Source organism: Phaenicophaeus curvirostris, chromosome 11 (assembly GCF_032191515.1).
Source record: "Phaenicophaeus curvirostris isolate KB17595 chromosome 11, BPBGC_Pcur_1.0, whole genome shotgun sequence".
Classification (NCBI taxonomy): domain Eukaryota; kingdom Metazoa; phylum Chordata; class Aves; order Cuculiformes; family Cuculidae; genus Phaenicophaeus; species Phaenicophaeus curvirostris.
In genome coordinates, this window is record NC_091402.1 from 20,845,877 (window position 1) to 20,917,269 (window position 71,393).

A 71,393-nucleotide genomic window follows, 5' to 3' on the forward strand; every position below is an offset into this window, starting at 1 on the left:
TGGTAGGAAGCCCAACTTCCAGCTGCCTTGTAACAGTGGCCAAAGTAGGCGAGACCAAAGCCCACCTCCTAGATTCCAATTGCTTTGCTTCAGAGCAGTTCCTCCCCCAAAACACTTCTGTCAGTTATTTAATGGTTTTTGGAACCAGAGGCTATATCCAATGGACTTTTTCTTTGTGAGTTTGTCTAAGCTGGTGCAAAACCCAGTTCTGGCCTCCACAACATCTCAAGGCATGCAGTTGCACAATTCCCCTGTAGTGAAAACACGGACTGTTAGCTAAGCTGCAGATAGTGCTCCTTGTTGAGCAAACCACACCCCAAGACCTTATTTATAACAAGAAGGGAGGGACCACATTTGAAGGCTGTTTCATGGCAACTGAAATCGTAATTAGCACAGCTATCTTCATATGTTGCAAGATAATGTCTCTTCTGGAGTGGGTGGATATGTAATATATGTAAATAATCAATTAAAATGAAGGGCCTGTTACTAGCTTTGATTTGGTAGGTAAACTTAGATAACATATATTCTCGAGCCGTGCTGCAAATTGAAATATAAAAGGCCAAAGGAAAGGGGTTTTGGAAAAGGATCTTCTGTTGCTTTCTGGTTCACGCATCATCCTTTTTGAAGGGAAAAGAGTCACAACTGCGTGGCTTGAGCTGGGTGTGAACTAAGCAACTAGTTCAGCGCAGCAAAAGTGAGTGTGGGGTCCTTCAGTTCTCAAGCGCAGCCGAGAGTGAAAGTGAGTGACAGCACAGCAACTTTTATGGTATTAACTATAATTATAGGCTGCTGTTATTTGTCAGAACAGGAGAAAAAAAAATCAAATATATACTATTGGAGATAAATGGAGAAGCAAGAGCTTTTTTTTGAGTGTGCAGAGGGTGGGCAGGGTCCTGCTCTCTTAAAGAGGCTGTTCTGCAAGGTGTCAGCATCTGCTCCTGCTCTCTGTCAGCAGAATCGAGACACAGCAATCTTGTAGAAAGGTCCAGAGCTGGCAACACACTGTGGCTAACTCTGGAGCTTTTTTTGTATTTTTAGCATTGCTGGTGACAGAGATACCGACAGTAGAATGATCCCAGCTCCCTTTGAGTGAGAAATGATTCATGCGCTGTAAAAATAAAGCTTGATGCAAGCAGCCCTGTCTCCTCTGAAATGAGGACTGTAGCTCTTGAACCTTTAAAAGGACCTTTTTACCCATTCTTTAGAGAATTGCAGGATTTACTGTTAGTTTAGATCGCCTCTTTCCAGTTGGCTCTCCCGAACAGCATTTTCTGGGAGTACTCTCGCTCTGGTCTGGCACTGAAGCTGAGAATTAGATTTTAAACTCATTCACTTTGGCATCCCCAATACCAATGTGAATTGTTCTCTTCTCCACTTCAGCCTTTTCTAAAGAAGCCTGTAATAGTTAATGGTTCCCTTCAACCATTCCTCTTGATGTGAAGTCAGAGAGAGAGCCTGAGGTTGTGATACCAGAGCATCTTGTCCCTGGCCATCTGCTCTGGGTGCTTTTTGAGGCAGAGAAAGCCTATTTCCAGCCAAGTGGCGCCTGGTTTCAGTGGGAGAATCTGAATCCTTAGCAAAAGGTTTTACATAGACAAAATAAAAAGGGAAGGAGCCTGAGCGGGAAGAATTATTTTAGTGTTGCTTTTGGCTTACAAGGTCTTATAATACTTCAACAAACTGCACACACTTACCATGCAAAGGCAGCAGCACAGCCTTTCTCACTTGATACATCTTATAGAATCATCGCGTTGGAAGAGACCCACCAGATAGAGTCCAACCATTCCCATCAATCACTAAACCATGTCCCTCAGCACCTCGTCCACCCGTCCCTTAAACCCCTCCAGGGAAGGTGACTCAACCCCCTCCCTGGGCAGCCTCTGCCAGGGACCAATGACCCTTTCTGTGAAAAATTTTTTCCTAATGTCCAGCCTGAACCTCCCCTGGTGGAGCTTGAGGCCATTCCCTCTCGTCCTGTCCCCTGTCACTTGGGAGAAGAGCCCAGCTCCCTCCTCTCCACAACCTCCTTTCAGGGAGTTGAAGAGAGCAATGAGGTCTAAGTTATATTTAATTGAGCTTTATAAAAGGACATTCACCAACACAGAGACACATAATTTTAGCACAAAATGCCGGTACTGAGTTCCCACATCTTAGAAGGTTTAGTCCCACCTAATCCCTTTGCCTTGTAGGAGCCCGTCTTACACAAGGTTGCTCCTCTGAGGCGTCGTCTGTGCAGCAGGAGTGAGGTCAAGGCCTGGATTTTGCCCTGGGATGTGGTTTGACGAGGAATGCAGTTCTCTCACTCAGAGTGGTGCATCCTTGTGCAAACGCCAGGAAGCAAGTGGAGCAGCTCACTGAGTTTTCCCATGCAGGGAAATAAAACGCTTCTGTAAAATCAAGGCTGCTTGCTTGTTCCGCGCCCGCTCCGTAGCGCGAAGCTGCTTGGTGCAATTCCATATGCAAGGCAGATGAAATGACTCAGCTCCAGGAACTGAAATAATGATTCAACTAAAAGTTTAAACAAAAGTTGCATGATGGCAAAAAAAAGCCTCATGTGGACTTTCCACTGTTCCAACAACTACTTCTGACCTTTCATACAGTCAGATAAGTGGCTTTATCGGACAAAACCCTGAAGCAGGAACCCAGCTTGTTAACAGAATCACTTGGGTTGCAAGTGACATTTCTTTCCTTCCCTTTACAAGCTTGATTGCCACATTTTAAATGGCAACATTTATTCTGAGAAGAGTTGACTGAGGCTTTAGCCACGTCGTTGATTTATGCACCAGATACCGTCAAATTGTATTTGTGCTCAGGAGCGAGCCGTAAGCAGGGAACTGGAAACTGTGGCTTAAAAGGTGAATATCCTCCAGATATCTAGGGTCAGATCTTAGGTCACAGCTTAAAATGAATATTAGCAGCTCCTAGAAATCTACGGGGGGGGGGCGTTTCTTTTTTTTTCCTTTTATTTTATTAAATTTGGTCAAGTAAAGTAGTGCATGGCTGACACTGTTGAGGACCTGATGGAGACTGGCTAATAAGCCAGGACAGACTTGGGATGCATCTGCAGAGCAGTGTACAACCACATAGGAAACATTTGGTTCATCAATTGATTTATTAGATTTATTTGGTCATCTAGGACTTCAAGCAACCCGATGTAGAGAAAGATATGTCCCTGCCCATGGTAGGAGGGTTGGATGAGATGATCTTTAAAGATCCCTTCCAACCCACACTGTTCTATAATTCCTCTCCGTTACAGCTTTGTGAGGAGGACGACGATGCCAATACATGGAATGTGTTCAGGTTCTTCAGAATTCATTCAGTCTTTTCCAAAAATCCCAAATTTTGTCAGCTCATCATTTGAAAGCGTTATGTTTCCTCTCTTCTATCTCATTTGGAGAAGGGGAAACTTAAAATACGCAACAAGAGGAATAAGGAAAGTGGGGAAAAAGGCAACTTGTTACAGCTGCGCATCAGGCAACCTCAGAATGCTCCCAAATCACAGCTCTTCTTCCAAATCATATGGATGCGACTATTTCTCAATGAAATGGTTGTCTAGTCTGGGTGGCATGAGAGAGCGGGTGTTAAGCTATGAAAAACATCTATTTACTTAGATATAATCTTAGGAATAGCTTAAAAATCCAGTTTGAGGTAGTTGCCTGTTTTGGAAAATTGCAACCCAAGGAGCTAAAATTTAGCCAACTTGTGAGCAATAGAGAACAGAGCTGGATGCTGAAAGGTCCTTGGCAAGGCTGTACCAGGCGTAATGTAACGTACAGTAATGTACTCTGTAACATAAAGTATATATTATATAAACATAAGATTTACTGTAATGTAAAGTATAGCTGAGAGGGTTCTCTCTCTACCTATCACGAGTGTAGCAGCTTCTGGTGTGTTTATTCTGCAGAAATTATAAAAGGATGTTAGAGAACCTGCTTCCTGACTGCCATTTAGATTGGGTAGTCAGGAAGATAAATATTGCTGTAGAAAATGCTGGAATACTAAGACCCTCTGACATTTAGGTAGTGTTCTTTTGGGAATCTACCGGACAGTGAAAACCCAGCAGATACCTAGACATCGCCTTTACCTAAGAATATAACTCAAGGTCCTAGGAAAATCAAATCAAGCTGAGCATGCTGATATCTAGGCTGTTTCTGCTCCACAAAGTTTCCTTCAAAATGCAGTTGCTTGGTTAAAATAATACACAAATCGGTGATGTGTGGGAAGTTTCAGACTGGCTGCTACTCAGCTTGGGCTTTTCTTTGTGATCACCCTCATTGGGCTCGAGCTCTTGCTTTTGTTTTCTTTGAGATTATGTTGCTGATATTGAGGAGACAGTGATAATTCCAATTCTTTCTTCAGCTGGACTTCTTCATTTTGCTTTTCATCATCTGTGAAAACTGGTCTATTCTAACGCTGTCCTGGCTACATCTCATTTTGAGCTGTTGTTCAAACATCTGCCATATAAGGCCAACTAATGAGTATTTGCCAAACAGGAGCTGGACTGGCCACAACAGGCTGGATTTGAATGAGCGGAGTAAAAGTGGGAATCACAGGAATGTAATTTGGAATGTCTCAGTGAGTCACAATCCATTTGTCAGCAGCAGACGCCTCTTGGAGATTATCTGAAAGCTTTGGAAGAAGAGCACAGGACGTATCATGTCATCTTCACTCACACTGAACAGACGGTTGTCCTGCTGCGAGACTCCGAGACACGTTGCCCAACAAGAGTTGTGCTGGCAGAGCTGAGTTCACAAAAACAGGGAAGGAACTGAATACGTAGCCTTGGACTTGAAACCTGAAAATCAGAGTACAATTATGCCCCCTTCTCTTTTCTAGGCAGATCCATGGTGTTTAATGAGAAAGAAGGGTACGGTGTTTTCTGATCTGGAAGAAGTTGTGCTTCAATATTAATCTGGAAGTAGATGGGAAGAAGAGCCCTATCCAAATGAGGTAGCTTTTTAGTTTATTCTTTAATAATCATCTTATCTTGATGGGGAGGCAGAGCATCTGTCTGATGATTAATCTCTGGCTCTATTGGGTTACTGAATGTTATTCGTTTAAAAAATGGCTTGAAGTAAACATATTGTACTGTCTTGGACAGATTCTGTTTGGGAACTGTTTCACTCGAAGACCCCATTTCCCTGGCACTGTTCAGCGGTGACTATGTGAGAAAATACCATTTTTAAAGTATTGGCTGGTAGATGTGATTTGTTATCTCTGCCTCCTTATCGGCCTTCTGCACAGATGCTCTGAGAAAACACAGCTGGGACACAGCCTGTCTCTGTGCCACTCATTGCCGTGTTTGCTTTGAGCCTGCTCTTCAGAGGAGCTGCTTTATAGCCATGCAGGATCATGGTTGTTTAACATGTGCATGGTGCCCCCACCCATCCTAAGCACGTGCTTGGAGCAATTTTGTAAATAGTGAGACTTCTGGGAACGCAGAGAGTTTTCAGTGACCTAATGAGGAAGAAAGACACTAGCGCCCTTGGTCTGATCCTGTCATTTTTGCTCATGCTCAGAGTTCTTGTTGACTTGGAGAAACGAGGAGCACAGGCATGACCGGGCCACGCTGCTAATGATACTCCTCTGGATGTCACATTCCTTTTTCGCAATGCAAGACCGAGACTTTTTATGAATTCTTTACGAGCTGGTTCATAGTCTCAGTTAAGCAATGCATCCATTATTTGTTGAGTTTATTATGTCCGTTCCTCAGGACCAAATAAGAGTGGGGATGATTTATATTGGGCATAAGAGCCTCTGCCCCCAGTCAAGTTCCATAGAAGAGAAGGGGACCAGGATGGGAAAAGGGCTGACTGCATTTCTGTCTTCAATCTAAAGTCTTGTAGGCATCTTAGAGCAGAATATGTTGGATATGACCTCAGTGGTGATGCCACCAAGTTCTGGGATTTTTTTGAGATGCCAGTGACATGGACATCCACCATTCATTCTTTTGCCGTCTGCTACAAAACTGGAGCAGAAGGACTTTACTACAAAAAACCCAAAGTTCCCCTCTCAGGTCTTTATGTTGGTGTAGAAAATGCAGAGCATCCTCTTTCACTTTTAGAAGGAAATGAACCTAAATAGAGCACCAACTACGTTGTGGCCTCTAGGCTGGTGGCCAGTGTTGTTATCCTTTAAGAGCGCAATAACGGCAACCTTCAGTGCAGAGGTGTTGATTTGACAAGGCATAAAGCTGTGTTGCGTTGCTCAGTGCTGCTGGACCAGTCAGTGTCAATGGGAACAATCCTTGTTCTGGCATTGGCCTGTCTTCTGGACAGGGGTTTGGAGAGGATAAAGTTGATCTTGCAGGTAAATGCAAGCTACCAGACAGAAACATCTCTGGGATTGTGGGCTTTCCTGCAGCCAGATGATGTTAACAGATCCCACCCTCCAGTGCATGCTGTAGAGGAAGGCACAATCTTCATAACAGGCCAGATTCATTGAGTTCTATTTGCACCACAATAATCTCTGGGAAGAAATTTCTCACTGATTAACATGCCCAGAAGCGTTTGCAATGAATAGGGCTTACAGTTTTGTCTTCAGTGAGCTGCAGACATTTGGTCGTATCTTCAGCTGGTGAAAACTGGCAGCGCTTTGTTGCCTTTCCAAGTCAATTTACAACGAGTGAAAATTGGTCCTTCTGTTCTCCTTCACATGAAGGTCATGTAACTTTTGTGGCGTTGTGCAATATGTTCTTTCTAAAGAGAAAAATGAATGTGCAGTTGTCTTTTATTTTGTGATGATCTTCTAAAGTACCCGGTTCAAAGATCGGGAACGCTTGACACACTTTCCACCCATTTCTTTCAGATTAATGATCTTCTGATGCCTCTCACATGATCTGTTGATCCTGTGAGGGTTTGAGCTTTGATGGAGGAGGAGCCTTTGAACAACAAGGGAGGACTGGAAAATGCGGGGAACTTCTGTTTTAGAGGCTTTGATATTGTGCTGGTGCTCAATCCCACTGTTAGACTGTTTCAGTATTTCCAGTCTCGGAAGGTCATTTCATAATAGATATGGGAAGGATTCTTACTTGGCTTGTGTGTAGTTTCTGTAGTACGTAATTAACTTTCCAGCTAAGACTACCCATCCTTTGTTTTCAACAGGATCTAAGAGCAGGGTGCTTCAAACGAACAATGGAGAAAATTGGAGGAGAACCAACCCCCACTGAGGAAATCTCATGCTAAAGCCTCAGTAAGAGAGCTGGGAGGCAGACATTTTTCCATCCCTCCCCTTTCTTCTCTGTGATGACTAAGAGCACCAGCTGCTACTCACTGTGAGCAAAGGTTTAAGAATTTCTCTCACAGATAGTGGCGACATGAGTTGTTCTGCAGCCCTGTTGAAATCAGGACTCAGCTTCCTACACAGCCGGGCTTTGAATCACATCCCCCGCTGTGGCAGGGAAGTGCGGTGTTAGCTGGGCATCCTCCAGACCTGCCTCCAAAGGGTTCCCAAAAATGAGAGCTCAGAGCACTCGAGGAAGCGGGAGGATTCTCGAAGCATTTACAGGAACAAACTGACTTGAGAGGGTTTCAGGCACTGCAAATAAGGAGGAGGAAAAGTCCCGTTTGAAAGCCAGTAGTTTGTGTTCAAAAAGCTGACAGAGGGTTTTGAAAACCACTGCCTTTTCCAAGAAGAAAACCAGAGTTTGAACTGTGAATCCACAACCATCCCTAAGCTGTGGATAAAGGAAGAGTGTCTTTAACATCCAAGCCCAGCAAGCCTGACATGAGTGGTTGGGATCAGAAAGGATCCCACGAGCAGGAGTCCAACTGCTTGAAGATTGGCAGGGCACATCACAGAGTAACGGGAAGAAACCAGCAGTCTCACAAGCAATGGTAGGAGTCAGCTCTGCTTTCCACTGTGTCCTTCTGGGTGTTCTCTGGTGTTGAGGGAGAGCTGTTCATTAGCTCTTCCTCTAGTAGGGGCACCAACAGAGACTTCCTCCTCTGTTTGACCCCCAGCTTTCTCAAAATCCATATCAACTCAGTATCTTGGGGGCTTCTCTTCTTGTTCCAATTTCGATTGAAGTTGGACGGTTCCCAAAGACAATGGGTGACGTGGTGTGACCACACGTTGGGTTGTCTCCGTTATGTGTTGGGAGGAAACGGCTGCAGATCGCTTCTGTGGTGGAAGGGTGCAGCTTTCATAGATCTGATCTGTGGGAAGAATCACCACTGAGGAGAAAACCATGACTGCCCTGTGACACAGAGTGCATCTGTCAGTGCTGTTTTGCTTTGAGGCACTCGGTAATTCATCTCAAAGGTCTTGTTTGCACTTGATGCTGCCTCAGAAATCCTGAGTCACTCTTTACCCGAATTCACCCTGGTACATCTGTTTACTCTGTGGTTGTATGATGTGTATGATGGTTGGGAAAGTCCTCAAGTACAAAGAAAGTCGAAACCGGCTCCTTCCTAAAAACATAGTCCTGCTGCTTTTATAATGAGAAAGCAGGTTGGATGTCACATTCCTTGATAAAAGACAACTGTGTGTTAGTCCCAGTGTTTCTCAGGTTCTGAGACACAGCTAACTTTTGCAGTGTGTGTGCGCTCGGGATCTCCTTCCTCTTGAGCTCCAGCACAGAGTTATGCCCCCAAGACAGTAAGTACAAATTACATATATGTCAAACAGAAACACCTCGAACTATGCTCTCAGTCCCTGCCCTGGAAATGGTTATAGGTCTGTATCAGTGTTGAAGAACCAAATGAACAATTTCCCTTCCTGTTTTCAACTTTGAAGGGTGTTTGGGGCCATGTGAAGCTCGGCTCTGGCCTGTGTTTACTGCTGTCTATGTGCATTACGTCTGTATCACTTGGATTGCTCTGAATTTGCTGTGGGTTAAGAACATGTACGCTATTGCTGGGGTCAGCTGAGGTGCATTTACTGCATTGTTCTGTGGTATCTTGGTCACAAATTTAAGCTCTGAAGGGCACTAAGCAATTGTGCTTATCAGTAGGAGCCTTGGTGCTCGCCTCTTGCTGTTGGACTCTTTTCTAAGTTATCTTCAGCCTCAGTCATCACTCGTAGTCCTGAGAGCTAAAAACCAGACAATTGTTTAAGTATTCATTAAGCCAGAAATTCTTAAGTGGAAAAACCTCTACAATAACCTCTGAAAGCTGAAGAAGAAAAATCTAGCTGCCTGTAACAAAACTTCCCTGCTCGCAGCCATAAATCAGTTGGTTTTTAGTAGCTTTTGATGAGTGTCTTAATGGGGCCTGTCAGTCTGACTGCATTTAAAGTTTTACCATTGTTGTATTACCCGTGTGATCACAAATCCTCTGATGATGGAGATAACTCGAGAAAAAAATAGCAGACTATGAATTTAGCTGAAATTGTGACCTGTCAGCTGTGGTGTCTCTGGCAGCTGCCTAAAGCCAGTAGCTTGTACCTTCCCAGAGTGCACAGACTACCCTGATGCTGTTTTGTCTTTTGTGGCAGCTCAGGTATTGATCTTCTTGTGTGTCCTGCCTTCATTTTCTACCTGTAGGCAATAGCATTCACTCCTGTCATACCTGGCCCAGGAGACGTAGAATAAAAATTCAGATAAATGAGAGAAGCCAGAAAAGCAGCGTATGAGGTCACGTTGTCAGGAATTTGGGATGATAAAAAATTTGGGCCACTTCTCTCTCAGTCATTGTCACTTCCCAGTCATATAATTCACTTTTCTCTAGTGATGGATGCAACACAGCTACTTGAAAGTCTCACCTTCTTTATTTTGCTCCTGTTTCAAAGCGAACAGTAAAGAAAAAAAGGTGTCTGTGAACATCCTGTGGCTTAGGAACTTGAGGAAGCATAAATTGAGAGCTTTAGGCACTTATCTTCAACCAGCTATCCCAAAGGCTGTTTGAGCTGTAAAGCCCATCCATCACCGGCTATGACGCCAGTGCCACTGCCGGACAAAGATCAATCAAGCTGGATTATCAAAGTCAAAGCCAGAGATGGTTCTTGTGGGAAGTGGTTGAGAAAGTCTCATGTCTTAATTCCTCATTGAGTAGGAAATAAAAAGGGGATTGTGCGTGAGGGGGGTGGGAATGCCCTGTTTCTCATTATCTGAACGCGTGATCTTGAAAGAGAGGGTGGAGCCCCAGAGCAAAACATAAATCATATTAATGCAGTTTGTTACCCTGTTTTTGCCTTCCAGGGAGCTGGAGACCAGGGGCTTTGCACGTAAACCCTTCTCCGTGGCTAGCAGTAAGAGCGGGTCGTTTTTCAGTGATGAGAGCGAGCCAAGCATGGGGAAATGGAAAAAGCAGACCAAAAAGTGGAGTGAAACTTATTTATTTGTAAGAGAGCAACCACTATGACTTTAGAGGTGCAAAGGCAGGGCCAGACCTCTGTGCGTTCAGCAGCGTTGGCTCTGCTCCGGGTGCTGGCGGAGCTGCCGGCTTCGAGATCCGTCACGCGGCAGAGCTGTCACTGGGGCTGACAGACCGGCTGTGCCACGGGGAATGGATGTGACTGGTGGCATCTGTCTGTGCTGGGGGTGAGGATGCCCTCCCGAGAGCCAGTGGCCCTGGCAGCGTAGCATGAGATGCAGCGGGCTTGGGAGCTGCAGCTTTGGGAGAGCAGGAGGAGGAACGCCTGGAAGCGTCTCCGTGTGAGCAGAAGGCGGTGATTTGCGGTGGTCAGTGAGGTGCGCTGTGGTGCGATTCAGCCACCAGCACTGTCTCTTGGCTCAGTTCAGAATATAAAAGAACTCACAAGCTTTTATTTTATTTTATTTTTTCCATTTTTCCGTTTTTTCCATTTTTTGATAGGATTGCGCATCCCGAAAGCAGCTATTTCTGCTCACGACATTTCAAGGTTTTTGATGTGTCTGAGAAGGAAAGGAACCTAAGCAAAAGGCACAGGTTCTGCTAACCAAAACCCAACTTTTCACCCAACTAGAGCCCCCAGGGGGATTTCTGGGGGCAGTGGAATATGTGATTCACTTGGATTTTAGGAAAGCAAACTTGCCTGGGAACCAAAAAACTCCTTCAGTCCTACTAAACCTTTTCCAGTTCTGTGAAACGTTTCTCAGAAGGCAGGAAACAATTCCCTGCCTCCCTCCCTGTGGTTGAACAGGGCTGTGCAGCAGATGGGCAAGATGAAGCTTGATGGTGGTGAAGGGCCCTGCACGCCCTGCGGCTCGTGGGCTCTGACTCCGAGCTGGCAAAAACCAGCAAGCTTCCACCTACGCCTGCAGTGAACCAGGATCTGCAGCACGGGGAACGCATCCCAGTGGCAGCTCAGTAAGGTCTAAACAAGATGATAAAAGTATTTGCTGAAGGCCAGGGTCCTAAATCTGTCTTCAGGGGGAACTTCACAGAAATCCATGGGAAAGCAAAGATGTTGCATCCTTTTTGGACCCGTGGGAGAAGGTTTAGTGCCATCTGTGTCAATTAATAGGTAGGCAAATTGAATAAAATACTATTGCTGCTCAAAATACACAGTTGTGTCTTGCCCCATGTGGTCTGGTAGTGCTGAGATATCCTCTAAAAATTGTTCAAGCTCCTCTGGTAGCAGACTTATAGGAGCTCTAACACGAGACACAACTGCAGTGCTGGTAACGCACTCCCTCCTTCCTGCCTGACTTCATCACTGGCTACTTTGCCCCTCATCAGGTTTGATTGAAGTCTTTCAAACCACATTAAAAATGGAAAGAACGGTGCTATTAATTTTCACGGCTGCTGATTACAGCAGGCACGTTACATGAGATTGTTCGGCAGTTCGGTCAAGCTGCGGTGTCGGTGTAATGAAAGAGTGAGACAGGCTGTGCAGGGAAAAGCGAGCTGGGTTCTGCTCTGTGGTGACTCCCCCACCCTAGTGGGTCTTGTAGGAGTAGTTTGACTTGTGTGCCCCGTGGACGGGACATCGTGACACAGTGAGTGACTTCCATAATAGCTGCTGGGTTTGGCTGTCTTGGCAGAGAGGCTGAAGACTGAAGGCACCGCGGGGAACGAGCTCTGGGCTCGCTCTAGAAGAGACCTCTGTAGTTAAGGGTCAGGGCACACAGGCAGCAGTAAAGGGGGAGCTATTATTTGTGGACAGACAGCTGACACCAAGCTGCAAGGTTCCTTATTGCAGTCCATTTCACTGTAATTTAAAATCTGGATGTAATTTTAATGCTCAAATAAAAGCTGAAAGAAAGCAACGGGAACAAGGTCTGAAATAAAAGGTTGCAAGAAATCAAATGGGCAGCTTCCAAAAGCTCCATGTCTGAGTATTGCTCTAGGCGGGGAGCGACTTCCAAGATCAGCTCTCAGCTTATGTCCCAGAAGTGAGACCATGAACACTGGAGCCTCTATACTGGCTCTGGGGAAAGACTCACCTTAACCCAGAGCCCTGTCCCAGGCTGTGACCAGTAACACGTGCTTAGGGCAAGTGCAAGAGAGAAACTGTTTGTAGTGTGATCCTTTCTTTGGCATAAGCTCTGGCCCATTCTCCCATCTTCTGGCATCGGCATCCTTGTGACTTTTGGTGGGCCTGGCAACTGCAGTGTTTCTAGGTTTCGGGATTTTTTTTTTTTTGTGCTTTAATCACCTTTCTGCTCTTGGTGTCTCCAAGACCTTGCTCCCCTCCCTCTGCCATCTCTTTTCTGAGCTGAGGCATCCTCCCACAGGGAGAAAGGAGCTGTAGATTTGCAATATCACTGGTCAGTCCATTATTCTTCCCCAAGTGTTGCCTATCCTTTTCAAGAAAGGATATCCTTTTCTTCCCTCTCAGCAGGAATCATGACTGAGGTGCATGATGGTCATTTCTTATGGTGGCTTTAAAAAATAAAAGCTTTACCTTCCTTTTCTCTAGCCTTTCTGAGATCCTGCATGCCTTCGTGACCATTCCTGAGCCGTGAGCTGTCATTTTTAAAGCACTATTTGCAGCAGCCCCAAGCGAAATGATAGATGACTGTGAGAGCAGAGGGAAGCACGATGTGCTCACGAAGTGGAGATCTCCACATGTGCAGGTAGACACGTCTTATCTTACCCTTTGCCAGTGTGTTTTTTGTGTTCTTGGAGTATGGCTAGTGTCTCTTTATCATAGAATCATTAGGGTTGAAAAAGACCTCTTAGATCGTCCTGTCCAAGCATCAGCCCAACACCACCGTGCCTACAAAGCAATGTCCCAAAGTGCCATGTCTGCACACTTTTTGAACTCTTCCAGGCATGGAGACTCCACCACTGCCCTTGGCAGCCTGTTCCAATGCTTGACAACCCTTTCAGTAAAGGATTTTTTCTTGATATCCAATCTAAACTTCCCCTGGCAGAACTTGAGGCCATTTCCTCTTGTCCTGCTACCTGGGAGAAGAGACCAGCACCCGTACCCTTTGGTGCCTTGGAAGTGATCTGACAAGTAGAGCAGAGTGTTTCCAATTTCTTGATTGTATTTGAGAACTCTTTGAATTACTGGCTAATTTACATGAATGCTATGCTAGAAATGAAGAGCAAACATTGGTTTGAGTTTTAGATTGCATGTGTTTCAGAATGACCTTGCAATCGGCTGCGTGTCAGACACTGGTGCTGTTAAGTAACAGCCGTGTACTCTGGGGTTATTCCATGTACATCCCCTGCTTGTTTTGTGGTTTTGAATTTCCCTAAAACAGGGGTTTTTTTCCAAAAATTAAGCAGTGAAGATGAAATCCCCCTTTGATGCATTTTCATTCCTTCGTGTAGATATTATCTTCTCACTGAGAAAATTAATTTGTTCGTGAAATACCATGTTCCCGTTTCTCAACTCTTGCCCTCTGTGTCTAGAGACCTTCATCCCCTGCTGTGTATGATTTGATATAAAGCTCTTGTTGATGTCTCAGATGGGTGCTGTACAGCACGTGTGTGTACATAGGCGTGTGCTACCTATAGACTGTAGAGCTGCTTCTGCTTCACTGAGAACTGGTGATCTTAGAATTAGAATTATAGAATCACCAGGTTGGAAAAGACCCACTGGATCATCAAGTCCAACCATTCCTATCCGTCACTAAACCATGGACCTCAGCACCTCGACCACCATCCCTTAAACACCTCCAGAGCTACAGTAGGGACTGGATTTCCGGTTCTTGCTTTTATTTAAGTTGCTTTTATTTACCTAAGTACTCTTAGGTAAACTCTAAAGCCCTCTTTCCACTCTTGGAAATTTCCACTGGCTCCCCTCATCTAGGGCTACAGGATTTGACTTTGTCTGCTCAGACAAAACTTGCTGGTCAGGGTTATTCTTACCTTTTCTTATTCAATAACAGAATTAAGTTGGTAAGTCTGAACTCTCTTCTCCAAAGCAGGCTCTGACATGGCAAATAACACCGTGTGGGTGACACGTTTAGGTCTATCGCTGAGATTTACGTCTCTCTTCTCTAGAGAGGTGAGCTAGTCTTTGTCAGAAAATAAAAAAGGGCAGAAATGTGAATAGAAATGCATTAATTTAGATATCTAGGCGATATTTCAGTGGTTGAGAACTTACAGTGGCATCAGGGAGAGGGCAGCAGTAAGCCCTGGGCTTTACACAAGAGGAGCTGCTGCATTTGGGGGTGAAGAGGAGAAAGAAGTGCTGAGGTATGTAGGTGACTGCTCTGCTTTGCTCTGTCACGAAGGGAGGGCTGGTGTGAGGGGAAGGCAGGGGGCAGAACAGCATTTAGGTTTGGGCATGGGCTGGGAGAAATAACATGCTGTAAATATTGCGGCTGACACAGCAAAGGCCCATTTGGCCAGGAATCTAGGGCAATAAATGCAGTCAGGTGATTCTAGGGTGTTGTGCATAAGTCTGCCAGGTAGTTAGGCGACAGCCGATCAGGAAATAATTATGGCTGATAAGGGGAGCTTGTAAGGAGGCCAGCACCTTCTGTGACCATGAAAGGTTTTAATGATTAACTGTTATGGGAAAGCTAGAAGCACGTTCTCCCCTTTCTTCGAAGTCACACCCGACTGCTCTCCCGCATCGTTAACTTCAGCGCTGCCCTGCCAACCAGCAGAGCACTGTGCTTGGGCTTCGCTGCTGAGTGCGAACCAGCTTTAATTCAGCCTCTGGGATGTGAATGGGGAAGCTGGTTGCTTCTGAGAAGGGTACGGGTGGCAAATTCTGTGTCTGCCTGGATGCCTGCATCTCCTAGAATTTACTCCTGGGGCAACCTGATCTAGTGGGAGGTGGCCCTGCCCATGGCAGGGGGGTCGGAACTTGGTGATCTTTAAGGTCCCTTCCAAACCAAACTATTCTGGGATTCTATGATTCTAATTCTACGAGTCTATATTGCTCCTGAGGTAACAGTGGGAGATTGCTGTCCCCTATATACTGCAAATAAAACCTCACACTGGTAACAGGCTCACGTTTGGGTGAGTGACAGAAAGCTGTGTGGGTTTGGGGAAGAGGCACAAGAGGAAGGAGAGGGGAAATCTCACATGCTTTGAGTGGGTGCAAGAGTGTGTGGCTCAGGTGCTTCAGGACAGGTTCATTGACATACACGGAATGAAGCTTCCCAGAACCTGGTCTGGATACTGGTTTTGAACACATTTGGTTTCCTTACTCAGTGATGACAACAGCAGATGTCAATAAGAGCAGCTCTTGCTAACACAGTGTTGAATTGATAATCTGCAGGTATTTTCCTTCTGTAGCATTTACAGCACATTATAACCCTAATATTTTGCCTTGTTCATGCTGTGTGCTTCAGCTTCCTAGGCTCACACAAGAGAAGTGAACTGAGTCCGGTCTGGTGGGATCCAATCTTCTAAACCACTTTGACTCCATTTCCAAGGTGCTGTAAGCACAGGCTTGCATCTTGTGGCAATGCCATGGGGAGATAAAGGGGCCAAAAACCCAGTTAGGAGTCTATGATGTTGCTCAGGATAAACGAGATCAGATTTGTATTTGTATATATTTTTATATATTTGTATTTGTATATTCTAGGTCTGTATATTCCTGGAGCTGGCTGAGGGGATGCAAGGACTGGGAATCACACAGCAGGATGGTCTTGCTTCTAGCTGGGTCAGCCCTTTGCAACCTAAAAAATATTTCACGGAAAGGGTCATTGGTCCCTGGCAGAGGCTGCCCAGGGAGGGGGTTGAGTCCCCTTCCCTGGAGGGGTTTAAGGGACGGGTGGACGAGGTGCTGAGGGACATGGGTTAGTGATTGATGGGAATGGTTGGACTCGATGATCCGGTGGGTCTTTTCCAACCTGGTGATTCTATGATTCTAACTGCAGAGAGAAGCACCTTTTTCTGTATGAAAGCTGTTTCTTTTGTATGTGGCTCTGTAACAGTCGGGGCAGAGCTGATCCTGGTGCTCGGCAGGCACCAAACCAGCAGCCTCCAGACTCACTCCATGTAGGGAACTGGCCCTGGGTGTTAAGGCATCGGTGTTATTAAATATAGATAGTGGGAATGATGCCAGAGCAGTAGTCTGGATCTTGAATAGACTTTCCTTCGTGACCTTACTGTACAGCTGTTATTATAGTGTTTGCTAATTGATTTTCCTTGATTGATGCTATCTAATTAATTTATACTAATTAAGTCTCATTTAGTGACTTGTATGGCTAGGCACAGCTATAAAAACTTCGGCACAGTCTGTCTGCAATTAGCACAAATCTCCCCTGCTCAGATTTTCCCCTGGTAGGACAAAGTGTTGCCCAGCCCCGTGGGACCCATGCTGAACCCATGGGACACGTGAAGATGTGCTGTTAGGATGGGGGACTGGTGGCAAGTCCATAGGCTCTTCTTAGGACTGTCCACACGTTCTTAGCGCTGTTTGCAGACTGGGTAATTCCTGTGCCGCTCTGCCTTGCTCTACATGTTGGATAACCTTGGCCAAGATACAGGCTCCATCATCATTTCTGAGAAGGCGACGTCATTAATCGTCTGCAATCGATAGGCCACGGCCCCCATTTAGCCAGACACTTAAGTACCTGGCAAATATCCATCACACAGTCTGGTACCTGGATGGGCTGCTTTTCTTTCTTTTTTTTTTTTTAAGAACTTGCTTTTGCATTTACAATTGGATTTGTGCTAAACCGGAGCTTTTGTGCCTATAAAGAAAATCAGCCGTGGTCTGACAACGAGGTGCCACGTGCTCACAGCATGAAGAGGATCTCAAAGGTGGGAGATGCCATTATGCGGAGAATAGAAAACTGATGAAAGCCAAGAAAAAGGGGAGACTGTTACCAAGTGGTGCATTTAGCCTCTTGTGGCCTTCCTTACCCATGCAGAAGGCTGATGCAGAGATCATACATTATGAAGTGGAAAGTGTGAACTTGGTTGAATTTCATCTGGTGGCCCTTAATGCTGACGAGCACACGGTGTCCACGAAGTGAGGGGAGAGAGAGGACTTGGTCATGAATGGACAGAAAAGCAGTTGGTGATTTCAATGCATTCTGGGGGGAAGTAGGAGCTCTAACTTCTTTTCCATGTACAACTTCAGTGAATCCTTAAAAGGCCCTATTTGTTTGGGGTTTTTTTCTTAACAATCATTTTTATTGAAAAAAAAGTTTAATTTTATTTAAAAGTAGGAGGTTTTTGTACTTGAAGGATGAGTTAGGAACTGCTGTGAAGCAATTGTTCATTAGGCTTGTAGCTGGGTTATGTTTATTTTTAATCCTGTTCAGCTTGGATAGCTTTTAATCAGTTTAATACTTATCCTCTCATTTCACTAATTGTTATTTATCTGTTCAATTAAGTATCTTACAAACGTTCATTTCCCCTCACAGATCTACTATGATGACCCCATGAAAGCTGAAGAAATGAAGGCAAAGAGCTTCAAACCACCTTGAAAACAGCTGCTAGCGGCTGCCTCGTGTGTTGGGAGCCTGAGCCACAGCGCAGGGAGCAGCAGAACAACTGGGATCCTCCAACCACTTAGAAGCTTTTGAGAAATTACTTCTAAACTGTGTTTAAGCACTGCAGTAAAGCTCGATTGAGTAAGTACCTAAGCAGCAGCTTACTTGAAAGCACACGGCCAGTCTTGTACCTACCTGACAAGACACATGCTGGGAGTTCAGTTGCTACCCTCAGGCTTAGGGAATGGTTGGAGCAGATCGCCTGCCGGGAAGCTTTCCCGTAGGTGTGTAACAAGGAGGGAGAGTCTGAGCTTCAGGTGTTGAGCTGGTATCACCTGAAATTATTCTGTTGGCTTGGAGGGAAGCGGTATGATTTATGCATCTGTCAGAGGTACTTAGCGATGGTTTGGGGCTTGTTTATTATTGCACTGCCAAGGGAAGAACTGCGGGGACTCAAGGTCACCCTCCCCAGCCGTGTCTGGCCGTGGGCTCTGTCTCTGTGGCAGGTTGCAAGGAGGCAGAAACTTCCCTGAGCGAGTGAGATTTTGGTAGAGCCACATCAAGGCTTGTTGCCTGAAGAGTGATGAAACCCGCACTGAGGTGTGCGGAGAGCAAGGATTCAGCCCCAGCGCAGGAGTGGGTGCAGTCCTACAAGTACAACCATACAAATTTTGGGCCCCATCTGCAAGGTCAGAGCTTGGTCACACATCATGGACCACCTTTGCCTTCCCATAAACGACTTCCTTGCCCTGACCTGAGAGGTCAGGCTCTGACTCTACCAGAGACCTCCAAGCCTTGACCTCTCCGCTGAGCTTCTCCAAGGAGCTGCATTGCTGACTGCATTGCTGGTAGCTGCCAAACAGACTGTTTTCCATCCCAGCCTCACACCATCATCGTCCCTGTTCCAGTCTCCCTGGTTACATGACCACAGAGCTAGAACAGGCAGGGCTTGATTTTGCCATATGTTCCTTGATCCTGGCTTAGTGCTCAGTGTTTAACATGACAAAAGGCTGTTTGCAAAGTCATAACAATTAAATTCTCCAATTGTCCTATTTTTTTAGAGGAGCTGAGTCTCTGGCATGTAAGTGGGTCACAAAAGTTGTCTGTTTAGCATTGTCCCTGTTTTAAAGGCAAAGCAGACTGCTTGCAGCTCCACAGATGAGATCCATGAGATCCTTGGTGGAGCAACCCAGGCAAACCCTCAGTAAACAAGGTCAATCTGATCTTAGTGTTCCACCTAGACGTGGCTTGTCTTCAATGCCCTTCCAAGCTGGGACTTGGAGGCTTTAGGCAGCATCCCTTCTGCTCCCAGCCATAACCATCTAATTGCTGTGCTCGTAAGGACTTGAGGAAATGTGAGACAGTGGGAGCTGGAGATAGAGCAGTTGTGGAAGAGCTTTGCTAGAGCTTGCCTTGAACTGAACCACTTAATGGTCCCAATCTGATCCTTGATTGTGGTCATATGGGAGCTACCTCCTGCCCAGCTTTCCACTGCCGTGGCACCACAGATAGAGATTTACTTAACAACAAATCCTTCCTCCTTTCCCAAGAAACCATTTTGTCTCGTAGTACCAACTGCTGTAAGGGTTAGCAAGCCTGCAACGCCTAAAGCAGAGCTCACATCCCCTTGATTGTCATGGAATTTGAGGGTCTCTCTTATACATGCATAAAGCCAAATAAAAAAAAAAAAAACCCACAAAAGCCATCCTGCCCCAGGACCAGCTGTTCTTGCAGCACCTTGCTGCTCCGCTGCTTCCCACCACAGCAGCCGGGGTGCTCTCAGTTCCTCTCTTGTGGGAAGGCTCTGAGGTGGTTTTGCAGCCAACGAGCACTTCCCTGGGGGAACTACGCATAGGGAGCTATGCTTATTTTGCTCTTAGCTGGAGCTGATGGCTGAGCTGAAGTCAAGTGATCCAGATCAGGCTCTGGGAGAAGCTCCTGCAACTCTACTTTCAGCTACATCCAAGGGCACTAAGAGTCAAGTTAGTAGTTTTATCTTCATTAGTTCATCTCCCGAAGAGATCAAACATAGTGTGATGTATCCTGAGATAGGTGGTTTTGTTTAAATGTAGACAGATTTGCTAGTATCCCAGTACCTTGGCTTCTGTATGCCGTCTTCGTGTGATTTCTGTGGGCGTCAAGCACCTAATGGTGATGGGTGAAAGGCCCTTCCACTGCTTAACATAAGTCTAGAAATATATCTTAGTTGAGAGTTGAATTTAGAAGCTGAAATCAATCCCCTGCTGCTTTTTCTTTAGCAATTACCCCTTCTCAGAAGAGATCTGGTTGATTTTATTTGGTTGGGAAGTTAGGAGAGCCTGGCATGGCTGGACATGAAGTCATGCATTTGTGATGTTTATGAATTCTCTTGTGAATGTATGGAAAACATGTATCATTATTTCAGCTCCCAGGTCTGGAAACAGTGCAAATAAATGACTGTGAGTCAGAAGAAGGTGAATCAGTGTACGTTAGCTCTACTGCCAATCGTTGAAGAGCACAGACATGACACAGGCAATTATTTGGCTAATTAGAGCAGACCTTTGAGCATTGAAACACAGAGTTTTCAAAAGAGTCTAGCAAAATCAAGCACCTAATTCCTTCTGCTATCAGTGGGAGGTGGGAACGTACTTCCTGTAAATGCTCAGCTTAGCAGAATACCCAAGGCGCTTTATTCAGGTATTAAGAGAGCAAGGTTTCCCCTGTGTGTGTGGGCAGCATATTCCTAGCAAGAGGGACAGAACATCTCAAAATAGAGACCTACAGCCTGAACCAGCCTCTACTAATGCTCACTTCAGTCCTCCACTCACGCTGAGCCCAGCAGAAGGAATTAAGATGCTCATCAAAGGGTGTGAAAGAGAAGAGCATTCTAGCCCCAGAACTATGGTGCCTGCTGTGTGTTCTGAGAGTAGCAGCTCTGTCCCATAGTCCTTGCCAACGCCACTTGGAGAGGACATCTAAACGTGCAGGCAATGGCACTGCCCCGCTTAAAATTCAAGAGGGCACACAGTTAGTGCCATGTGAGAGGGCAGACAGGGTTAGGATGGTTTGCTCTGCTGGCATGTGAGGTGACTCTAGTTTATCAGGCAGTAAAGCTGCACATTTCTCAGAGGGGAGCTGTGTGTCAGAAGTGCTCACCCAGACACTGATGCTTCCAGCAGAACGTGCTGCTGTGTCCTCAGCTGCAGCAGCCACTGGAAATCTTTGCAGCCCGTTCTGTCCCCATTCCCCTTTCTTTCCTCATGTGGACAGTGTGCACGGACTAGTGCTGTGGATGTTGGCTGGGCAAGAGTTAAACGCAGTCACAGAGCTGTTGGCTCAACTTTGAAGGTGTAGTAGGAGACATGTACCTCTGATCTCATACAGGATCCCGTTTTCTTGCTGGCAGCACAGCCTGCTCCAGCTGGAATACAAGGACTGAAACAAGGCTTGGAGTCAGCGTGTCCCCTGCTGCGGTGGTGGCACTGTCGCTGCTTTTGTGGTAAGTAGGGCAGTTTCAGTGCCAGTCACCTCTCTGAATGCAGCCTTGCAAAGACATGTGCAAAGTCATGGATTTTCCTTTAGCTCCAGCATGTTTTCCCCCTGTGAGACCGTGGAGCTGGCAGGACAGCCCTGCCTGCAGAGGATTTGCTTCCACTTGGGTTTCAGCCAGGCAAGACAGGAATCCTAAGTGCTCACTGCTTTATGGCTCATCTAGAGCAGCAAAGCTTGGTGCTTTCTCCTCCACTTCAACCTCTCACCACAGAGATGGCCCAGGGGAATGGTTTGGTTTTTTTTCTATGTTAAGTGGGTTTACCCAGGGCAGGCAAAGGAGGAATGAAAGCATCTACTTCAAATGGGTGTACTGGTCATGTCTTGAAAGCCTGACACGTTGTACGAGGCAGTACAGACACACAAGCACCAGAAATGGGAGTGTAACCAGGGATGCTGTGGTCTCTGCCACCAAAGTGCCTTCATGTGGTGGGCCTGGAGTCGAGGCAAGGGGCTGAAGGCAATATAAGGCCACAGTGAATCATAGAATCATAGAATCACCAGGTTGGAAGAGACCCACCAGATCATCGAGTCCAACCATTCCTATCAAACACTAAACCATGCCCCTTAGCACCTCGTCCACCCGTCCCTTAAACCCCTCCAGGGAAGGTGAATCAACCCCCTCCCTGGGCAGCCTGTTCCAGTACCCAATGACCCTTTCTGTGAAAAATCTTTTCCTAATGTCCAGCCTAAATCTCCCCTGGCGGCGCTTGAGGCCAGTGGAAGCAAGCAGTGGGTTTGGGAACTCAATCACATTCCCGTGGCAAAGCTCTCCAGTGTTTCAGGGTCTTCCCATGTTGTTTCTGTTCTCAGGAGCTTTCAAGGCCAGTAGTGATGCATGTGTAGGTAACATCCCTTGATGACACCCTCTTTGACAGACTTGTTAAGGTCATACCTTGAAATCATGTAGAAACGTCTCATCCTTTGGCAATAAACTATGTATCAGAGAATTGTACCGTAGAAGAACCAACTCCAAAGGCTGCTGGAGGTTGACAGGAGCTTGTTAAGAGAGAAATCTCAGCCTGACCCGAAATCCCTGCTCAGGAATCACCTGCTGCCCTAGTGAGTAGGCAGGACCTTACTGAGGTCCCATCCTCTGTTACTCAGAAGGTCATCTAACACATCTTTGAAACCCAAGATTTCTAGTTGCTGTCAGGGAATGAAGCCCAGGCCACCCCAGTCCACCTTTCTCTGCTCATTTCCCCATGAAAGACCTGTGCCCAGTTATGCCATCAAATTCCTGCATTGCTCATGGGTCCTACCTTGGGAATCCAGCAGCTAGAACGGACCAAGCAGCTTATTTGAAATCCCTTCACAACACTCTAATTAAGAGAGAGGTTTGCTATTAATTAGCTCCATTGACTCACTTTTGACCCTCCAAACACTGTTGCAGTGCTCTAGGTCTCTGAGAAGGCATGTCTTCCTCTCTGGGGAGAGATTAATCTTCATTAGTGCTTCCGCATTAGCCTGATGCTCTTCATGAGTTTCTCATTAACGTTCTGGCAGATCAGAGCTGCCAACTGAGGAAGCAGAATTCACACAGAAGAGCGTTAAAAAAATAGATTTCATATGGTGCAATAATGGCATCAGGCAAGGCATCACGGCAAGGCCCTGGCCATTGGGCTTTTAGCAGCAAATGATGCTTATAGATAGTGCTGGATGTGCAGCAGGTCACATTAAACCACGTTGGGCTTGTTCTTCTCTTCAACTAGACAAGTATCTCCCTTGATCATCTTATCTGTGTGGTTTTTTGAGCCACCAGAGTTTTCTAGGTGCTGCATTGGTTAAGATTGCACTGCCTCCCATCGCAGAACAGCCCCCGCTTAGCTCCATGAAATGATGCAGCTGTAATGTTGGGGATGCACTAGATTATGAGCCAAGGCTTCCCAGATCCTATTAACCTGGATACAACCCTGTGTCTTTTCACCTGGGACGAGACGGGAGGAATGCAGTGGAGGCTGCCTTACAGATATTTTAACAAAGTAAGAAGCAAGTGCAGATCCTCCAGCAGGTAGCCTCAAAAATAAGTTCCAGCTGGTGTTTCTCAAAAGAAAGATCAGCACCCATTTTAAGCTGTTTCGTGCTTTCTTCACCTCCTTGGAGCGTCCCGGGGCTTTGTGGTTGTTTCGTAAGGTTGTTGTTGGTGCAGGTACTTGGGACTTCTCAGGGTGTGCAAACGCATTCTTCAAATCTATTGCTTGGATTTAAAGTTTTTTGGTGTTTGGATGCATCAGCTACATGGTATGTTCCTAATCTCCAAGTGGATGAGGGTCGTTCTGATGATCAGGTAGGAGAGGTAAATACTCACTACTACGTATTTCAATGTTACTTTGAACAAAGGGCTAAAAAATGTCATTTATTGTCTCAGCAAACATTCCTGCTAGGGAACATATTTGCTGGATTGTTGGTGAAAAGCTGGATTTGAGAGGATGTGAACTCGTTCCAAGGTAATTTTGTTTGCAGAGTTCAAATACTTGATTGCAAATATAATGATTGCAAATAATTTTGCTTTCTGCTTTCCATGGTTCAGTGGAAGCTGTGGACTAACTAGCAGGAATGAGATTCCTGCCAGCCTCAAACAAAAACTCACTTCTGTCTTTGCCTGAGCTGAAGGACCAGACTCATTCAAACTGGGGGTGGAAAGACAAGGCCTTTTACCTATGGAAAACTGAGTTTTTCCAGCTTTTCCAATACTACTACCTAATAGTAGTATTGTAGTATTTTAGTATTGTAGCATTTGTGTAGCATCCTAAGCCATTGATCATTATGAGGAGTGGCTGAAGGAACTGGGATTGTTGAGCTAGGAGAAGAGGAGGCTGAGGGGAGACCTTATCATTTCTACAACTCCCTGAAAAGAGGTCACAGGAAGGTGGTTGTTGGTCTCTTCTCCCAAGTAAGGAGTGATAGGATAAGATGAAATGGCCTCAAGTTGCACCACAGGAGGTTTAGATTGGATATTAGGAAAAATTTCTTTACTGAAAGTGTGGTGAAGCCCTGGAAGAGGCTGCCCAGGGAAGTGGTGGATTCTCCATCCCTGGAGGGGTTCAAAAAATGTGTAGACGTGGCACCTGGGGGACAGGATTTGTCAGGCTGGGCTGACACTTGGGCTGGATGAACTTAGAGTTTTTTTCCAACCTCAATGACTCTATGATTCTATTTAAAAGAGAACCTTCACCCTAATCAGGTAAGAGTCACAATGTTTAAAAAAAAAATAAAGTCCCTCAATGAGATGAAATTACAGAGCTGGAAGGGGTGGCAGAGGGGATGCTGGAGTAAGGGCTTGTCGGGAGGGAGTGTTGAGATCCAAGATGTAGTTGTGGAAAGAGGAGAGCTGCTACGTCTACTGGCTGCAGCGGCTGAAGATTAAGTAATGGCAGCATATGTCAGAAATGTCTAGACAAGGTGGAAAACTTATTATAAATATTGAGGAGTAAAAAATAAAGGAGAAGAAACAAAGAATCAGGAGACTGCATGATTATACGCTGCCTAAAGAAGACAGAGATTATGTGGTTCTCTTGGGAAACTCTACATGAAACAATTATGTGTTCCGTTAGGTGCGCTATGGTAGGGGGTTTTAATTTAAAAAAAAAAAGGTGTTGAATGCTCCAAGAAAGTGTGGAGGAGGGCAGTGAAGTGCTGAGCCAAAACCCTTTTTAAAATCTTTATATGTACTGCATAGTGGGGGAGAAAGAGGCAGCGGAGAAAAGGATGCATTTGACACGTGTCAGAAATATCAACAGCTCCAGCAATGATTTTAAGGAAATTAAATGGAAATTAAAGGGAAGCGTTTTAGACCAGAAGTCCCAAAAGCATTTTAAAAATATGGAACAACTGAAAAGCTCAGCGTGTGTCAGCAGTGGAGGATCAGCTCCTTTCATGACCAGCATGCTATGCTCAGAGGGCCAGCCCTGTGTCAGCTCTGAGGCACCAGGGCTCAATCTGATGCTCATCAAAAGCTGTGTCAGAGCGCAGGAGAACCTCTAGGGCAAAGCAGCTTCTTCCAGCAGGCAAATGCTCTTAAATCCCAGGATTGTCTAGGGATGAAGGAAAAGGATTGGGACTCTTGGGTACTGATTTATCATTATCACAATGATTTCATGGGATTTGCCTCCCCATTGCCCTATCCTTTTTGCTGTCCTGCTCCAGGTGGGGAGGAGAGGTCCTCTTAACCATCGCCCCAAGGTGACTTTAAGGGGGTCAGGATTTTTGCTGCTTTTCTTTAGGACGAGAGGAAATGGCTTCAAGTTGTGCCAGGGGAGGTTCACATCAGATATTGGGAAACTTCTTCACTGAAAGGGTTCTCAGGACCTGGCACAGCTGCCCAGGGAGGTGGTTGAATCACTATTCCTGAAGGTATTTAAAAGACAGGCAGATGAAGGGCTTAGGGATATGGTTTAGTAGTGGACAGGTAAGGTTGGACTCGATAATCATAGAATCACCAGGTTGGAAAAGACCCATGGGATCATCGAATCCAACCATCTTAAACGTCTTAAAACAACGATCTTAAACGTCTTTTCCAGCCAGACAATTCTATGATTTAACTGCCTGCTTTTGGTGTGGAGCGTGCCATCTGGAAGGCAGGGCACCACGAGGAAGCGTGTTATGAAGTAACTGGAACTGAGACTTCGCAAGCGCAGCTTGACTTCCTTATTTCAGTTTCTCATGGTCTTGTGAGGCCGTGTAATACGCAGCGTTGGGTGTGCCCAGCGGTCTTCCACTAAAAATCAACTGGCACTTGCCTGTCATCACTTAACCGTAGCACTACATGGCCTCTCCTTCCTCAGGGTTGTGCTTTCTTTTGTTTCACTGCCTCACTGTCATAGAATCATAGAATCATAGAATAACCAGGTTGGAAGAGACCCACCGGATCATCGAGTCCAACCATTCCTATCAAACACTAAACCATGCCCCTCAGCACCTCGTCCACCCATTCCTTAAACCCCTCCAGGGAAGGCGACTCAACCCCCTCCCTGGGCAGCCTCTGCCAGGGACCAATGACCCTTTCTGTGAAAAAATTTTTCCTAATGTCCAGCCTAAATCTCCCCTGGCAGAGCTTGAGGCCATTCCCTCTCGTCCTGTCCCCTGTCCCTTGGGAGAAGAGGCCAGCACCCTCCTCTCTACAACCTCCTTTCAGGTAGTTGTAGAGAGCAAGCTCATCTCATGGGTATTTTCATCCCTCTCGGTTCTACCACACCAGTGACTGAAGCAGGTGTGATATGACACCACTGTTACTTCTTCTGGACTCCCGTGGTGGACTGTCTGCGTGATGGTAGAAGAAGAGGCAGCCTATGGAGCCTCTGTAGGTGCACCCAGAGAGATGCACACCAGCATCTAAGCAGGAGAACAGTGAATTGGTTCTGTAAGGAAGCGAGAGAAAAAAGACACTGACATGTTTTCATTTCCTCAGGAACACATCCCAAAAAACCCCACAAGTGGGTGAATCATCCACAGAAGCTACTGGACTCTCTGAGCTGCAGCTGCTGGTTTTTAATTCTATAATTTTAATTCACCAGACAAATAAAACAAAAGAAGGAAGGAATGACTGGATAGGATGCATGTAATCATCTCTCTGTAAGTTTCTTCCTCTTCCAGCATGGATGCATGACATTGCCTGTTGGATCTCAGGTCTTTAATCTATGAGTTGCTCCTGCACAGGTGAAGTTTGTGCGAGCACATCTGCAGGCTTCATGGACAGCTTTGTGAGATCGTATGAGATCATAAAATTGGTGAAAACAGCGAAAAAATAATTATTAGTTGCTGCTTTTGCATAAGTATTTTAGGCTCCTAAGGGAAGTAGTTTCAATATAAGACCATAGTCTAGGGGTTTCAAGAAGTTCCTTGTGCATGTGTTGTTCTAGGCTTTTCCACTATCCTATTTTCTATACGACTGCCTCTGTTTCTTTCTGCTCTTTATTGAGATATCCAAGCTAGTGGCACAGGAGGAGTAAGGAGGGGTGGGCTTGGCAGTTGTGCTTCTGAAGGTCTCGGAGAAAGACCTGTGAAAACATGAAGATTCTCAGTAAAATACCTTTGTTTAGAAAGCCAAGGAAATCCTAAAACTATAAGGTGGTGGAAAATAGCTCTGCAAGACTGTCTTCATCTTCCTCTGCCCTCCTTGTAGATGAGAGGATATGGTTTTCTAAATAGATTTTAAAGTTGGAATGTGATGTTCCTCTTTCCCTGTCCCCTCCAACTTACTTACCGGAGATAAAATCCAAACTACTTTACTCACAGCAGCATTTGAGAGTCAAGGCCTTGTGGTTGAGACAGATTTGACCAAAACTCTTGCTCAGTCCCAGCTCTGCCAACAGCTCTTGGTGACCAGCAAGTACCATTTCCCTAGCATGGGAATGCTCTTCTGCATGAATTTCCTTGGAAGATGCTCTTGTGTCATTAAAGCTAATCCTGTGCGTTGACTGGTAATGAATCAGGTTCTGCTTTCTCTCTTTATTGACTCTACATAGTGAATCAGAATGGCAGCCTCTCGCCCTGTCTGGCTTTTCTTTGTAGATTTGGACTTCTAATTTCCACCTGAAGATACCTGCAGCACTAGGAAACGCTGGTACCCTCACAGCCGTGGGGATCAGGGTGTGAAAAGATGCCAAGACAACACTGCTTGTCTGACCCACTGCTGTGATTGCTGATAGCGCCACCAGAGAAAACCAGAGCAAGCGGATAAAAAGACATTATTCAGTCTCGAAAGAAAGTGGGGATGGTCAAGGATGATGGGAAAGGAGAGACTGAAGTTTCTCCGGTGAAACATCTCCTAACCTGCTCTGCTGTCTCACTTGCAGGCTCAGCGGGGTGTCAGGCAGGACCTGGACATTAATGAACGCAAGGAAGCTTGAATGTGACAACTGTTAATTGCAGACAACTGTGGGAGTGAAGATGCCAAGATTGTCACTGTAATGCCAAAAGGATCCAACTGGAGTGCTTAAAATTCAGGCATGTAGGATTGTATTTAGAGCCTGTTCGCACCTCTCCCGGTGTCTCTACGCAAATCCTGCTGGATTATCACCACTCTTCAAAACTAGGCACACTTCTGAAGTTCCTGAATTCAGGTAGACTTTTAGAACTTTTTCCTGTCTAAATACTGGCTGGTCCTGCCGTGTGCTGGCATCCCATCTTACACATGAGGGTGTTGAAGATCCTTCGCAGCTGCCCAGTGCCAAATGGCCTTGCAGATCTCATCCCTGCCTGGCTGGGGAGGTGCAAGGAGTTGGTGGGAAAGGTAGCCAACCTCTTCTGCCAGCAGGCACGGCTGGAGAAGCTCTGCCTTGGCTGTCTTGCACTTCAAAATATCTGTTCAGGGCACCACTAATTCCAGAAAATGCCCAGGGAAGTCATGGATGTCCCATCCCTGGAGGTGTTCAAGCCCATGTTGGATGGGGCTTGGAGCAACCTCCTGAGTGGGAGGTGTCCCTGCCCATGGCAAGGGGGTGGAACTGGATGATCTTTAAGGTCCCTTCTAACCCAAACCATTCTATGATTCTATCTAATCAATATATAAAAATCTCTCTCTACAGCTGATACCAAATGTACCGTGTTTTTATGTTTCTCTTGGCCTCAATGTTTTTTATACAGTTCCTGTGTAATGTTTGCATGAGGTAGAATTGTTTCTTCCCTCAAAACGGTACCCTGCTTCTGCAGAAGCTGGTGCTGGGCAGTAGAAGACAGTAGATAAATCAGAGGAAAATGTGGTGTGGTGATTTCATCAGTTTCACATTGAGTTAATCCTCTGGGAACTTGAAAGAAAAATGTGAAGTGATGCCAAGACTTGAGGTCAGAGTGAACCTCAAGGGACAAGTCCAGCCCCTGCCCAAATCAAGTCACAGCTCCCTTAGTCTGCCCTCTGGTAAACCTGAGCCAAAACTATCAATGTTCAAGAAAAGGCGACACCTGGGAGGCACGTGTCCTGTACACACAACCTATCCCGTGGGGGTGGATGGAGAAGTGCACAGAGTCTGCTGGACTCCTCCCAGAGCAACCAGAGGCCGTTACAAGTGCCCTTGTCCTCCCTCAAGGAATGAGTTGTCACCGGAGGGGGAGATTGCAAAGTGTTTGCAAGGCTTAAAAGTGGAATGGAAGTCAGGGCTGGGCTTGAGAGAAGTGGATGTCAAACCTCCCTCTCAACTGTTGCATCAGGAACAGAAGGTTGGGGTTTTTCCATTAGTTTAGCCGGGCTGACCCTTGACTCTCCACCAGGGTCACATTACATCAGCAATCAAAGGACACTGCAAGTATCTGGAGCCACAACCTGCAAACACACCTTTGTTCTACTCTGAAGCAGTGAGGACCTCCCCAAAATATGCACAAGGACCCAGTCCTGGCAGAGCTCTCTGCTCTTTAGGTGTGAAAGTTATCTTTTAAAAGGCAGTTAAAAGCCATATTTTCTCTTTCTTAGGGAATTTGGCAAGTTCTGGTTTTTTTTTCCTCTTTTTTTTTTCTTGAAAGCAAAGTGAAACAAACCCTGAAGTTGGATTTCTGGTGAAGTGCATCACAAAGATAATAGAGGCCATCAAAATGCGGTCCTTCACATTTCAGTTCTGTTTTTTCCTAGAAAACTGTCAGAAGCAAACAACTCAAATGTACCTTGAAAATAAGAAAATGCAGGCTTTGTACCAGAGCACCCAACAGGTGGTTTCTGTTTCAGTTTTCCAACTGAAAATGTCAAAAATCCTTATGTAAAATGTGGGCTTTGGGTGAATTGACCTTGCCCAGACAGCTGGACTACATCAGGCTTTGAGGAAACCAGCCTTGCCATAGTCAACCCATTGCTTAGTGCCACCTGGGCTATTGCCTTTATCTTGCAAACCCTTGGTTTATCATCAGCTCCCTACACTAATTCTGCACCCTTCTGCTGATGCAGGTCCTGGGACATGTGGTTTGAGTTAACTCTGAGACACAGGAGGCTGAGTAATCAGTAGGGTACTGGGAAATTTGGCACTGGGAGGTTTTGGGAAGACTGGGAACAGCTGAGTCAACACCTGAACTGAGTTGAGGTTTAATTTAGGACGAGGATTGGAAGCGAATTGAGGGGTAGAGCATAAAGCAGGGGTTGTGAAAGGAGGAGAGGGTTTGTGTTTGGCTGGGAGCTGGTGCTGCTTTCCCCTAGCTCCTGAGGAGACTGGATTCAGGAGAGATGGTGGCCGTGGAGTTGTGGTAAGTGCAATGTTATTGTGCTCACCAGCTGCGTTGTGCTAGTCTGCTGTCTGAAAAAGGGAGCGTTTGGCTTATTCAAAAAGCAGTGGGCCTCTGGAAGAAGGGAGGCAGCTCAAACTGATCAGCAGGATGGGCAAGGAGGGGCTGGTCTAGGCAGCAGCTCTGCTACCCTGTCAGGAACGTGCGAGTCTCTCTCTGCATTAAGCATCTTTATATGTAATTAGCTCCATGCAGCAGACGTGACCTCAGTTGTGTCTTGGCCACTTAGCTTTGAGACAGCCGCCTCTAAGGCAGTAACGCTCTGCTCTTGTAGTGTTCTTGGCTCTCAAATCGGTGGGCAGCGCTGCTTGCAGTTTGGGAAGGGGAGTTGAGTTTACCTAAAGGTTTGGGGATGAGTTGGTTTTAAAAACCTAGTGCACGGGTAACGGTAGGAGCAGTGGTGGAGCAGCTGTGGTCTGCAAAGATGTTCTCTTCTGTGCTGCTCCCAGGTCTGTTCCCAACTACTAACTAGCCATGCACGGAATCTTTGGTGTGGCTAGGGGATGGGAGGAAGAAGTGATATATCTGACTGGCTCGTGACGTGGGCATTGCGGAAGGGGAGGAGGAATGAGGTGGATGTTGATGGAGTTGTTCTGTGCTCATTGCTGCAAGTTCGTTGGTTCATAAGGAAACACGCAGCCCTGCAAGGGTCTGGTTTGTCCATTGGCCGAGGGAATGCTGCCTTTGCTGTGACTTTGGTCTTTGGTACGGCGTGGTGGTTGGGGGAGAGCTGTTCCTTGATTAAGCTCAGCTCCTGACAGTGCTGTGCAAATGGTTTTGGTCTGGCAAAACTCCCTGAGCTTCCCTGATTCCTCTACCTTGTGCTCAGGGTGAGAGCACCATCATGGGGAAGCAAGAACACCAAGTGGGTTCTTGCACCTGTGTGTGCTTCGAGTGCCCCATCTTCAGTGTTTGTGCTGAAGGCACAGGGAGGTCTCCAATACGCCCTACAAAGGGAAGGAGAACTGATGTTACCTAGGGCCCTTGAATGCAGGTGCTCTGAATTACAGCTGAGTTTCCTCTTAAGAGAGCTCAGGAGCTGCAGGGGATGATGCTGAGTGTGAGGAACAAGCTTTTAACTTGCTAAGGTGTATTTCTGCTCTAATGATTTCTGGGTGTGACATGTTTTATTCCTTTAGTGGCCTGAGCCTGCTCAGTAGAGCAGAGGGCTGCTGGGCTTCTTTATTCTGATGTGTTACCCCGAGCCCTGGGTCCTGTGGCTGCCCCAGGGCCAGGCTGTGGTCACGGTGAGGGTGCTGCTGCTTTCCACAGTTGCTGTCGCAAGACCAAGTGTTCAGTAGCGAAAAAATCAGACTAGATTCCTCCACGAGAACATTCTGTTTAACATAATCCTGGTTGCCTTGTTTTGGGAGGGGAAACACAGTGCTGAGGCTGCAAGGGCTGGGGCACAGGGACAGTGCAGCTGCAGGGTGAAGCTCAGTTTTGCTGTCCTCACCTCTCTGCAGTTCACCTCTTGTTTGTCCTGAAGCACCTGGAGAACCACCTTTGTTCCGTGTGGTCCTCTCATCTTCCAGTCAAAGGTTTGAAGAGCACTCCTCAGCCTCTCCAGCAGCACAGGTACCACTAGACTGACCTTACTTGAAGCCACTTCATTCCTTGCCAAGGCTGTTGCTGCCCGTGGGGTCACCTCAGCAGGCTGCCACCTTCCTTGAACTTCTGTGCTCCTGGGTGACTTTTATTGGAAGGATGTGAGCCTGTTGCCCAAGCCAAGTGCACGAATGAGTGTGCACAGATGCCTTTCTTCTTGTGTTTTGCTGCAATCTTGGTCTCCTGTGGCAGCTTAGGTTTAATCACTTGGTGCTGAAAGTTACAGGGAAATCTGTCTCCCATGCAGACAGTCAGCTTCATGGTGTTTGCCTTAAATGTCCCTATAACATCTTCTGTTAAGAGTTTAAGCCTGAGGTAAGATCTTTAACTCAAATTTATTCCCAAAGAATTGCTTGGTGCTGATATTTTGATCACCAACAACCTTTTAATTGGAAGCCTTAGTAGTATTATAGCCCAGTTCTCTGGTGTCTCAATGACCACTCTCTGTCCTTATGAGCTCCCACCAGAGCTGCTCTCGCAGGGGGTTCGGCTCAGCTCAGCGTGCTGCTGGCTCTCCAAGAACTGGAGCTGAGCGCTCAGCCCCCGCGTTGATCCGAGAGCTTGCGTTTGGCAGAGGCACAGCCTGTTTCTAAAATTGTCTCCAAGATAGTTTGCATGGGTTTGCGTCTCCCAGACGGACGAGCCGGGTGGTATTTTCTATGGTGTCATTGTTTGTTTAGCTAATGAAGTAGGGAAAAAACAAAGAGCTGGGATCCTTGGCTGTATGAAATAGCTGTCAACAAGCTGCCCTGAGAGAGCAGAGGAGCAGGGATCTAATAGCCAGGGCACTGAACCAGGGCTCTGAGGGGTGCTTTTGATTCCTGGCTCGACACAGTCGTGGGTGAAACGCAGGAAAGGATGGCTAAGCCTAAAAAGAGGAGGTAGGTGCTGGGAGCTGGTTCTCTCCCAGGGAGCAACTGCTGCAGTGGCACGTGGTGGAGGTCAGCTTTGTCTGCTGCTGCCTGCCTGGAGCAAATATGACCTACTTCTGCAAACATTCCCAGAGTCTTCCTTATGGAAGAACTTGCCCACAGAAGCGTGGTTGCCCACCCTCATTGCCTGGGCTCTATGGTGTAATGTGGGGCATTTCCTTTAGTTGTTTTTATCTGGTGCTGAGGAGGCGAGTGAGAAGCTCCTGCCTGAAGGAGCTCTGCTGGAGAGCAGAAGGCACAAGGAAAACAACCAAATTTCTTCCTGCATCCCCTCAGTAGTTTCCCATGCTGCCATCATTTCCACATGGAGCAGCCACATGAAAAGCACCACCAAACAGCTCTGAGTTTCTCAACAAGAAGCACAGCAGCTAAATATATGTAATCTGTGGGTATTGTTCGTCTTGGCTTTAATTTCCTGTTCTCAAAAGGTTTGGGAATCTAAACCCATGAATCATTACTGAAACTGTTAATGCTTGGAGCCTTTTTCAGACATGGAGATAAAGGGCCTGATATTAATACCAGCTTAGCGTAAATTCAGCCAGAACAACTCCATGAGAGGTTTGCTGCCATCCCAGAGAGATCGCTTGGTTTCTAACCCTGATGAAAGCTGCCAAGAAGTGGATAGGTGGATGAGATAATGCTTTGTGTGTGCGTTCATGCTACGACTGAGAGCTCTTGCTGTTGAACAAGCAGACAGTGGAAGGAAAGATGGAGAGGAAAAGCACAAAGCGTGTTGTGGCAGCTCAGAAAGGTGCTGGATGTCCGATGGTGCTGTACCAAGTCACTCAGGTGTCCTAACCCTGATAGAGCTGCAGCGGTTTTGTACCAAGTGGAGGTGATGCTCTGTTTGGGAAGAACCGTGCTATTTGTTATAGGAATGAAAATACAGATGAACTCTAATGAGAAATGGAGACATTTCTACAAATACAGCTGTAACTTACACTTCTCTCTTCTAAAATGATCTTTAAAATGTGTTGGTCCTACAAAGCAAAACTCTAAGAAACACATACCCTGAAAGCCTGGAGCTTCTGGTTCCCAGAATAGTGGATAAATCTGAATAACTGATGGTATTTGGTGTGATCACTGCGGCTCTCCTGTCACTGAAGCCCTTGTGAACCTGTTCTAGGCAGTTTGGCTTCACTCAGAACTTGCACACCAGAGTTGAGGACAATGCTTGCTCTGGATGAGCTGCTTATAATGAAAAGGCCTCTATCCCCATCTTGCCTCTGTTCTCCATCATCAATTAGCTTGAGCCTCTGAGGCTGCAGCCCATGACTGCATCTTTTCCTTTCACAGAGCACTCTGGAGCCACTCCTGCTCCTGGAACAAGCGCTCTCAGAGCCAGAAAGCATCAGGCTCTGTCTGAGCCTCTGGGGCTGTCTCTCCATCTGTTTGTTTAATGACACGCAGCAGCCTCATCTCTTACTTTGCACCCTCAGGACAATAATCCACTCTGACGTTCAGGCCAGCCAGCTATTCTTCCGAGACGAGACTGCGGCTGGTGCACTGTACGTTGGAGACGGCTCAAAATGCTTCATCTGAATCTCTTCGCGGCTCAAAACGTTGCTCTGAGGTCTGCAGGATCCTCAGAAAGCTTGCACAAGTTTGCTTGCTTGTTTTCTGCTGATGGAATTGGTGGGACAACGTGGGTCAGAGGAAAGCAGCAGCTGATGCGTGCAGGCAGCCTTCTCCAGGGTGAAGGAGCACGAAAGCAATTTCCTTTTCTGAGCCAGCCCTTGCCCAGCATGGTGCTGAGCACAGTGGGTACTGTTCGTGCAGAGTCACCAACAGTGCATTAACAAAAGCCCTGATGAGGGAAGAGCAGGCTTATCATTCACTGTGTATGAAAATCACGGATGGGAGCACGTATCTGCATGCATCCCCCATGAACTGAGGGATGTGTGCCCTGGGCAGGCTCACCTGCTTGGGTCTGGTGTCTTGAGAGGCTTTGGGAATAAATCTTCTCTTGATTTGCTTGAGCCTATGCTCAGGCAAGAAGCTTGATTTCAGTGAAATAAGGTCAAACCTTCCTAAAACCAGGAGGTATTTTGTGAGTGATTTGGAATACTTGGACTGATTCCATTCAGTGGGGTCTGGTTTGTTGATTTTATTATTTTTAAATGAAAGTAGATACTCAACAGACTTGAACATATTAAGATGCCTCCAGTATGGCATCCCTAACTGATGATGAAGGTCAGGGCTGTTGAAGTCTTTACCAGCTGTACCTCAGAGCTTTGGAGAACACAGGATGGTGCTTGCTGCGATGCTTTTGGAGGGGAGGGGCCAAGGATGCGTGGGAGCCCTTCCATTTCCATAGCACAGCAAATTATTGAGTTTATCCATCGGCAGAATGTGCAATCAAGCTTTCAAATTCCTCTGTTTGCATCCCAGTAGTAGTGGAACAGGGCATTTTTCTCCATTATGAAAATCTCCCTCTGCTCCGCCTTGTTCAGAGGTGTTCAGGAAATCTGGCTCTTTCCCCTCCTCTCCTCGGCTCCCTCAAAGCGCTTTTCTTTCTCAAAAGCAGCATGTTGCATCTGTCTCTCACCCCAGCAGATGAATTTGGATCAGTGTGTGCTCAGGGTTATTGCTGCTACCTGCTATTTTAGCAGGAAAAGCCCCTGTGCAGGAGAGAACAAAGCCTGAGGATTCCCGAGGTCTCCATTGATGCAGAAGGGACCAAGTGGCGTGTGAAAGACGACAGAAGCGCGGTGAGATCCTCCTCCATCCCTCCCCCTTCCTCGCCCTCCAATTCAAGGAGAAGGGGCTGGTTTGTGAATGAGGAGCCAAAACTCATTCAGATGGAACAAATAACCGATACAGGCGCACAATAGCGGCTGCTCGCAAGCCCAAGTCTACCACAAGAAGGTAGCGGCTCTCAAGAGGGGGCTGATTTCCCGATGAGGTATTGATGCGTGTCAAATGGAAGGAACTAATAAAATATTATGGACTTGCAGAACTTTGATCTTTCCCCCCACCTTTTTCCCAAGGTTGTGGGCTCTGGTGTCAAAATGAATAGGGTGGAAATCTCATTTGGGAAGGGCTACCCTGGCAGCTGTGGCTTCTGGAGAGAAGGTCAGGAGCTCTGATCCAGCGCTGTGCTTTGGTGCGTGCTGGATTTTAACCCCAGTGTGTTTGAAGCACCTGTACCCCTTTGTTCTGTTGATGCTGGTGCGTCTTTCAGCTTCCTTGTGGGTCTCCTGGAGCAGAGCTGGGATGAGAACAGTCATTCTGCAGTTTTGCACTTACTTTTCAGTTCTGGACTACATGCAAGAAAAAGTAAAATGCATTTCTGGGTCAAATGCTCTCATCTTCTAATTTCTGTTCCAACTGCTGTGGCTCAAAGGGACCCAGCAACCCTGAGCTGGGGCCCTCAGCATCCTGCAGCTTTGAATTTATTTTTTTCTTACTGTGACTAATCTTTAGGGTGAATAGGTTTTAACTTTTGTCTCTGGGGTTGGGATGCAGAGAAATTTGTTTTCTTTATGGAGAAATTGCTGTGGTAAGAGTCCCAGCCCTGGGGCTTGAAAGGGAAGAGCATGAGCACTGGCAGCAGGCAGAATTGCCTCCCTGGGCAGAGGGAGCCCTCCTTGATATTAAATTCCTTGGTTGGTCTCATGGGCATTTAATAGCTGTGGGAGCTCTGGATTTGGGTGCAATAGCAAAGCTCCAGATGTGCAACTACTGAGTAGTTTTCAGCTGTGTTACAGATCTTGTTTGCCTGGCTTCATCTCAGCAGAAAGCCCACAGCTCTTGCTTGTTTTTATGTGAGTGTTTTCCTAGCCAGTTATCCCCGTTGCCAAGCAGGGGGGACCTTGCATCCAGGTGGGTGCAGACGCGATGTCGCTGGTCAGGAAGAACAGACCCTGATGGATGCAGGTGATACCCTGGGCAGGGAGATGCCTGTGGGAGTTAGGACTGGTTTGGGTTTTTTGGGTTGTATTGTTTTACTCTGAGAAAACTGAAAAATTCTGAGTTAAAATGGTTCTTCTGTCCTTTAAATTTAAGAACAAACTGGGGAGGGGAGGCCTGTAAAGATTGAATGCCTAAAATAATAGCTTTTTTTTTTTTTAAACTTGGTTTGCCAAAAGCTCTTAGTAAGACTTTTTGCACTGCTTTTGGACAGGCAAACATTGCAAAATACCACATTCTCCTTGGATGATAACATTGTTTCCTGCCCTGCTCTAATACTAGCTCTGTCGTCCTTTTGCCTCAATTCCTGGGATTGCTTTGCTCAAATGTTTGCTTTCTCCACTGGGCTGGACTCTGACACTTCCTACTGCTTGGGGGGGATTGGCTGAACCTGCTCCAAGCCTAGAGGCAGCACAGCCCAAATGCTTTTGCTTGCTTGCTCCTCTGGAGCTAAATCTGTGTTCTCGGCTGATATTGCTGACAAGATCCCACCCATTCACCTCCAGAGGGCCAGCTGGCACATACAAATCCAACCAACCGGGTTTATAATCACCACATGGAAGTAACAAGATAAGCACCAAAGCCATGTCCTTTGGTTATCCCCTGAGAGCATCACTGAGCTCTGGAGTTCAACTCCTCGCAGATAACGTGGTTACCCCTGCAGACAGATTGGCTTTGATTTTCATAAATTGGCTTTGATTTCCATGTACAGTTCAGAAAACCCTGATTTGAGAGTGGTAGCTCTGGACCTGGTTTTGCTTGGAGCAGACGTACCTGCCTAGAGACCTACGTTATCTTTTCACAGCATCCCTCAAGCAGATATCAGATTTCTTGCTTTTAATTCTACCGCAATGTTTCTTTTAGACCTACAAAGACCTAAATCCACCAGGCAAATGACAGTATGCTCTATTGGGAGGTTTTTTTTGCATGAAGACAAAGTCTGTGGCAGACAGAAGGGCAGTCCTCATCTTCCCCACTCCTGTGTCCGTGCAGGTGAGGGATTGGAGAGTCTTCCCCTCGCAGGTTTCTGTTACATGGTGCACATCAGCTCGGTATGCTGTTTACTGGCTCGTTTGCTCCAGAAACATTACACAGGGGAAAAGCTCTTGGCCAGTTTGAGGCTGAATTTTCCAGACTCTGTTCCCGTTGGGGTTTCATTGCTTGCAACCTTTAGCATGTTTGGGTTTTTTCTCCTCCTTAAATCCAAGCCTCTGTAACCTTAATTAGCTGATGCGGACATAAGCTTGCTTGATACTTGACAGTTTTGATGGGGAAATATAAGCAAGGGAGGTGGTGAGGAGAGGTGCTCTCTCCCTTTTTCCATCGTGTTACTTAGCTATGCAGGACATGGCAGATCACTTGGCTGGCCTGAGACAGGGAGAAACTCCTGATATTCATCTGAACTCAAGGAATTTGTCAGTAAGCTCCCACCTGCCTTGGAGAGCAGATTAGGAGCATCTGCTGACAACCTTAATTACCCCTTTTCCCTGCCAAATATTCTGTGGTTGTCAGCTCAACACAGGTTGGTCATGGCAGACTTGGAGTTCGTGTGTGCTGACGCTGCCAGAAATGAATGGATGCTGAGGACAGAGTTACATTCTTGCTCCCCACAATGGATGTCCTTATGAAGCTAATTTCACTTTAGCTCCTGAGATTAAAGGCAGTGGATTAAGCAGAAAGAGGTGCTGGGACTCTGGTGGAGACCTGTGTTTTTCCCTGGAGATGAGCAGGCTGTGATTTGTGCTGGGGCCGTTTCTCTTGGGTGCTTCTACATCAGAGGAAGCCTTTCTGTTCAGGTTTAAAGAGCTCTTCATCAGTTTTGATGGAAAAAAGGCAGGCAAGCTACACTCTCAAGCTGGTCCCTTCTAAACTGAGCTAGATACTGTCTTGGGAACTGTGACCCTGACACTGCTGTTCTCTTCCACCCTAGGAGAAAGTGGTTTTCTGTTTCAGTACTTGTTTCCTACATAGAATCAAACACTGCTACACCGCCTCAGCATCACAATGCAGGGGCTGCCCTCCTTTTTTCTCAGGTATTAACATTTTTTTCATTTTTCTTTTTGATTTCCCTGCCTTCTTTCCTCTAACTCTAAATCCTTCTGAAATATATCAGATTTCTCCTGGAATGGCACGTTTCTGAGCATGATTCTTACATTTCTTGTGTGCGGGATTTTCTTCCAGGCTTTATAAAGTCCTCTTTGTTAGAATGAAATGCAGAAGAGCCAGATGGTTTGGCTGAAGTCCAGTTACCTAAGAAACGTAGCACCAAGACCCTATCAGGAGCTATTTCCTCTAAAGATCACGCTCGACCTGCTTTGTTCTAATAACTGTCAACATCGAGCTGTCAATACCTATTTTTACCCCCATAATTAATCTACAAGGTTCAGCCTGGAATCAATATAAATGACTTCATGGTTCTTTCTTTGTTTTTTTTCATTCCTCAAATAATGTTTCTCCCCACGACTCCTCTTTCAGAGGTATGTGGTATCACACATGCTTTTTCCCCCAGTGGAAACCTTTCTGGTGCTTTACTCTTCTTGGACCAAAGTGTCCAAGTTGTCTGTATACGTGGGGAAATTGGAGGACCTCTGACACCTCCCTGGTCTCTAGCAGCTTTGGAGCTCCTGTACCTTCTTGTTCTGCCCTTTGGAACTGATGTGTGGGTGGAGTGGTGAGGTGTGTGCTGCTTCGGGGTTGGCCTGGAGAGCTGCTGTGTGCTGACGTACGGAAGTTTCTATATATATGATGTCTGCGACATGAAGCTGAGGAGAACGCTGTATGCTTATTTCCCAAAAAGGACTAAAGCTCACACAGTTGCTGGGTCCCTGCTGTGAAGGGACGTGGGTGTATTCAGTCATTCTGTGCATGTGAAGTGGGTCGGGCGGATCTCTCCGAGGCCGTCGTGCTCGGAAAGGTGGCACGGGCCACTTTACTGCAAGAAGCAGGTTCTTCTGCTGGGAAAAGCTTTCATTTGGTTCTTTTTTTTTCCCTAGCATGTTTGGGGTAATGTTAAATTTTCAGACTTGAATCAAAATCTGAGTTTTTCTTCAGCAGACAATCTAAGGGAACATTATAATCTATGGAACATGCCAACTGTGTCCTGGGCTGCATCAGAAGAAGTGTGGCCAGGAGGCTGAGGGTGGTGATTCTCCCTGTCTACTCTGCTCTGATGAGACCCATCTGGAGTCCTGCGTTCAGTTCTGGAGTCCTCAGCACAGGAAGGATGTGGAGCTCTTAGAGCAAGTCCAGAAGAGGCCACAAAGATGATCTGAGAGCTAGAGCAGCTCTGCTATGAGGACAGGCTGAGAGAGTTGGGGTTGTTCAGCCTGGAGAAGAGAAGGTTCTGGGGAGAACTTAGAGCAGCTTCTGGTACTGAAAGGGGCTCCAGGAAAGCTGGAGAGGGGCTCTTGATCAGAGAGTGCGTTCTTTGGAATTGGGGGGGGTGGGGGGATAAGCAGTGTTGGGACATCCATCCTTATCTCAGAGGGGATGGCAGAGTGACAGAACACACACAATTATGGTCCCATGTGACAGGCAAAAATTTATCCCAGAGGGATAAACCCACCAGGATCCTTCTGACATGGAGGATACAATTTGCAACTGCTTGGTACTGTGCTCCAAGCTGACTGCTCTGGTGTATCCATTGACTTTTTCGATAGTGAGATAAGAGCTGATTTTTTTTTTTTTTCTCCCCGAACAAGGCTCTGATTGTGAACTGTAAAGCTGGGTAGAAATCTAGCCCTGTTGAGTTCTGCAGTGTGACCTGGTCATTGGCAGAGCCTTAACTCTAAGGCCTCTCTTCCTCTTCAGAGGTCGTATGTCACCAAGCCATTATTTTTTTTTTCTTTTTGTTCTGCCTATTGCTCTTGCACAATGGCTTCACTAAAGTAGCATATCAAAATAACCCAGTGAAATTGGACGCTTCCTTTGCAGATGTAAAATTTATTGTCCGCTCGTGCCTTTGCGCTGAAGTTAGGATCTTGGGTTTTAAACACCCTCCTTCTCCTGGCTATGTGGGAGTTTCCCCTAAAGATGTGGAATGTTTACTGCATACCAAGGGCAAGACATTATGCAGACACGAGGTTCACAACACCTACAATTTTTAAACCGCATCTGGCCTGTGTGGATTTCCTTGTGCTGAATTCACATGGAAACACAAACATATGTGGCATTTTTGTTGCTTTTCTAGGAAATCACTGAGCACAGCCCTGCAAAATAATACTTCCTACTGTTAGATCCACTGTGTGTGGAGGGGGGAAGGTACTGTCTTTGTGTCCTGGGTTGTTGGAGCCACATGCCAAGGCTCATGAGTCATTCATCCCGAGTGTCTGGCTTTCCAGGAAGGCAAATCCCAATTTTAGAATCTATTGGGGACTGAAGAGCGCCATGGGGAAATAATAAAAGAAAGGTCATCGAATGCTATCAGAAATGAAGGTTTCCAATGGGGATCGTGCCAGGAAATGCTTGATTAGAAATAGGAGAAACTGTGTCGTGTCAAGACAGCTGGAATAAAGTTGGCAGGATATGAAGTGGCTTCAGCCTGCGGTGAGGAAGGGTGAAGTGAGCTGGCAAGGTGTGAGAAGACGGGAGGTTGGGGATAAACGGTGAGAAGCTAACATCTGGCAGCTTGCTCTGTGTGTTCGACAGCACTGTACAGCTGTCAGCTCTTCAGTCGTTGCTTGGGTGATGTGAAGGGACATCTCTCTTGACTCAGCTGCTGCCAGGTGAATATCAGCATGTGTTGGTGTCCCTCAGCTCTTTGTGATCTGCAGTTAGGATCTCTCAGGTTGGCAACCAGAGAAGTGGTGCTGCATGGTCCTTGAGGAAGAGGGGTGCAAGTGAAGGACGGGGTGGTAGGAGAGATTGTTCCCTTTGCACTGGTACCATCAGCCTTGTGCCTTTCTCATGAGAGATGTCTTCTCTTTCCCACTTAAAATCAACATTGCTGAAAAAAAAACCGGTTCTTGGGGAATGCAGAAGTCCTTTGATTTCCTGGTGCATATAGCAGGAAAAAGAACGCTTCGGCTCAGCATCCTACCCTAACTGTGATGTATCCTCAGTTGTTTTGTTTGATTACTTGCATAATTCTTTCTTTGGCTATATTGAGCAAAATACACGCGCTACCAGCAGCTGCAGGACTCCACCCCAGGGATGGCTCCATTTCAGTGGTGAAATCACACTGGAATTTGCTTCTCGTCCAAATGTTAACCCCACTTAACCTGGAAAAAAAAACCAAACCCAACCGAAACCACTCCAAGCTTGCGTGAAAACAATTTCTTTTCTGTAAGAGAGGGACTGTTCTGTTTATGTCCCTCCTGACCCCACCTCAGTGTCTGACAGAGCACTAGAAGGCTTAGCTGTCTTATGTTTGTGTTGGTTTTGGGGAAAAGACATCCATATGGAAGAGAGAATATTTACTTCCCTTTTCAAAAAGTCTCCTTCTGTAAAGCATACTGAACACATCCACTTTGTGTGGTTGACCTCGGTCTTGAAAGCAGTCTAGAGTCTTTCATGGCCTTTTCCATGGTCTTTGCAACTTCAACAGAGTTCTTCTAGTTGGGTCTCCTTTCCCTTGTTGTGCCCACAGCCTCCTTCCCTTAATTTTCACTTTTAGCTCGTGTTATGCCTCTATTATTGCATGCATGGAGATGCTTCCTTGCAAGAAACCTAGAAAGCCCAGCTCCTACTCAATGTCTTCCTACTTAAGGTGGGATTAAAGCTCTGCTGAGATGATAACTAGAGCAGAATTGCAAGCATCACCCCTAGTGACCTTGTGTTAATGACTTGTACAGCAAGACTTTGGTAATACTTTCTTGTTGTGACACTGGCTATGAAGTAAGAAGTTGGCACGTGGTTTGATACCCCTGAAAAGCTCCTGGCAAGGAACTGCATCCATCTGAGTTGCTCTGGGGAATGAATGCAATGTAACCAGATGCATCTCAGGGCTTGGTCACTCCTGTCACTCTCCAGGGAGACCTTGGAGCAGCTTCCAGTACTGAAAGGGGCCTGTGGGAAAGTTGAGGAGGGGCTCTTTATCAGGGAGTGCAGGGACAGAATGAGGGAGAATGGTTTTAAACTAGTGGAAGGTGAGTTTAGACTGGATATTAGGAAGAATTTTTTTTTTTTTTTTTTTTTTTCACAATGATGGTGGTGAAACACTGATGCAGATTGCCCAGGGAGGTAGTAGAGGCCCCATCTCTGGAGACATTCAAGGTCAGCTTGGGTGACCCCTTGAGCAACTTGATTCAGTTAAAGATGTCCCTGCTCCTGCAGAGGGGATGGACTGGATGACCTGTAAAGGTCCCTTCCACCCCAAAGGATTCCGAGATTCACAACACTTACGTGCAGAGGCCGTTACATGAACGGGCAGAGGTTGAGATGATTTGGGGTATAGTGCCCTCCCTGTCACCAAGTGATTTGAAATGTCCCTGCTTTCCTTCTCCATTTAAAGCTCCAGCCCCTCTTCCCCATGTTAATTATATCCCCTCTTTGATTGGGAAGTATCTCCATGAGGATTTCTAGGAAGGAGGAGGAGACGGCTAATAACAGCATTAAACCTGACCTTCTGTGTGTGCCTGAGTCTGCTTCCCCCAGAGCGGTGCATAAATTAACATTCTGGCAATAATACTGAGCCTGTTTAATTTTCTGTTTGACTAGAAACATTGAGAAAATGTCATGATATTTGATTTCATCTTTGTCTATTTTTCTCTCCTGCTGAATGAAGCTCATTGGACTCTCGAGACCCGAGTGCACCCAGCGTGTCTGGGAGCCAATAAAGGGGGTACTGTCCCTCAGGCATGTGCTCCTCAGCCACGCAGGAAGTATTGGGTTTTATGCTTGAAGCCTGGCTGAGGTTCCCTAATGGCTGTTAATCCACTGGTTTCTTTGACTACATCCTGTGCTAGACCCGCTTGCACCTCAAAAGTCTTGGGGTTTCTGCTTGCTGCGCATCAGCCTTCAAAAATGCGTAGGGATGGGAGGCTCCAGACTAGACCGAGTGTGCTGGAGTGGGATGGCTTGAAAAAAGAGGCTACAACAGCTATGTTTTCCTTGCTGAGATAGAGAAAAGTTGAATGTATCTTCAAGCCACCTTGGAGGAAGAGGAGCTCTAGCCCAAAAGGGCTTTAGCATAAGAGGCAGCAGGGGAAGTGAAGTTTAACTGAGGGCTGAGCCGATCTGCTGCTGGCAGTTGTGGTGGCTTTGCTGAAAGCTGTGGGAATTCGTGCCAGATGGAGAAATGGCCTTGAGCATTGTTGATACAAGGGATAGTTTCTCAGGAGAAAGGATGCAAAACCTTAACCTGGAGAGCCTCACGCATCACTATGCTAATAAACCCTGAAAATAAAATTTTGGAAGGAAATGGACCCTTTGTTCACAATTCTCCTTCCCTTTCCTCAAAATTGTTCAAGATTGCTCTTCCCTCTAGTCCAAGGCTGCTCTGATGGTTGCAATCCTGTGGAAAACCTGTCCAAGTGAGGCACTTTTCCTTACAATCCAACTGTCAGCCCAACCCCACTGTGCCTGCTAAGCCATGTCCCCACAGCCACGTGGTTTTTGAACCCCTCCAGGGATGGAGAATCCACCACTGCCCTGGGCAGCGTCTATCAGTGCTTCACCACTCTTTTGGTAAAGAAACTTTCCCTGATATCCAATCTAAACCTCCCCTGGCACAACCTGAGGCTATTTCCTCTCATGCTAGTCAGCTATTCTCTCCGTGCTTGCGTCGTCTATTCCCTTTCCCCAGCTAGTCTCGTTTGCTGTATATACTCTCAAAGTGCTGGAGTAAGAAAAGGAACAGGTTTTGGCAGTGTTTTTTTTCCTGAAGACCTTAGAGAGGAGGCTGCCTGTGTGTGCTGCAGGGCAGTCAAGCACCCGTGGTCCCTTGTGTGGGGACCGACGTGCAGACCGTGTGGCTTCAGCTTTGTATTTAACAAAGGACGTGATGCTTCAGCAGTAGAGCAGCAGCTCTGGAGACGGCGTGATTAACCACCACCCATGCGAGGAACACGTGTACAGAGGGGCTATTGGGTACAAGAAGTTATCTATTATTTCTTTTCCCCACCTACTGCTGCTTGCCGAGGGATTCCAGGCACAACAGCCAAACCCTGGTTCCTGCTGTGGTAGGAAGGAGGCTGTACATCCATGTTAGTGTCGATGGCAAGGACTGATGCTGAGAAGACTCTAGAGTCTGTGGGCAAGGCCAGAGGTTCCCTGCTGAGGAGGAAGAGCAGGTCTCTAAATTTGTGTGATGTTTTCTGCTGGATAGTAACGAGCCTTTCCTTGAAGAGCCCATAACAGCCAGGGGGAGGGAGCAGCAGGGAGGGGAGGTCTTGCATGGCAGTACATCCCTAGGACTCTGTTGTGGCTTTGGTGATCATCATGAAAGGGCTCAGCCTTGTGACTAGAAACGCAGGGTGTCTCATCAGTCCTTTGTGCAGAACAAGCTACCTGTCTGGCTCACAAATGCTCTACATCACCTGCTAATGAAGCAGGTGGCTGGGAGGTGTGGGAGCAGAGGCTGATAGGGGTTCCTGCTTGAGGCCATGTCAACCAGCACTGTTGGGATAACGTGGCTGCGATGACCTGACATAGTGTTTGGGTATCGACCAGCGCTGAGGAGATGTGATCCGCATCCAGGCCTCCTACAGCAGGGCACGTAAATCACAGTGATTTAACGGAGAGTTACCGTGCTGAGTGGTCCGAGGGCCCCTTATCGCTGCAGATGAATGGAGTCTTGCAGATGACAATTCATAAATTCTGAGTTATTTACTGCATGGAACCTGTCCTGAGCCGTAAATCTTATTTTCATTTACCTGAAGTTAACTCCTTTTTAGGAACAATAGCATTGCCCGTGAGCTTTTTGAAAGATGTATCAGTTTGTGGACTCGTGGCTAATGGATGGTTTGGATGGGTTCCAAGATATCAGGAAATCAGTTGTGCCCGTTCTGGCTAAGCTTAAAAAAAAAAAAAAGTCAGTGTTTAGTAACACTGTCCAGAGGCAAGCAGAAAGATGAAGCTCCAGACAGCAGGGAGAAAATATTTTCTCCCATTGTGCATTGCTTATTTCTGGTCTGGGCTTCATGATCAATCTGGAGGGATGATGTGCTGGAGGGGTTATTGCATCCCAGGGGGTGCAGTGAATTAGGAAAACAAATCAGGCAAACTGGTATAATATCTTGATTCTGCAAGTCAGGAAGGAGTTAGAGACTTCAGGCTGAGGGATGCAGAAGCGTATTTTGCACGTGCAAGTTGTATTTGTAGAAAAGCATCTTCCTTGACTACCAGATCGCTTTGTTCCTGTTCAAGTCAAGGGAAGGGTTCCTAGGGACTGCAGTAGGAAAGGGAAATAACTTCATAGAATCACCAGGTTGGAAGAGACCCACTGGATCATCGAGTCCAACCCTTCCTATCAAACACTAACCCATGTCCCTCAGCCCCTCGTCCACCCGTCCCTTAAACCCCTCCAGGGAAGGTGACTCAACCCCCTCCCTGGGCAGCCTCTGCCAGTGCCCAATGACCCTTTCTGTGAAAAGTTTTTTCCTAATGTCCAGCCTGACCCTCCCCTGGCAGAGCTTGAGGCTTCTAGATGCACATAACTTTGTCTGGAAACTGAACGTATTGGGAGGCTTAAATGTATAAAGGCTCATTTCTTATACCTTCTGCACCAATAAATTGTCATGAAACAAAACCAAGGCTGTTGCCTGTACCTGTGGTGACCGCAGATTGCAGGCAGGTATTTTGTTTTCCACCCTGTTCTCTGAAATAATAGACTTTGCAAGTTCTGTTTCTTTCTGTAAGAGAAATGAAATTTGTTGTGAGCCAGCCACTTTGCTTTATGGAGCTAAATGGATTGAGCGTAGCTATCTGCCTGATGTACTCCTCGGGCACAATGGAGTCTTCTGACAATGTCAGAAGGAGGTAAGAGAAGAAAAGCAAACCGCTTGTTCCCCATGGATAGAGCAGGACATGATGAACCCATTTCATTCTCAACATGAACACGGACTTAAAGCATATTGCTCAGTGTGTGGTTTTCTTTTTTTCTAAAAGTCTGTAGTGTGGGTTTTCTTTCTGCACTTGGGAAACATGTGTCACAGATGAGCGATCCCATCAGATAATGTTGTCACTAGCACTTTTATCGAACTGGACTCTTGCAGGTCACTCTTGCAGCAGCTCTTAGGGCTTTGCGTGGTGGCTAATGAGGTGCTTGAGTGAATTGGTAAGTGCTCCTTTCACAGCCAGGCTGACAAAATGTGGCAAAAGGTAAATGTGTGCAGAAACAGGTCTCCTGCACCCTGTGATCCCTCCAAGAGTTTGGGTAGGATTTACTCAGTAGCTCTAACTGGGAAAAAAATAGGCATACGATGGCTTGGAGGTGGAAGCATTTGACTCTTATTTGATATTTTAGTGACCTCATTCAGAATATGAAAGTCATAGGTCTTTCCTTTTATCACTGGGAAGGGTTTAACTTTGAACCTATTTTTGCTTTGGTTTTGTGGGTTGCATACCCCAGGAGAGCACTTCCTTCCTTCTAGAGCTCTAGTGATCTCATCTTTCTGAATCCCTGTTTTTGTTCCCATTCTTTGTGTACCGTGTCTGTGCAGACCTCAAGTGCTTCAAACCGTCAATGCTTTGCTCTCAGGTTTTTAGTGTCTTTTATACTATAGTCTTTTCAGTAGCTGCACTGAAACCTCTCTGTTTCAAGTGTAACCAAGTGCAAATTACACCCCAGAAGCACATAAACAGACCTGTGTCTATGAAGAGACTATTTTTGATGCATCAGAAGCAGCAAAGTAGACTTGCATCAGTGGAGTTCCTTGTAGTACAACTCTTAATGATTCCAGTACAGAAAAAAAACCCTAAATTAGGCAGATTTTAACAGAGATGACAAGGTATGGTGAGCATGAAGTATAAATGATCTTCTCCCTACCTAGAAACGCTGCTAGCTTGGGCTGTTGTGCAGTCTGTCATAAAATGATAGAATAATTTGAGTTGGAAGGGACCTTAAAGCCCATCCAGTTCCAACCCCCCTGCCATGGGGAGGGACACATCGCACTGGATCTGGTTGCTCAACGCCCTATCCAGTCTGATCTTGAACCCCTCCAGGGATGGGGCAGCCACAGCTTCCCTGGGCGATCTGTGCCAGTGCCTCACCACCCTCATGGTGAAGAAATTCCTCCTTATTGCTAGTCTAAATCTGCCCCTTCCCAGTTTATACCCATTCCCCCAGTCCTATAAAAAGTCTTTATAAAAGGTCACGTTCCGTGTGTTGGAATTTCTTGTCTAGCTTGGAGGTGTAGCTGAAAGGGAAAACCTGAACTCATCTGAGAACTCATCAATACGGTCATTAGAGGGGGTTTCACCCCTTTGCGTGTGGTTTGGCAGTCATTGTTTCAAATGAGCTCAGTCCTGAGTCATTTGGGATTTCTTCACAGGATTTCTGTCCCGATGGCCTGGCAGACACATGGGTGTTGGTCCTGGGGAAGGTGAAACAAAGGTCTCTTTCCATGCTCCAGCTGTTGTGTGTGCTAAAATTGTGTCCTGAGGCCATGAACTTAGTCAAGACCCACATCATTGCACGCGTTGTCCTGGCAAATGCTAAATTAGTGGGTTTTCTCACAGAAACTTTGTGAAAGGAAATATAAGACAAAGGGGAATGTATCATTTCCCCATTACAGATGGCAAAAGGAGGAAAATACTTGCTAGCAATGTACTCAGCTGCCTTAATGGAAATAATTCATATACTGATGGCACGTGTTGCATTGCTAGGAAGTGTTTGTAGCACTTGAACTTGGTCTCCTTCCAGTGCAAGAAAAGATGCAGCAGCAGAGACAGCCGGGTTGCGGTACAGGCAGGTGAGGTTGTGCTGAATGGGATGAACCACTTTTGGAGGAATGTGCTTTTTCATCAGAAGAGAAGAACCCAAATGCATTTTCCAACCCACAAAGGAAGGTGAGGGCAGCACTGTTGTCCTAACCCTCTTCCTTTCCCTGCCAGCTGACGAGTTTTATTGGGCTCAGTTTTCACACCAAAATAAATTAAAGCTAAAGCAAACAGACCAGCAGGGAAAAGTCACGTCATCTCGCAGCACAACTCCCCTGCAGAGAGAGATTTTTGACAATTCTGTTTCTTTATTTCTTAATTAGACATAATGATGTGTGTTTCAGGTCAAGAAGACCTCCTTCACTGTGAAATACTAGGCTGATTTTGACAGTGTAACTGAAAATAGGCATGTGCACACACGTGTGTTCGTGTGCACATGCACTTTTGGGGATAAACATGCAAAGCTCTTTGCTTAATTATGAACGTACTTGCCTTGGGGTGGAGGGGTGGAGCGCCTTTGCCTCTGGTTAGTTGTTTTTCAAGTAAATAGAGAGAAGGAGTTTTCTGAAGAACAGATGGGATGGAATGAGGAATAGAAATATTTTCAGTCAAAGAGGGGCCGGGTGATGTAATAAGCCACAGGACTAAAGTTCATTTATTTTATGCTCTCATCCAGACCTCAGAGTGAAAATGCCTCTGTTGTTCATTTCAGATTCTTCTGCTTTTGAAGGCTGGGTCTGTCTTTATATGCTATTATAATACACGCGGAGCTAAACTGAGCAAATAGCAATTGAGCAATGAGGTAGGAATATATGTGTCAGCACTGGAAGCGTTTGGGTAGCATTTGCTAGACCAGATATGCATTTGATTATTCTGGAGGGGAAAGGATGGATGAACCTTGAATAGCTTTAATGGAGGTCCTCAAAATTTACATCCACCTGACTGAAGTGAAGTTGGCTTTTGAGGTCTGGCATTTGAGGGCTCGGTAGCTGCTCACTGATATTTCTAGAAGTATGTCTGGCTGTTATGCTGGTGACTAAACTCCTGCTCATCTTACATGCATATTGGTGAGGACTTATAGATGTGCGTGTCCCTGGACTGGGCTATGAGGGACCTCTAGATCTTGGGCTGCATCAAAAGAAGCATGGCCAGCAATTACACAAATTGAACTCTGCTCTCGTGAGACCTCACCTAGAGTTCTGTGTCCAGTTCTGGAATCCTCAACATAAGAAAAAGATGGAACTGTTGGATCAAGAGGAGGCCATGAAGATGGTCAAAGGGCTGGAGCACCTCTGCTCTGAGGTCAGGCTGAGAGAGTTGGGGTTGCTCAGCCTGGAGAAGAAAAGGCTGCAGGGAGAGCAGCTTCCAGTACTGAAAGGGGGTCCAGGAAAGCTCAGGAGAGTCTCTTTATCAGGGAGTGTAGGGACAGGTGTTCAGGGTGGTCACGTACCTGCAGAAGCATTCTCTCTGCCTCTACAAAGCTACTTTTCAGGACTCAACTTATATTTCAATTGGAATTCGATTTTTGGTTTTTGTTTCAGTATTGATGTATATATTCAGTATGCTCTTTGTTTCAGTATTGATGACATTGGTCCCAGCAGCACTATGTGCTAGTCCTGGTTATGCCCTGGTTAAGTCACTTTAGAGACAACAGTGTTGTCCATGAATCAAGCAGAACACTTTATTTGCTAAGAGAAGCTTAATGGATGGCTTGGACAGCCTCCAAAAGCACAGCTTTCCCTACCTGAACAGCCTGAATCATTTCAGCACTTGAGAACAAAAGCCAGGGATGGGCACAGCTGAAAGCTGCACAGAAACTTGATGGACCAAGATTGCTTTTTTCCTTTCTCTGCTTCATCAGTGTCTCAGGAACACTTGACTTCTAGGAGGAAAAGATTTGGGAATCCAAATCCAGTCCAAATGCCGTTGTCCCAAATCCATGGTTTTATCTTCTAAAGTTCAAGGGCTGAGGTCTAGAAAGCTTCTGAATTGTGTTGTGATATCTTCCAGGAGCAATGATGAGGTGAGCAAAGGATGAGGTGATGAGGGGCATGGTTTAGTATTTGATAGGAATGGTTGGACTCAATGATCCGGTGGGTCTTTTCCAACCCGGTGGTTCTATGAATGTGTCCTGGGTCATGTCTTGAAGTCTGAAGTGACTGTGAGATCTGAAAAAAAATCAGAATGCAGGGCAATCTGAGACACAGCTAAAGGGAGATTTTCATCAGTTAGAACTGATGACCTTTAAGGTCCCTTTCAACCCAAACCATTCTATGATTCTGTAATTGTTAAAGCTTCTTAGAAGCCAGGATGCGTTTGCTGCTCCATCCTTTGGCTGCAGATGGAAGAGTCCCTCATGTGCTAAGTGCGGATTCCATGGAAGGAGACGGATAGCATCAGCGGAAGCACACCTAAACAGAGAATACATGCAGGAGAAAGGGCACGTATGTGTTATGAAGTCTTGAATAGCTGCCAAAAAGCTGATTTGTGTATGTAATCGCTCAGAGGAATCCCAGAGCCTGTGTGGTACAGAGAGGGTCCCTTGAGATGAAAGCATTATTGCCTATAAGTAACGTTCCTGTTTACTCCCACTGATGCTTTATGTAACAGTGCTGCTCTGCCCCTGACTGCCTGTCAGATCTAAAATAACTTTCCTCCTGATGGATGTCTTCATGCGGAGGAGAATTGTGGGGATTTTCATTATGAAATGGCCAGCAGCAAGAGCAGGTATTCTTTCTGTGCTGTGTTGTAGAGGAGCGTGAAGGTGGGTGATGAAGGTACAGACACTGAGCACTGCATTTATTCTTCCTGAGTGCCTCTTTACTCGAAGTAAGGAATACGAGAACAAGAGTTATCTGATTTGGGAGAGAGACTCTGTGATCAAAAGCTTCCAGGAATTTTGGCATTGAAATACAAAGTAGAAATTGTATAATCCTGGCTGCATTTGACTTCCTTGCCTTGTTCTAGTTCCATTAAGGTGTGGAAGATAAGGCTGTTTGTGCTGGAAAGATGCTGCAAAGATAGATGTCCAAGCATGTATTCAAGAACCAATGATTATATTCCAGCCACCGTTGACCTAACCCTCGAATCAACTACTCATGTAGCAGCAGCAAATAGAGGCATGTCTAAATTGCTTTGAATGATTTAAAAAATAAAACCCCTTTTAGTCCCTATCTGCAGATAACGCTGTATATTTTGACTCTTGTGCGAAGTGGAAGGGACACGGACACCACTTTTAGAGAACCACCATGGTTCAGTGGTCCACGGCCCTTGTTCTGTTGTCAAGCAGGACATTAGGTGTCAGTAACCAAGTTCCCATCAGGAAAGCTGCTTTAAGGATGCAGCAAGCTCATCTTCCAGGAGGTCATGGCTCAGCTTGCACTTAACAAACAGCGAAGTTTGTGGTAAGGAGATTCTTTTCCAATCTTCAACCTTGCTCTGAGATTTACCAGGACAAAACTCACCCTGAATCATTTTGTGCCAGCTTCCTTGACAGTTAAATAGAGGAAGAGAAGCAGCAGCTAGAACTTGACCTTGTTTAGAAGATCTCTAATTATTTATGCCCTTTTTATGGACTGCTGCTGCCAAGAGCTTTCTCTCACTTTGCGGCTGTGGGTCGTGCTGCCTGCTGCTGATGTGTGTTCAGCTGGGCAAATATTGCATGCCATATTCCATGAATGTATTCCCTTGATCAGAAACCAGGATTTCTCTCAGCTGTGTTTATTTCCATCTTCATCTGCTCTGTCTCCATCCATCCATCCACCATCTAGATCTACTGATGGATTTTTCTTGATACTACAAGGGTTTGAAAATGCAATTGCTTTTCATTTCATGCATGCGACTAAATCCCTGTAAGTCAGAATCATAGAATGGGTTGGGTTGGAAGGGACCTTAAAGCTCATCCAGTTCCAGCCATGGGCAGGGACACCTCCCACTGGATCAGGTTGCTCAAGCCCCATCCAACCTAGCCTTGGACACCTCCAGGGATGAGGCAGCCACCAGTGCTCTGGGTAACCTGTGCCAGTGCCTCACCACCCTCAAGGGAGAATATTTCTTCCTAAGCTCTCATCTCAATCTCCCCTCTTTCAGCTTCAAACCATTCCCCCTCATCCTGTCACTGTGCTCCCTGATAGAAAGCCCCTCATGTGTCTTCTCTCCCTTCCTCATGTCTTCCCAGTGAGCTGTTTTGAGATGTGTCAAAGGATAAGCCTAAATTACATTCATCTATTCCAAAAAAATCTGAGGTCTTGGCTATGCTGTGAACACCTGCCCAAAATAGGACAGCAAAGGCAGTTACACCCACCAAATGCTTCCTCATCTGGACATAACGGTGCTTTGTACTGTCTGAATGTAAAGGACAAAAAATACACCTTTGTGCAGCCACAGACGTACAGCCCAACACTAGTTATCTTTGTTAAATAAGAGAAAGGCGGTGGTTGGGGGTGTTGGTGGTAGAACCATATCTACACGTGGGACTGCTGCCAGCACGGCTCCATCAGGGGAGGATCACACCTCTTCATCTCTTCGTGTCCCTGCCTTGCAGAGCTGTGCTGGCACAAACACTTGTGCATACGTCACCGGTTGTTGCCTGATTTTTTCTCTTTAAACGGACTCTGCTGATAGGAAGGAGCAAGAGACCTGGCGTGAAATTCTCCGCTTCACCCACAGAATAGGTCCTGTGGGAGAGGAGAGACTAATAGATGGGGTGTGAGTTTGAGATCGTGGTCCCCTGACACAAATACGTGTTGGCTGAAATGGTGTGAATCCAGGCTGCTCTTGTCTCCCTGGTATTATCTCCGTTACGTGATTCTCATTAATGCTGGAGCACAGCCATGCAAGCCTGGTCCTCAGTGAGAGAAAACAGACATTGTGTGGTCCTAGCTCTCTAGGGCAATCCTGAAATTCCTCCTTGCTTCAAGGCTGCGTTGGCTGTTTCAGACTTGCCGTGGCCACCGGATTTTATTGAATTTAGCAGAATGGAAGAAGACACTTGCAAAATCACCCACTGACACAATTTCCTATTGAAAAGGGACCTGAGCTTGCTTTGGATGTGTGTTAATTTTGCATATTTTCTTTTAATGTATTCATGGTCATGCTGTGATAGTCCTACACCAATTGTAGGATAAAGCCCATTCCTGGCCGGGCAGCTCAGAGTCAGGAACCACGCTTAGTACATCATTGATGTAGGATTGAAAGTATCAGCAAAGCAGTCTTGTTTTCCAAATCCCTTTGCCATGCAGGCAAATCCATAGTGTTATCAAAGTCCTTCTTATCCTCTTTGATATCCTCCCTCTGATGTAGGCTTTTTAGTCTAGAGACCCAGGAGAAGGTTGTCTGTGCCACCTTCAAAGGAGATGTTTTCCTGCTGGTACCTCCCAGGTTCATCCCTGGAGCACCAGGATCCCACAACCATTTGTTCCTAAGTGTGTCCTCTCATTATCCACACCTTTTCTTTGATTCTGCCAAGATCCAGATGCTAGAGAAGCTCTGCTGCAGTTGTTTCCATGCTTAGACAATGCAAACCATGCCAAGTCAGTTTACCTCATTTCTTTGAAATACCAAAGGGTTCCCTAAATCCTCTTATTCTTACGCTTAAGGTCTGGTCAAATGCTGTGTAAGGTCAATGCGTTCATCTCGTATCTCAGGTTTCATTGCACAAGTTTTGTATTCGATTAACCCCAGTTTGGATGTCTGTAAATTTCCCCATATGTAAATATCCTAAATTTTGCAAAATCAACCTGGGAATCTCTTAGAGCAGGCTTTTACGTGCTCTGTCTCCAACTTCCTTTCCAAATAAGCTGTCTTCAAAATACTTATGGTAGTTCTCTTTGGATTTTTGCTTTTCTATTTGGCACAGGTTTGCTTCAGATCAAAGTTCAGGTCATTCCCCAGTGCCTGAGGTTTTTTATTTTCCATGCTTGCAGCAGAGAGGATGATGGAACAAATACAAGTGATGCCAGTGCCTATTTGGACATTACTTGGATCCGTAAAAATGAACTCAGTGTTTTCCAAATATAAAAAAAAGCCAAAAGATACCACCTTGAGTTACCATGTGATGTTATTTGCTTTGACCCAGGATAACTAAAATGAAAGGTCTCTCTGAACAGAGGGTGTTCAAAACCATCGTGCTTTCACATGTGTGTGTCAAGACGGAAATGTGGTGTTTACGGAGGCGCGCTGAGCTTCAACCTTGTGTATTTGCCTTTGCGTGTCTGTGTGTCCAGACAGAATTTCCCCAGTGAAATGAGTTTGCTTGCTCTAGTCCAGCTTTTAAAGGTGGGCAAACAGAGAGCTCTGCTCCCAAATTACACAGATTGAACCTGCTGTTGGAAATGTCTGTAAGCAAGGGCTGGGAGGCTCCATCCAGAGTGGTCAAGTGAAGTCTCCTAGGTTAAATTCAAGGGGGGGAGCTCTCAGAGCCGTGTGAGTTGCTGCTACAACCGCGATGTGCGTACATTGAATGTAAAAATGAAATGGAACTGCTGTTATTTCTAGTTCTTCATGAGACTGCTCTTGCCTGTAAGGCTCACCTCCTCGCTGCCATCCTTTACAGGATTGCTGACCCTCTCTCACCACTCGTACTGCCCTAAATCGACTCCGGGTTTCATCTGGGTTTGCTTGAACAGCCTGTTCTGCTCCTGCAGGGGGATGATAGAGGGCTGGGGATGAACCTGGAACTCTTTGAGCCTTTCTGAGTGTGAATGTGTAAACTGTTCTGTGTTTAGAGGTGCTCACTTACTGTACCTGTTACTGAAACTTAGAATCATAGAATAACCAGGTTGGAAGAGACCCACTGGATCATTGAGTCCAACCATTCCTATCAAACCTTGAAACAATCCCTCCTCTGGCTTGCAAATCAAGGTGTTGTGTCTGATTGTTGCTGCCTGCTGCAGGGGTTGCTTGTCCTTGCGGTGCTGGGACTCACAGCTGGTGACACCCCATTTAATTGTAGGGATGTTATCCCTGCTGTGGGAGGGGTTCCTCTTGCAGCTATCTGGAAGCTATCAGGGTCGGGCTGGATGGGGCTCTGAGCAACCTGATCCAGCTGAAGATCTCCTTGCTTACTGTGAGGCAGTTCGGCTGCATGACCTTCATGGTCCTTTCCAATCTAAACCATTCTATGAGTCTCTGATTCTATGATCTTTGTTCTACCTATCTTGACATCACCTCTCCCCTTGCACAGCCCTGTGACTGAGTGAAATGGGGAGGATTAAAAGGAGGAGGAATATGGCTGTGGAACAGCAGGTCACTCTTGCAGTGGTGGGAAGGTCTGATTGGATTGAGTTTTTGGCTTGGTGAAGGAAACACTAGGTTGCTGTTTGGTACAAAAGCAATTAATTAGCAATTAGCAGCTCAGTGGCTCAAACTTAAAGCTTTGCCTATCCAGTTTAATGCACCCCAGATTGCTCAGATATCGTGGTATGTGCTGGAAGGATGGGCCCCTGGCGTTATTTAAAGTTTATTCTTGTTATCCTAAGCTATGGGAGCTTTTGGCTTTAGAAGGAGAGGGTTCTTATTTGTGATTGCTACTTGTGATGCAAACAGCGTTCCTCAGGCACGCGCGGGCTGCCCATGGGGGTTAACAGCTAAATCCAAACAGTGTCCTCTGCTGTCTGTGCGCTAGGGTGTACTCTCAAGTGCTTGTAGCTTTATTTTACAACCACAATCTCTTCTAAACTTAGCAGAGCATACACTTTGTCAGGAACTGTTCCCGTGCCAAGTTTCAGGTTTCAAAGTATTGCCATTTTTGAGCTATTCCCTGCTTCTTTCCTTCTGTGTGTCTCCCTCGCACTTGCACACAAAACTTTCTTTTTAATGTAGGGTAGGGTTTTTTTTTTTTTTAATTCCACACATTTGTAACTTAAAACATCTGAAGAGCTTTTGCTCCAAGTTTATATTTAAAAGAAATAATGAAAGCCAATGCTGGCAGAGAAAGCAGTGTGAAAAGTTACAGCTCAGAAAATTCATGAATATTATGGGCATTCACAGGGGAGGACTGAAATGGAAGTCCTTGCAGGCTGCCTTAGGAGGAATCCATGTGTGATATTCAGCAGGATTATGGCTGTGGTAGCACAGAGGAGTACTCCTGTTGGGGCAACTTAATGTGCTTTATAAAGCAAAGAGAATTACTCGTTGGCAGCCCAGTTGGTTCTTGTGATCCAGCACCTTCAAATGCACTGCAAAGGCTGAGCATTTAGAGATTTGAAGATCTAACAGGGAAGGCTGCACTGTGAGTTCCTGGCCCAGGAAGAGTTGCAGACATCTGGGTGTAGTAGCATCATCAATCAGCAGCCTTTCAGACAACTCCATCCAGCCTGGCAGAATCTTCCACTGTTCCCTGATATCGCAGGGTTTATTTACTGCTTGGCCCCCTGAAGAAGACAGCTGTAATATAGACTGGGTCTAGGTTGTCTAGAGGCTGGTAGGCTCAATTTGAATCTGTGTTTGAGAGTGGTGCTCTTAATCTTTGCCTAGACGTAGTGTAGGCATTCTTTGCTTCTTTAGTCTCTGCTCTGGTTGAGGCATCGTGTTGGGTTTTGGTGACCCTGTGGCTGCTGGTCAAGGCAACAAGCTAGACTTGGCCTTTCACCACAAAGTGAAGTTCCTCTGCTTCAATATCCCTTGAGCCAGACGCCACCATCTCCTGCAGCTTCTTCCCACTTTGCACCCTGTCCTCTGAAGCCCCCCGGCCATTGTTTTGTGAGTAATGACGTACATCTTGGGTTCAAAATGTGCACATCTTGGGTGGGTTTTGTTCAACTCCAGCACAAAGTTGGCCTTTCACCCACCACACAGTTGACTACATGGCAAAAAGCATGAGATATGCAAGACAGGACTATGGGATAGGTCTTGGACTAGGACATACCTCTTCTGCTTGCTTTTTATGTAACACAAAGGGCTTATTGCTGTAATCCATAATGCTGGGAGCAGGGTAACAACTTGGCTGTGTAGAAGAACCCAACATTTCACAGATATATTGCTCCTACGTGTCCCTTATTTATGTTTCACTCTGGAGAGCTCAAACTTCCCAGTTTACTTTCTGCTACAGCTTGTGAATCCAGAGTTACGGATCCATTGGTGTGTACAAGGATTTGAGGTGCTCCACGGTTAATCCTGGCCATAATGCCAAATACAATGAGACGTGGCTCTGAATCAAAGTCCTCTTTGAGGACATTCTTGCTGGTTTCCAGATCCAAATGTTATGTCTGGCTTGATTCTTTGTGATCAGGTTAATGAAATTCTTGGGTCTGCACAGTGCAGGAATTTGTAGAGCTAGAGCAGGATTGAAACTGGCCTGGTTTAAGCTTCTCCATCTTAAAAACTTTCAGCTGGGGGGGGAAAGGTAGACCTTCTAGCCAAATTGCAGGTTGACTGCCCTGAAAGGGATGATTTGACATTTCATCTTTGGCCTGGCAGGATTCACTTGGGTGTAACCCATGAGCATGAAAGATCCCGTGTCCTTTCCATAAAAACCATCTTCAACTCAGGACTGTTTCAGATATTTGGCTATTGAAGTATTTGTAAATTTAAAAAACAATCTGCTGATTTTCTTCAAACCAGCCTTGTTTGCTGTGCTTCTCAGTTTGGTACCGCGTTGAGTTGTGCGTGGGCGCTGTATTTAAAAAGGAAAATCCAGGGATATTGTTGTTATCACTGGAAACAAACTCCTAGAAGTGGTGCCATGGTGTAGTAAATGCTGTATAAACACAGAGTAACAAAATGTTCTTTCATTTAGCACCTACCACAACACAAAGCTGCATTTTCGGGTGTGAATATTGTTGTGTTCCGTACACAACCGGTGAAATGCTGCATGTTGTTATTCCTCAGCTTGCATCTTTGGGACAGGCCAGGTTAGATACAGGAGGTTTCTTTGTGGCTTAGTGTCCGTAAATGCCCTTGTTTGCTTTGGCCTCTCTGCCAATTGACATCTGCCTCTTGCTAATTATGCACAGATTTAAAAGGTGATCACCCAGCTACTTATCTTTGCAATCCAGGTGGTGGTGCCAGGCGGCGTGTGTTTAATGTGCCAGGAGCCTCACGTCCCACACCAGTCACCCTCGGTCACCGTGCCCACCACGCAGCTCTATTTCTACTCATTAAATAGACTTAATAAATAAATAGCACCTTCTAAACGCGTAGGTGGGTTGTCTAGCGCGGGACTGGGCCTTCCAAACACGCTCTAAAGTCAAAACTGTCTGTTCAGCTTGGCCAGGATTTATCATTCGAGCTGTATGGGCTAGAAAGCGTATTTGTGGCTGGCGTGCCAGCTTGCCTGAATAGCCCGCAGTGTAATCTCCCTCTTTCCTCGGTGGGAGGAGCTGCCAAAAATAGCAAGCCAAGAATTTGTCCATGTTATTTCTGGGATTGCACCAGGAATTGACATCAGGAGGAGAGGAGAGAAAAAGCAAGCAGTATGAGAAGTTTAGGGTCTGTGGCTGGTTGGGTTTGCAGGCTGACGTTGGGGCGCATGGAGAGGTCTGGTAGCCACCTCCTGCGGGCACGCTCCCGTGTGTGAGGTTCTCCCCATGCCCTGGGTGGCTTGAATGAGGTGTCTTAAGTCTTTTCTCTCTGTTCAGGCAAACCTGCTTGGCTCAGCACCCCAGGCTTAGCCAAGGTGTCCGTTTCATGGTGCCGTGGAGCAATAACGTCCCCCACAACAGCCATGGAGCTGTATGGGGAGTGAAGTGTTGGTTCCTGCAGCTGAGAACAGGCATGAATGAGCCCCAGCTGAATCGGCCTTCACAAAAGCCTGTGAATCGAGCTGCGACCTCTCTCTGGAAAGGGCTGTTTGTGCTATAGGAGACATCACCACCCCAGACAGCTGGGTGGGATCCAGGGGATGTGGATGGAGACCTTGAGCATGTCACATCCAGACCTGGGTCACCCTTATGCCATGGAGATGTACCCGAGACCAGCTTGAGTGATCCCAAAGGAGCGGTAAATCAGGTTTTGTTACTGTTGTTGCCAAAAGAGCCACTTTCTTAGCCCAAATGGATTCATACGAGGATGTCATACGCATTGTGGAAGAGATCAGAGCCTCCTCTGTGCACTAACGGAAGATCTATCTCTCTCCAACACAGGCTGTGGGCCAACTCTCTGGCCTGTGATGGAGCTAATTGGGCACCCGAGCCCTGGGCTCGGTGGCACTGGCCTCATAAGGGCCTATTTAGCTGCCTGACTCATCTCCAAATAGCTGTTTGTTCAGTGCCTGTGGCTGCATTCACCATTATCTTATTATTACTTAATAGCGCATCATACTACAATGAAGAGGCTACTGAGTCTAAGTCCTAGGGAAGAAATAAATTGTTGTGTTGTCTGTTATGGGCCAGAAAGGAGTTCAGCTGCAGCGCTGGTCTACCCTTACTTCTATGAAATTTGTCATACTCTAAAAGATATTCCGTGTGCTATGTCAGGTTTCAGCCTCTGAACTCCTTGGTGGGAAGGGACACCAAGATTTACCAATGTGGAGAGAAGAAGACATGCATGTTAGTATTTGGCTCTGGTGTTTAATGACGTTATACTGATAACCATTTTAGAAAGGGCCACGTATGGAGCTCAGCACTGCTCCTGCCATGATACGAGATCCATCCTGCTTTACAGAGCTTGGAGTCTAACCAGAGAAGCCAGGGAAAGGATGGTGGTGATGGATAAAACAGGAAAGTAGATATAAAGACTCCAAGAGGTAAAACCACCTTCTCCAAGAACTGCCTAAGCCAGCAAGCAGGGCTAGGAGTATAAATTAGATGTCCGTGTTCACAGGCATAGGTGAAAATATTCTAGGCAAATACTTACTACTTTGTAGGTTGAGCTTCTGGATAATGCCAGCTCCTCCTGAGTCCTGTCTTCTGCTGTAGTTAGTTCTGCTGGAATCAGGCAAAGCAGGTACAGAGGGGAGCAGCCTTCCCTGTAATTAAAGAGATTAGCATATGGCACTAATCCACCAAAATCAGCCCTGCTGCAGTAGGTAAGAGGAGCGGAGCATGATGGTTTCGCATGCACCTTCTCCCTGAAAGAGTCACTTTCACTCGTTATCCCCTTTTTCTTTCCTCATTGGATCAGAAATCAGTGAAGCGTTTTTGTTTAGCACTTGTAAAACCAAGCGTTGAGTACTTTTTATTTGAAGTAACGTTACAGTTCAAAATGTACTTGATCTCTATTTCTAACTCTTTTGAATGATTCAGGCAAAGTATTTCGTCCAAAAAGGAAGCTTTTCAAGAGAACAGTCCTGAGTACCACTCTACTGATTATCGGATCAGTTTTAAGGTCTTCTGGAAATGGCAGCTCAACTTTTTCATATGAAAAAGAAGTGCCTTAAAGCACCAGCACGTTCAAGGAGGGGGATCCTGTTGTTTGATTTTCACTCCTCCTTTGATCTGCTATTTAAAGGATCATGTAGAGATGTGTGGATCAATTCAACAACTCGAAACAATGCAGTAGGTTTTAAGAACTTTGCAGAATGAATTATTGCAGTGGAAAAAAAAAAAGAATTATAATCATAAATCTATAACTGGGTCACCCACCAATTATAGGAATAAAAGAGTTGCAAGGCAGAACACGCCCCACATATTAAACTCAGCAGGATTATTTGATTAGCATATTGCTGTCATTCCCATTAATGACACACAACTGAAGCTGCTGTAGGTGACCCAGCAAAATGTTTTCACAGTTTTTAGGCTCATAGGAACTTTTTTTTTCTAAACTACACAATGGAACAGCTGCTCTGTATGAAACAGCATCTCTCTGAGGGCAGCCTTGAAAAGCCACACTGATTTTCTTTGCTGCAGTAAATGCTGGCCAGTCATTCTGTAATTTGAGAGCTGCAGATGACCCATCGGTGTGCAGGATCCCAAACTCTAAAGTCAGGTTGGGAGGATGAAGGAAGCTGAGGGCAAGGAAGGAATTGGCTGCACAGCTTTCTGGGATGCTTAAACTGATGTGAGTGAACAGGACCAATCAGCAATGAGCTTCCAAACCACTTTTATCGACATGTAAAGCCTAGATTCAGTGGGACAGCAGAGTGCTGAAAATGCTGATCAGGAAGGTTTAATCCAGTGCAAAAAGTGATTGATGAGTAGTTAACAGCCTGCTCCATAAGGTATTCCCCTGCTTTAGGTGGCTGGGTTGAACCGCTGTGTTTATTGCAATGACTCTCTCTATTCCTTTTGGTTTATTCTTATGCCCTACAAATGAAATAGATAAAAACAGCTCAGGAAGCTGCCAGTCTGCCTGCCATAAAAGATTTCAGTCATGGCCTGGAAAGGTAAATAATATTGCACTTATCTATTTTTATTTTTGTTCCCCCCTCTGGTTCCAGATTCTTTTCCTAAAGGATGTCAGGGTGGTGGCCGGTTGTAGCACTTTTAACATAACTGATGTAGGGAGATCTCTATGCAGAGTATTGTCAGAGCTGGAGTTCAGATCTCCTTTTCCACTTGGTGCTGTAGAAATGTGAGCTTCACGTACCTCCAGATTATGTTGGTGGTTGAAACCCTTCCTCCTAGTCCAAAGCCCTCACTCAAGACAAACTTTATCTCTTCCTTAGCTGGATTTTCCCAGGGTAAGAAGTGATTCAGGACAGGACGATGCAGTGACGATTTGAGCCATAACCTATTTATTTTAGCCAGTATTTAGATTCCGACTGAAGTGGGAAACTGCGTAAGCTGCACTCACTTTTCTCACAGAGCCCTGGAGACGGCGTCCGTTCAAGGTGGGGCTCTGTCAGAGTTGATATTAGAGGAGAATGGACATGTAGAGCATCACGTCAGCCCCTTGTTGTATGTGAAGAAATAATGAGGGAAGTTATAGATTATCCACAATGACGTGTGCTCATAGGAAGCAGCGGAGCTGGCGCTCTTTCCTCTGTACAGATAAAGGATCAGATAAAGACATTGTGCCAGACACGACCTTCGTTAGAGGAAGAGCTTTTAGGCTGGTCAAGTCATTGATATATATCAGTTTGAAACACTTGTCCTCTTTCCTATCCCATAATCATTCACAACAACCTTACTTTATTTGAGTCCCATTACTGGTGTTACTGGGGAGATTTCATGCGTGTGTTGCTTGCGCTGTTTTCCTGTTTGCTACTAGAGAAAGAGGGTTGAAAGTCAAGACCATCTGTGTTCCTATTCCTGCAGCTTGGAGTTCCCTGGTGTAAGGCAACATTTGTTCAATGAGATGATAAGTAATGAAAAGAATTTTTCTAAGTCCCTTTTTTGTCTAAATTTAGCCTCTTTTCATAAAAGAAATTATATTTTGTTAGTTTTAATCATAGAATCGTAGGATGGGTTGGGTTGAAAGGAATCTTAAAGATCATCCAGGTCCCTCAACCATGCACAGGGACACCTCCCACTGGATCAGGGGCTCCAAGCCCCATCCAACCTGGCCTGGAACCCCTCCAGGGATGGGGCAGCCACCCCTGCTCTGGGCAACCTGGCCCTGGGCCTTCTCACTCTCACAGCAAAATATTTTTTTCTTAATATCTAATCTAAATCTAAATATTTTACTTTTAAAAATGCAATAAATTGGAGCCCAGAAGGGAGACACAGATTCATACACACACGCTATTTTTTTTCATTCTAATTTTTGACATTGAGACTCTTCACCACTGCCTCTAGATATGGACCAGCTCTCAGGGGTGCGTGTTGCCCTCCCTGTCCACGGAGGCTGAGGGCTGCTGCTCTTGTTCATCACTAGCAGCACAGTCGTGTCATTGCATCCCACTCACCTCTCATTACTTTGAGACCAAGCTCACTGCATGTCCCAGCAGACGCAGCAAATTGATAGAGAACAGAGATAACAAAGGGATAAAAAAAGTGTATTGGGTAGCAGTAAAGAGCATGCGGGAAGATGTGAGTCATGCAACTCTCTTGTAATAAAAACGCTGCCTGCTCTCAGGTTAGATTCAGCGTGAAAAGTGCCTCTAGAAGTGTAGTGCGTCACTTGAGATGTAAGCAAGCGAATGGCAACGGTGAAATCTCCATGTTGTTGCCCCTTGGCAACATGTGGGGCTGTAGAAGCAGTCATTTTAGGACCCCCCCCTCTGACCTTGCAGTTGTTTATTTCCTTTCTAAACATTCTCCCCGTTACCAAGTGTATCTTTGATGAGCATCCAAAGTTCATATCCGCTCTTGTGTTTAACCTTCATGTTAGGCGGCGGAGGTCGGTGAACTAATTACAGGCGTACCAGCCTGTGAGCACGTAGACCAGCGTTTTTTTCCTTTTACTGGGTGACTGATTAGCAGCAGCAGGCCAGTCGCTGATGCCAAGGAGTCAACAGGTTTTGTTCTTGCACCTTGCAAAATCTGCTGGAGGGTTGGTGGGCAAGTGCTGAGCCCAGCCCACTGTGGCTCCTTGGGTCAATGTACAGAAAACTCCTCGTAGCTGATAGGAAACATTTTCAAGGTGGGTTTAAGAGGCATGGTCCCATATTTTGTCTTGTGATCTGGCCCAGCTTTGCTACTCCTATGGAAGTGAAAGGTTGGGAAGCTGCTATCGGCGTTTCCATTAGCATGAGGGAGTCCCAGCCCTGAGGAATAAGTGATCAAGGAAAAGTCACAGTGGTCAGTGGGGCAGGACCCTTGGTGGTGTGATGCCTCTGTGTGTGAAGGAGTTATCACAGCTTTTCTGCCTTTTTGCCTGAATTTCCAGACCTAGATGGCCTTATCGTCCACTGAAACTTTGGGAAATAGAGCTTTACACATAGATTTTAAACTCTTTATGTCCATGGTTTACATGGATATTTTGCTTTGCATTAATACTTCTCAGATGTTATATTTTGTGTTAATGAGCTCCAATACTTCAAATAAGTAACAAAACAGAATTGAATAAAGTGCCAAATGAATAATTATTGCCACACTTGAGCACAAGACCCACAAGGAGAAGTCCTGCTCAACTTAATAAGTTCGTGGAGCAGGAGGTGTTTTAGTGTGTTACCATGAGAAGCTGATCTTCAAGAAGTTAGAAGTGTATTTCTAAGCTTCCTAGAGACTGATGCCTCGTTGAAATGCAAGGAAAGCATCAGCAAATCAAAGCGTGTCCTTCACTTAGGGTAGCTTCTGATTTCAGGGACAGCTGGATTATGGGCCCCAGTTTGATGAAATACCATATTTTTTTTTCTCCACAATTAGGACAGAAAATAAAGTTAGTGCAGTTGAGTAGAGAACTCTTGCCTGCTCCAAACAGAAAAATACACCTTTTGCTGTTGGCACATCACACTGTGAATATTTGCTTTGGCTAATAAACACTGAGAAGCTGTTAAATGATTTACCTGCTCTGTGTACGTAGCATTTGTTGCTAAGCTCTTCGATATTTAAACACGCATCTCTCCAGCACACAGTCCTCTGCTGGGAGGGGGTGCGGAGGCTCCGTGTAGCGTCTCCCACTTTTTTTTTTGGTGAAAAGCAGAACTGGGTGTGTAAAACATCCCAGCAGCAAGGATGGGCCCGTGGACTCAACTCTGTAGAGGGACGCTGGATATCCGTGGTGGGAACTGGGTTTGAATAAACTGCCTTGCTGAGGGACTGCTGGTGGCACTGGGATTGTGCTGGCTGCAGGGTGCACAGGATGCCTTCGGGGAGGCAATTTGTTATGTTTGTAGTCTTAAATTTGGCTTTCTTTATTTGCAAATACTGCTAGACTACTAATAAACTGCAGGGTTTTGCCCATGGATCTTAATAGCAACTTGTTGGCAAGAAAACCTGGTTTTAAATATATTTGTCTTAAGAAAGAGCAAGCAAATGAACAGAAATCCAGCCAGCCATCACCAGTGGTTTTAGAGAGGATTCGAAGTGTGAGTCTTGTCCTAGGATTTTGGTGTTTTTATAAGCAAAGCTCTTGGGGTTTGATGAGCTTGAGGCTTTTACATTGGCTTGACTGCAGTTTCTGTAGCCATATCCCAGCAGGGTGGCCTGAGGGCTGGATGTGTGAGGTGAGGTGCGCTGACTCGCTTGTCTCTGGTACAGGGTATAGAAATAGTGAGGCCCTGGCACAGGTTGCCCAGAGCAATCGTGGCTGTGGCTATTGTTGCTTTTTGTACGAATATTTTGTTTGAATGTGTTCTGGGATTCAGGTCTTTTACCTTTTCTGTAGCTTTTTTTATCTTTCTGTGGTCATTCCACCAGCGGCATGATTTCCTCAGGGCAGATGAAGTGTGTTTGCTCAAATTATCTCTAAAGACAAACTCTGAATCGCAAGCTGTTAGTACGTAGCCACCACAACGGGGAGCACATGAAGTACTGGAGCTTCTATAATTATTCAATATGGAACAAATGTTTAAATTTGACTGCAAGCTATCTGAAAGTCTCCACTCGAAAGGCATTCATTGAAAAGGCTTGTGCAATGCAGCAAAATTTCAAGCAACAAGTTCATTCAAAGATTTGGTGAGATACATTTGAGTGTTCTGTAGGAGAAATAAAACTCATCTGGTAGTTTCCAAATAGAAAGTAATTCATGTTTTGTGGTGGCTGAACCCTCTGTACGAGAACACTTTGTACAGTTTTAGTCCTCCAATAGTGTCTATGGTATAATTTTAGAGCACTTTGAGATAAATAGGTCTGTGTGCCTTTTTTATAAGGATTTCTCAGAACTTTACAAATACTGATTGCGGTTTATGTTTTCCTTTCCACCTGGGAGGTGCTTGTAAGCATTTGGCTTCACGTTCATGAGATTGTTTAGTCTGGAGAAGAGGCTGAGGGGAAACCTTATCACTCTTTATAACTGTGGAGGTTGTAGTGAGGTGGGTGCTGGTCTCTTCTCCCAAGTAACAATTGACACGACAAGAGGAAATGGCCTCAAGTTGCACCAGGGGAAGTTTGTATTGAATATTAGGAGAATATTCTTCACCAAAAGAGTAGTGGAGCAGAGCAAGAAGCTGCTCAGGGAAGTGGTGGAGTCTCCATCCCTGGAGGGGTTCAAAAAGCATGTAGATGTGGCATTTCAGGACGTGCTTTAGTAGGCACGGTGGTGTTGGGCTGACAATTGGACTTGATAATCTTGAATGTCTTCTCCAACCTTAATGATTCTATGATTTGTTTACAACAAAAGGTTTATGATCTTAGAGGGCATCTGATCTGCCTGACATCATGTGGATTATCTCACAGTCAAGCCAGACTTCAGGTATCCTCACCTGATGTTTCTCCTAACTTTATCCATGACCCGAGGTTTTCTTCACGTGTGCCATGGGAAGAAATGTATTTGTGTATCCCATGTTTACCAGTAAGAAGGGTTTTCAATATCCTTGGAAATTATGAATAGGAATTGTTTTGAGGCAGCTTTCAGTATGAGCTGGGACTCTGATTTTACTGATGCGTCAACACTTGTAAAAGTTGAAAGCTTAGAGTGGAGAAATTCACAAACATCAGATTATCTCTTTTGGCCTTGAACTGGGCTGCGGGATCTTAGCTTAGAAATACCACAAAAAAAAAAAATACAAGAGCATCAAGATGAAAAATACATATGGAAGGAAATAAGGTTGGGCCTTCAGCTTGATTTGAGGGTCAGAGCAAAGTTCAGGCTAGCTGCTGTTCTGTCCAAGCTGGATCACACGTCGTGGTCAGGACAACACTTGGCTGGTGCAACACACTGGAATGTGTTTTCCCCAGCTAATGGTCACTGCCTGCAGGAACTGAGGGTTGAGTCCAGCTGAGCCGCGACAGCATCAAAGGGGATCGAAGTTTAGCATCCAGGCAAGGTCAGAATGTGCACAGGGGCTGAGCCCCCCGTGATGAGCTGCCTTTGGCCCCAACCATGTGGACCAGGCGCTTGGAGCAGGCTGGCCTCCCCTTATAAATTAGAGAGGTCTTTGGGCTCAAAGACCAGCAATTTGGCGTCAAAGCCAGCAGTTGTTGTCAGTACCGCATTAATATTTCATAAGCAAACAGAATTGGCAGAGAGGGCTCTGCAAGCCATGTTGACTCCTTGGAGGACAATTTTTCAGGTTGTCTGCTTACCATAATCTTTGCCTAATGTAGTAACGCTCAGAATTGCTCCAGAGGAATTTTAATGAGCAAAAGCTAGAAAAGAAGTGACCGTCTCATGACAGGATTTGCCTTTCCCCTCTGGCCTCTGGATTGCTCTCCACTTCCCTTTGGGTTTTGAATGTGTTCCCAGAGAAACACACTTTGGCCCCCATGGGAGCATCACACTTCAGTGTTTCCTTCTGTGCATTATTAAGCTGCAAAGAGATCTTTACAGGTTTGAAATACATTCTCATTAGCTGTAACTAAATCTTTAACTTCTCCTTCAGGCTTGGATAAGGCACAAGCTTTGCTCATATCCAAAGATTTTCTTCTCTACTTTCTTTTTTTTTAATATTTTTATTAGTTGCACACTTTGCTAATGGCTGAATTCAATTCCAAAGCAGCCACAAATAAAAGTATTTACTCTTCAGCGATGCATGTGTTAATCTGGCAAACTATCATATTAGCTACACAGTCTCTTATTTAATATGAATCACTCTGTAAAGTGCCTCAGCAGCACAGCTTCTTATTCATTATTGCTTAATTTTATGATATCTGAGATGTGGGATTTCAGTTAATGGATAATTGAGATCATAAATCAAAATATTTTCAGTAAGATTGTACGAAACACAAGATGTTCAGGTTCAGAGCCTGAAACACCATTGCCCTTCTCAACAAGAAGGTTGAGAAGTGAGGTGAGGGTGAGGTCTGTGGGCACATCCCTCCTCCTGTCGTGACTCCAGCGTTGGGTCAGCCTGGTGAGGGCACGTTTTTGGTGTTTTGCCCACTTTCAGTCTGTCTGATACTCTTGGTGTAGGATTCCCAAGAGATGTCGCCCTGCTCCTGATGCTTCTGTTCGGAAGCATTCCTGTCCCCGGTTTATCAGTAGGAACACGAGGCCAGTCACTGCACATGCACCCAGTTTCTGGCAGAATCCAGGCATCCAGTGATGTAAACAAGACTTGGCTGAGTTTTCAGGGTCTGTACTAACCTGCCAAAAACATCCTCCGAGCGTCCTCAGGGTTGCACAGGAAATCTGGGAAGGAACAAAGATGTTGAAGACAGATGGTCTCAAACACTGACCCATCCTTCTAACTCTTTCCCTTCACAGACATTGAAAAAGCAACACACTTAGAATGACTAATTCCTTCTAAAAATCCTAATTCTTGCTTTTGTTACTGAAAAGGACTCATAGTTATCATAACAGTCACTGATGGAGCAAGTCTTTCAGAAGAGATGAGTTACCAGATGTACTGACAGGCAGCTTCATCCTCTCTTCCCCATTTAGCCCTGCTGACCTCCATAAGCCTTGAATCGATCGTGTTACCAATTTGCTAGAAAAAAAATAATGGATTCCTTTTTTTGAGAAAGCAGGCGAGCAAACTTACCTTCAAGATCACCAGGAGTCCAAGAGTCCTCTTCTTGTTGAACAAAGTTATTGTAAAACAAAAATGTCCAATTCTAGGTTTTTCTATTGGAGATGAAAGCCTGCAGCATAGTTTATATATTTTTAAAGGAAAAGTATATTAGGGCCACATTCCTTTTGTTTCTTTTTTTCTTGGCTCATTTGTAGCAGGCTTGAAAATAGTAGTTTCATATGGAAACGCTGATGCAGCACTCGGCGGCGTAGCAGCCACCCGTATCTTCTCTGGTGTATTTTAGGCTGCCAGCAAGGCCTGGGTTACTGCTGGCCGCATCTTACCAGGCAGAATTATTGCTTTTTATAAGGTCAAATGTGTAGCTTCTTCCTACTGGAAAGCCTGAGGAAGGACAATGAATGATTCATTGTAGGCAGTCGAGAGACACACAGACCCCTCGTGTGCGCGGCTGCAGGAATACATTAGTGCACAGATTTCCTGTTCATACAGTCCAAGTTATGTATAAAATGCCTTTGCTCCATCATTGGAGGACAGAATGGGCTGTTTGCAACCAGCTTTCTCTGGTTTCTTATGCTTCTTGCTCTGCCTCATCCACTGTATTGACTTTGCTCCTCACCCCAGGAGCCAAGCTGGGAGGTTCATCCATATCATGGACCGTGTGGATTTAAAGCAGCCGAACCATTTAACCCAGGTGTGCAACTCAATGTGGCTGTTACAGGATCTCCTGAGTCTTTGTCCAAGAGTCTCCAAAGTGCTTCATCTATCCAGATACTCGCACGAGGCCAATCTACTGTCATTGCTAATTCCATTCACTGATGCCGTACCCTGCGCTCCCAGTTATCTGTACAAAAAGATGGAAAGGCTGTGGGATGGGAGAAGAGGAGCCCTGGAGGATCAAGGGTTGACGGTGTTTAGAGAGAAGAACATCTTGGGCAAATGTTTTCTGGTGCTTATCCAAGCTGAAGCTTTACTTTTGGTTGGCGTTAGCTGAAGGCCTTGCTAGAGCATTAATCTACAGGGCAGGGTGGGCAAAGCACTTGGGCAATGTAGTGTAAGACCCTTCTCGTTACTTGGCCTGGATCAGGAGACCCAGGGAGCTTCACTCACCTCTTGAACTCTCACTATATCTCCGCTTTGTCCTTCTGGGAGGATCTTTCCTTGCCTCTTTCCTTGCCTCTTTCCTTGCCTCTTTCCTTGCCTCTTTCCTTGCCTCTTTCCTTGCCTCTTTCCTTGCCTCTTTCCTTGCCTCTTTCCTTGCCTCTTTCCTTGCCTCTTTCCTTGCCTCTTTCCTTGCCTCTTTCCTTGCCTCTTTCCTTGCCTCTTTCCTTGCCTCTTTCCTTGCCTCTTTCCTTGCCTCTTTCCTTGCCTCTTTCCTTGCCTCTTTCCTTGCCTCTTTCCTTGCCTCTTTCCTTGCCTCTTTCCTTGCCTCTTTCCTTGCCTCTTTCCTTGCCTCTTTCCTTGCCTCTTTCCTTGCCTCTTTCCTTGCCTCTTTCCTTGCCTCTTTCCTTGCCTCTTTCCTTGCCTCTTTCCTTGCCTCTTTCCTTGCCTCTTTCCTTGCCTCTTTCCTTGCCTCTTTCCTTGCCTCTTTCCTTGCCTCTTTCCTTGCCTCTTTCCTTGCCTCTTTCCTTGCCTCTTTCCTTGCCTCTTTCCTTGCCTCTTTCCTTGCCTCTTTCCTTGCCTCTTTCCTTGCCTCTTTCCTTGCCTCTTTCCTTGCCTCTTTCCTTGCCTCTTTCCTTGCCTCTTTCCTTGCCTCTTTCCTTGCCTCTTTCCTTGCCTCTTTCCTTGCCTCTTTCCTTGCCTCTTTCCTTGCCTCTTTCCTTGCCTCTTTCCTTGCCTCTTTCCTTGCCTCTTTCCTTGCCTCTTTCCTTGCCTCTTTCCTTGCCTCTTTCCTTGCCTCTTTCCTTGCCTCTTTCCTTGCCTCTTTCCTTGCCTCTTTCCTTGCCTCTTTCCTTGCCTCTTTCCTTGCCTCTTTCCTTGCCTCTTTCCTTGCCTCTTTCTTTCCTTGCCTCGATTAAAGTAGCCTTTAATGTTATCATTTGCTCAAAGTGTAGAAATAGACTGAAAATGCATTCCCCAACTGAACCAAAAAAACATTCAGGTCTCATGTCATTATTTTTTAACCAGGTCTGCATTAAAAGTTTTATGAGCTGCTCCAGTTTCGGAAGGTTTCCCGTAAATGAGCTTTCCACCACTCTGTGACAGCAGCGTGTTGCCAACACATGGATAATATGGAAAAATGAAAGGAGGGGGGTAAAAAGCCCTCCCTCCCCGCCATCCTCTTCCCTCCATCTGTTACAATACGGGGCTGTGGCAGGAAACGAGGTTTTGCAGTTTT

General features: G+C 45.9%; 1 long non-coding RNA gene across 1 annotated transcript; it reads left to right on the forward strand.

Moving 5' to 3' along the window:
- Positions 1-4,846: 4,846 nt before the first annotated feature.
- LOC138725219 (uncharacterized) lies at positions 4,847-28,505 on the forward strand. The gene is made up of 3 exons (XR_011338206.1): positions 4,847-4,950; positions 17,654-17,863; positions 28,045-28,505. It is a non-coding gene; the product is annotated as an uncharacterized lncRNA (long non-coding RNA).
- Positions 28,506-71,393: the final 42,888 nt, after the last annotated feature.